General features: G+C 45.1%; 2 protein-coding genes across 2 annotated transcripts; both read left to right on the plus strand.

Annotated features, from left to right (window-relative positions):
- Window positions 1-8513: 8513 nt before the first annotated feature.
- Window positions 8514-27946, plus strand: LTO1 (LTO1 maturation factor of ABCE1). The gene is made up of 5 exons (XM_088461490.1): window positions 8514-8667; window positions 16767-16872; window positions 23397-23467; window positions 23965-24082; window positions 25622-27946. The coding sequence occupies exons 1-5, from the start codon at window positions 8618-8620 to the stop codon at window positions 25688-25690; spliced, it is 414 nt and encodes a 137-aa protein (XP_088317616.1). The 5' UTR covers window positions 8514-8617; the 3' UTR covers window positions 25691-27946.
- A 4412-nt stretch (window positions 27947-32358) lies between these two features.
- Window positions 32359-37336, plus strand: LOC148453911 (acrosin-like). The gene is made up of 5 exons (XM_088461528.1): window positions 32359-32473; window positions 33233-33434; window positions 35069-35334; window positions 36559-36704; window positions 37163-37336. The coding sequence occupies exons 1-5, from the start codon at window positions 32359-32361 to the stop codon at window positions 37334-37336; spliced, it is 903 nt and encodes a 300-aa protein (XP_088317654.1).
- Window positions 37337-70346: the final 33010 nt, after the last annotated feature.

Genomic DNA, 70346 nt, shown 5'->3' on the forward strand with positions numbered 1-70346 from the left:
ATGTTATAAATATTTCCTGATGGCTAGTCCATTTTACTGACATATTATTATTATGCAACATAAATATGTGTCCAGAAATGGCAGCAGAAACACAATAACTACAGGGTTTACAAGTAAAAGATTCACAAACATACACAACATAAAAAGCATTGGTGGGATATTTCTGTGTATTCTTCTATGTACTTATTTTAAATTGATAAGTAAGATTGTACTACTGTATATACTTGAGCATAAGCCGAGTTTTTCAGCACATTTTTTGTGCTGAAAAAGTACCCCCTCGGCTTATACTCGGGTGAAGTGTAGCGCTGACCGGACGGAGTTTGGTCAGCGCTACACAGCACAAACCGTGTGTTTGGTGTAATCAGCAGCCGCTGAGAGTCTGTCAGACTCTCATCGGCTGCTGCTGCTCCCACTGTGGGAGCCATCTTCCGGCTCCCGCAGTGGGTAATGGAAGAGACGTCATGAGTAATGACGTCTCTCCCATGCAAAGCGGCCGGTGGAGCTGTTAGCGGCGGGACCAGGAGCGGGGGTTTCAGGTAAGTGTTTATTTTTTTATTTTTATTACGTCTCTCTACTGGGGGGGGACTATTGGGGGCACTACCAGGGGTCGATTACTACAGGGGGCACTACCAGGGGGCGATTACTACAGGTGGCACTACCAGGGGGCGATTACTACAGGGGCACTAACAGGGGGGGATTACTACAGGGGGCACTACCAGGGGGCGATTACTACAGGTGGCACTACCAGGGGGCGATTACTACAGGAGCACTACCAGGGGGGGATTACTACAGGGGGCACTAAAAGGGGGGATTACTACTGGGAGCACTAAAAGGGGGGGATTACTACTGGGGGAACTACCAGGGGGGGATTACTACTGGGGGCACTAAAAGGGGGGGATTACTACTGGGGGCACAACCAGGGGGAATTACTACAGGGGGCACTACCAGGGGGGGATTACTACAGGGGGCACTAAAAGGGGGGGATTACCACTGGGGGAACTACCAGGGGGGATTACTACTGGGGGCACTAAAAGGGGGGGATTACTACTGGGGGCATAACCAGGGGGAATTACTACTGGGGGCACTACCAGCTGCTGCATTTCCCACCCTAGGCTTATACTCGAGTCAATAAGTTTTCCCAGTTTTTTGTGGTAAAAGTAGGTACCTCGGCTTATATTCGGGTCGGCTTATACTCGAGTATATACGGTAACTTTCAAAAGTAGAAAAATAATTTAGTAACTCACCAACTGATGGAAGTACAAAGGCTTCTGCTCCTCAAAGGGGATCCAGGTGCCGACTGAATGACGTTCTGTAATAATGCAAAATAGGAATTTATAAAATAAATTTGCAATTGTGTAGTAAATATGTAATTTTTATTTTTTACTGGAGAACTATCACTGAATTCGGAAATCAAGTTAAGCCTTTAGATAACATATTTAAGGGAGGGATTCAATTAGACCTGATCATTTTTCGAGCAAATAAAATTTGATTGTATCGCTTGAACTGCCTTCAGGCAATTCAGTTACATCCTGTTTTATTTGCCTAAAGAATAAATTTGTTTTCGGGAGAATACACATAAAGTTGGTGAGAAATTCACGGATCCTATGTGTTAACGCCGGCGCCTGCCTGAAAACAGATAGTTATCGGGGATTTTTTTTTGGAGCCTGCTGAGCGTCTGAAAAGAAATGAATGATAACCTTACCTGTCAGCAGCCCAGCACACGCTGCTGTGTGCTGGGCTGCAGGGGGACCGGGGAGACTGCCGGGCAGCAGTCACCTCTCCTCTGCCTGTGACTGGTTGGGGGGGAGCTATCACACTGATCGTGTCCACCACCCCAACTCCCAGGATTTGCCCCTGGCTGAGGGGACCAGGGCTCACAGCACCGCGGCAAATATATATATATATATATATTATTTTTTATTTATTTTTTTTATTTATTTTTTTTTAATTTCTTTTTGTTTTAATTATAAAATGGTGTGTTAAAATAGCAGATATCACACCTACATAATTGGACACACTAACTCACATGACCGTGCCTTAGCCGCACGCCTGAACTACTTCCCAATGTGACCAAAGCCTTATCACAAAGCCAGGGCCGGCTCCAGGGGTCGGAGCACCCTGTGTTGGCCCTCTTCACTTCACCCTATCTTCGCGCGCGGCCAAAATTGGGGGTGTGGCCTAATTACCATAGGCCACGCGCCTACATGCCGTTATTAGGAGGCGTGTCCGCCTCCAATTAACGTCAGGCTGGGGGGACCCACACTAGCTTGGATTCCCCCAGCTCTTCTCCTGTTACTGAATGGATGTCGCGCAAATCCACGCAGTATCCATTCAGAGTCTCCGGGGTCCGGCACGCCACACAGCTGCGGCGTTGGGGGTCCCCAACCTCCCGATTTGACCACCCACTTCGGGCCACGGGTGGAACAGCGGGACAGCACTGTCCCGCTGAAATCGGGATGTTGGGGAGGGGTGCGCCCTCTATGGGTTTCGTCCCTGTGCGACCGCACAGATCGACCACCCCTAGAGCCGGCCCTGCACAAAGCCACAAGTGTAAACAATATCTGACAGAGTTTTATTTTTTATTTTTTTAAGTGGCAGAATTATCGCAAACCTCAAAGGAGCCGACATCATTCGTCACCAAAGAAGCCGTTTTTGTACTGTTAGGAAGTGTTTAATGCATTATAGTGTCAAAAAACGGCTTCTTTGGTGACAAATGATGTCAGCTCCTTTGAGGTATGTGGTAATTCTGCCATTTAAAAAAAAATAAATTCTGTCAGATATTTGTATTTCTGTCAGAGTGAGGCCACAAATATCTGACAGAATTTTTTTTTTTATAATGCATTAAACACATTCCTAACAGTACAACTTACTGCTCAACACGTATTCCAAAATGAACCACTCTTAAGCCGGGCACACACTAGACGAGATGCCAGATCGGATAACATATCATCCACATCGGCCAGTGTGTACACGCTATGTTGCTGACGATGGGCGCTCACGCGCGTTGTCAGTGAAATCGCTTGTCGGACCCGCACGCATGTCCAATGGGTTACATCATTAGCAGGGCCCCCACTGTAGCGCCGTTGCTCCCGGCATCGGCCAGTGTGTACCCGCTATGTTGCTGACGATGCGCGCTCCCGCGCGTTGTCAGTGACATTGTCTGTCGGACCCGCATGCATGTCCAACGGGCTACATCGTTAGCGGGGTCCCCACTGTCACGCCGTTGCTCCCGGCATCGGCAAGTGTGTACGCAATTGCCGATGCCGGCAGCCCCGCCGGGACCCGCTGCACGACACATCGGCTGGGTTGCTAAGTGTGTACCCAGCCTTACAATGACAGTAGTCAGTAATGTTCAACTGGTTAAACAGCCTGTTTTATTCACTTAAACTGTTATCCAGTTAAATGTTTATTGATTAAAAATAATTAAAATTAAACAGCCTATTCTGAACTCTTTCCTCCTCCTATTCTGTATCTGTTTCACCTTAAATCATCTCCATGTAGAACTATTTTGTCACAACAGGGGCCATTTTATAAAATATACTGTACCATTCTTGGTCGCGCTGTGATATATGCACACCTTGGGAGTTTGAACGCACTTGGCCTCTGGCCTCATGAGTCGCAAACGCACACCAAGGCATGCGGCCAGTTTGGCTTCTGTATTGTCATAATATCCATTCATTGTTTGTGCTTTTCCTGTTTATAATCAGAATTGTTTTATTTTTTTATTTACTGACTGTTGACAATTGTATAATTATAACATATTAATTTTAATACGTTCACGTGTGATTCCATGGAGTATGTTTATGAAAGTGTTTAAGTGTTTATTTCAAGCCGCCGCTTATTGGAGGGTTTGCGCAAAAAATTTAAAGCGGAACGAATGTCAAGTACAAAGCCCAGCATGTTTTTCACTCCATATTAGTGTCGCTTTAAATAAAGTACTCAGGGCCTGATTCAGAGCCGGACGCTCTGACCAGAGCGCTCGCTCTGAATCAGGGCCCTCCTCCATGAAAATGGAGCGTCCTCCTGGACGCTCGTATAGCTGTGGGTGACCCCCACAGCTATAGCGAGCGTCCATGATGATGGTCGCGATGGTCAAGACCATCGCGACCATCGGGCTTGCGACGGAGACCCTGCGGTAGGGTCTCGCTGCCGCAAGCCCTGGAGTGATTTTGGCTCTATCAGAGCCAAAATCACTCCCACTGACATCACTAGTGATGTCAGTGGGGCCGGCTTCAGACGGTAGGCGTTCCCATGGGAACGCCTCCGTCTGGCCGCCACTCCCCCGGCACGCCCACCAAAGGGGGCGTGCTGTCAATCAACATCGAGAGCACGCTACCTTTGGTGCGAGACCCGGAGCGACAGATAGCCCGTCGCTCTCCGGGTCTCACGCATGCGCACGACGGAGCTCCCTCCGTCGTGCGCAGTGGGGTAACATCGACCCGTTTGCGAGCGTCCTTTGCTCGCGAACGGGTCTGAATGACCCCCAGAATCTAACCATGAAGTGGCTTATTAAAGACGTCACATCGTAAATTTAACCCCTCTGTCTTTTGGAGTTTAGAATGTTAGAAATTTTGATTTATGAATTATTTGCACTTTGGAATCATACACATGGGAGTTAACAAATTAGACCTAAGCATAACTCCCATCTGCTCTGATTTCTGCTGGGCAGCCCATGCTTGAGGGTTCTGACTTGCTGTCACAGTCACTGGTGAGTTGGTGCTGTACACAATGGTAGGAGGGCTATGGGAGAGTATTAACAGGCAGTTACGGTACTGGGTTCCGTGTGGTAAATAGCCGCCCAAAACAGTCCTCCACGCCAAGCGAGCCTGAGAAAGGGTTGTGGCCTTGCGGAAAGGTTGTAACTCCTTCAATGTGGGGGCATAGCCTTGTTGGAAGTTCCTGTTTATATCGCTCCAGGGGCGTACACGGCATTCCTAGAGATGCTGGGATGCTCCAGGTTCCTGTGCCGGCTCCTCCCCAGTGAAATTAGCCAAGTTCTGCATGATAATGTCACAATGCAGCACGCGGCTTCCTGTCACTGCAGAGGAGTCAGCATTTTGGTGTCACCCCCTGGAAGGGGGACCCCCAAATGCAGTCTGCACCCCCCTTGTGACACCTTTTAACAGGCAACATGCCTTCAGGGGTGTTTCTATGATCCCTCTGTAACGTGGCTGAGCCCCCTGCCCTATCACAGACCCTCCAAGATGGCCCATTACATTAGTTACAGAATGCTCTACGCCTGGACTTGCTTCTTAATTTATGATTGTAGCCACCTGTGTTGTAACACCCATATCATCGATTACCTAGTTCAACAAAGGTGTCTGCAATCATAAATTAAGAAAGAAGTCCAGGAGTAGAGCATTCTGTACCTAATGGAATGGGTCATTTTGGAGGGTAGGTTATCAGTTCACCTCCAAAGCTGGGAGGTATGGTTAAAGCCATATTAGACCTGGGATATCCAGAGAGTAGGTCTACAAAGTTGGTTACAGCTAGATCCCCTTCCATAGATTGACCAACGTCATCAGTTATTCCCTACCATCCACGTGGGCATAGAGAGGGAATTTAATCTTGTGACGAGCGTAGCGAGCCACCGATTCCGAAGCATGGCGACCCCGCAAGGGGACAACTTTCTTCGTTTGGTGGACAGTATGGGCAGAACAAAGAGGAGAAAAAACTGGGCGCTTCAGTGTTAATCTGTTGTGGGGTACAAACTGCAGCTCACCAAATGGGGGTGGCAAACCCCTATCAAATGCAAGGACAAAGAAAGCAAATATTGGGAGCGCTGTGGTACCAGTATTTAATGTATTTAATGTCTAAAATACAAAATATAAAATATCAATGTGAACACAGAAATAAAAAACAAATCCTATAGGTACAATATAATAATAGTAAATGTCTGACCTAATGGACCTAGGTGAACATGAGTAGCTGATAGCACTGGAATAACTAAATAAGCAAGCAAGCTACATAAAACTAACCATAAAACATAAATATTAAATAAAAAATTAAAATAGACAAATATATATGAAAAATAGTCCACACAGAACCGATGAGGATCGAGAATATAACTCCTTTAGTACAACAGCAAAAGTCACGTAATAAAGAGCACAGGTCAAATCCAATTGGAGTAATGATCCTACAGGTTGTAGTATTTTATTATGACAGATGAATGCATAGTAAATATCCTGCAAGCGGGGAACAATTAGTAGGGAACACAATTAATAATCCATATTGGTGGATGTGTACCTGTGATCTTCAAGTGTGTCCGTATCTCAGAAGTAATAATCCACAATTGCACTTCTGCTCTCACTTACGTCACTTCCAGGTACAGAATCTAAAGGGAAAATATACATTTCCCTACAAAGTCAGGGTGGGCATCTGGGGGGTGACACAATTTGAGTCGTTAGAGCTGGCCCACTGCTACATCATACCACACCCACCACTGTGCTGACGGCATGAATCATATCATCACCCAAAAGTGGGCGGTCTGTTATGAATCACATGATCATCCCCATCTACTTCTCCCACAGTCTAGGTCTAGGAGGATTCCAGGAGCTCTCGGGAGAAACCCAGACTTTTTGCACTCAACACGTATTGGTTATCTATATATGGTTACAGCATGGACAAAACTTTTGCCCTTGCCTTGAAACCAGCCTTTGAAGCGTTTAATTACGTATCTCAGAGCTTCATTACAGCACAGTATAATGGTGCATACACACGGTCAGATTTTTCTTCAGCTCTGAATGATAACGATTTCAAAAATCGTTCATGTCTGAAGGAAAATTTGACATATCTGACATGTTTGAACGATGAACGATGCGCGTTCCCGATGGTCAGATAACGATATCTGACATCTGATGTGTTTGCAGTCAGATTTGGACGATTCCATTCATTTTAATGCAGTCAAAAATCGTTTGTAGTTCAAATCTTTCAAATCGTTGTCAAATCGTTCATCTGACAAATCTGACCGTGTGTATGCCCATTAATATGCAATTAAGCTTACTTAAGGTGCCCATCCACTAGGCCAGGGGTGGGAAACCTTTTTTCTGCCGTGTCATTTTGATATATATAACATTATTCACGGGCCTGGTGCAGGCCACGCCCTCTCTGTGTGATGTCACACGGGGATGGGGCCACAATCGCCAGTGATTACAGCAATGCCTGGAGCATTCTGTGGATGCCCCAGGGAGCTGTAAGGGCAGCGGTGTGACCGTCCGAAGCATCCTAAAGACTCTCCAGGTGGCGTTCTTGCATAGATTCTGGCTGCAGGATGCTATTATAGGCACCCTGCTAGCCAGATGAGGCTAGCAGAAAAACGCTCAGAGGGCCAGACCAAATGATTCCGGGGGCCTTATACGGCCCCTGGGCCTGAGGTTCCCCTTCTCTGCACTAGACAGTTAAATTGAGCGATTGAACGATAATAACGTCGTTATCGTTCACTAATCGTTTGAAGATTGTTCACTAAAATGTCTAAAACGACCAGCAATGCGCATGCCCGCTGGAGCGTTTTAGACCATCTATCATCATGCAAACATGCTGGTCAACCTGACAACAGCATGTTAGCAGATGATTGATGTTCCTACACTGAAGGACTGCTCGTTCAGTGTAGTCACATCACATCATAAACAGACAAACGACTGCATGATTACAATGTCTATAATCGTGCAGTCTTTTGCCTGTCTTCTAGTGGATGGGCAGCATTAGCTTTCCCAAATAACTCCAACTTGTGTTTTACCTTTAACGTAAATACACACAGGCCCATCGGCTTGTGATTGCCCCCCTCCCCTCTCCTAAAGTAAAGGCCCCCATACATCAGAGATTGATTGCAGCAATCGTGCAATTTGTAATCGATTGTGTATAAAAATCTTTCCCTTTTTCAATCGATTGCAGAATTGCCACAATCGATTGTAAAAAGGGAAAGGATTGTTATATACAATCGATTGCAAATTGCAGGATTGCTGCAATCAATTGCTGATGTATGGGGGCCTTTACACAACCAAATTATTTTGTCCGTTCGGTAGTACAGAACTGGGAGAGACCCTGGATAAAATAGCTGCACCTGGGGATGTGGCTGGCGGGAGTGGGCGCCATATTGGGAGTGAAGCGAGATATATATATATATAGATATAGAAATAAAAGTATTATTTTCCAAGGTGGTAGTTTAGGTGTAAGTGCTTTAAAATAACACCTCAGTGTACAGATCATTAAGGATGCGTCTCAGCATGATTCATTTATGTTACCTCGGCAGTAATACTAATAACATATAATGCATATGCTGTAACTACAGGAAGAAATGATGTACATGTACCAGGGAAAGGGAATAACTACTATATCCGTGGCACGCCCTGGTACATACAGGAAGACTTGTAGCAAAGCTCAACACTGACCGAGGCAGCTGCCTGAGCGAGCGCACCTGAGACAGTTCCCGCGCACGGTAACCATAACAACCGCTGACGGGCGGCCGAGCACGGCGGCCATATTGGTGCACCCATTGCTGCAGCAGATCCCTTAAGCACCATCAGACACCGGAAGTGTTTTGAAGCTACTTCCTGTACTCTGCTCATGACTACTCACTTTAGCATTTGCCTTTATTTAATAATCATTCGTGCTGGCTACCATGGAGTCTGGTGACGATCTGTTCGGGGGCATTGTTATGTGTGAGGAGAGGTGAGGTGTCTGTGCGATGTAATGTGACGTAAATACAACAGTAGCTCTTCGCCCTACAGGTCCCTACAGTGCACATGTAGCCCAAAGGGTTTCTATTACACATTATTGAATAACAACCATGGTTATAAAGGACCTGGGAGGTTTTTCAAGACTTGTTTACGTTGTGATAATTTGGGTTTAGATTTTTCATACCTAACAATTGTCCATATTTGGGGAGCCAGGACTTTTCTCCAAATTCCAGTATATTTAGGTGTACCATGCTAATGGGTGCCCCTTCAATGCCATGCATACAAGCAGCAGGTGCTAGGGATGGTGATGTCCGATGGATTTTGTGTTCCGATGTTTCTCCACCATCGATGGCACAGATGTGGCAATGTTTTTTTATTTTTTTTACAGCACGCATAGGTCCTTCCCTGATTGCCCTGTGGCGTTCCCCTGACCCGCAGTAAGGATGCCCACCTATGGTTCAACTTCAAACCATTGATGGTTATTTGTCAGTGGTCTCCTGCCATTAGTGTACAGCACCATTAAATGGCCATACTTAGCAGATGTGAGTGGGGAGGAGAAGAGGGCTAGCAGGTGCTCAGTGGTACAGAACTGTTAAACCCTTGGGGAACCTGCATGCTTCAATGTGAGGAGGAGATGTGGCAACTACGGGGCCTGGAAGTGGGAATTGTTATGATTCACAGGCAGACAGGATGCCGAAGACCGACAGCTGCATCCCGATGGTCCGGTAAGTAGCCTAACCCACTCCCGGTGGTGCCTAATCCTAACCCCCCCCCTCTTCCCGCACCCTAAACCTAACCCACCCCGGGTGATGCCTAACCTCCCCCCCCCCCCCACCCGGGGGTGCCTAATACCCCCCTCTCCTCAGCCTAACCCTCCCCGGTCGGTGCCTACCCCACCCAGACAGGTCCCTAACCGGGAATCGGTATGATTTACCGCCGGACGCAAATCCCGACAGTGGCTGCCCGACATGGGTGAAAATCCTGATTGTCCCTAGGTAAGTATCTACTAACCTCCCCCCCCCCCCTAACTCTAACCCTCACCTTCCTCCCAGTGCCTAAACTTAACCCCCCCTTCCCCGCCGACTAAACCTAAGTCCCCCGGGGGGTGCCTAACCCTAGCCCTCCCTCCCCCTAGCCTGAGCCTAACCTCCTGGGGGGGTGCCTAACCCTAAGTCCCCCCCGGGATCCCTAAACCTCCCCCCCCCCTCCGCGGCTGTGCGCAGCAGCGCCCGGCATCACTTCGATCTAGATATAGATGCCGGTCATTTATCCGTCGCCGGGATAAACCAGTCGGGAAGCCGGCCATCGGGTTTACGTCCGCCGGCTTCCCGACTACATACCCCCTAAACCTAACCCCCCCCCCCACCCTAACCCACATACCTACCTTTGGGATGTCGGCATCGCCATTTTGACGGGTGTCTGTATCCTAACGTCCAGTATTTCATCCGCCGGCATCTTGACTGGATCCCCTGGAAGTGAGGGGGAATGTCCATGTCAGTCTAGCCTCCCAGGGCTCCTGTTCTGCTCTTCTTGCATGTGTGGGGGCTGGTACCTGTGCAGTGAAGCCCCTGGTTTTCCATATACATTTAGCAGGTTTATTTTTGCCATGGCAGAATGCACCCAGGTGATTATCTGCTGATTGCAAGCAAGTTTGCAGTATACCTCTCTGTATAATAATAATGTTATTTATAGAGCAGTTTTTTTTCCCAATAGGACTTAAAGAGAGGAATTCAATTGTTTTTCAGGCACCCAACAACAGCTATTCAATTATTTGCTGATTGGAGTGACTGCGTAAATAATTTTCTCCGCCTCCTGATGTGGCGAGCAGCAATCTCCCATTTGGGCGCCCTAACCTGGATTTTTGCACGGGTTTAGCTGCTTTACGTGATAAGTAATGTAGTCGCACCCGATCGGCACAACAATTGAATTGCGCTGTCGGGTGCTATTATCGCCACCCAAAAGACAATTTAATTTTCCCCTCAAAGTGCTTTACATTTATTTATTACCAGTTACTTTTATAGCGCTAGCATGTTGCTTTTACAATTGGGGACAAAACGGTAATAAAACAAGACTGGGTAAAAACAAAGAGGTATGAGGGTCCTGCTCGCAAGCTTTCAATATATATTTTCATTAAAAAAACAAAATACAAAATAAACTTAACAAAAAAGAGATCTAAGCATTTTGGTTGTATTTTTTATTTTTTTAGAAACTAAATGGACATTAAATACTTGAGTATATAGTTAAGTCTTGAGTCTGTTTTTGAAGGTTTCTAGACTCAAGATTTACCCGTTGACTCACCCGTGGGTGCCTAATACCCCCTTCTCCTCAGCCTAACCCTCCCCGGTCGGTGCCTACCCCACCCAGACAGGTCCCTAACCGGGAATCGGTATGAATTACCGCCGGACGCAAATCTGTGCGAGGAAGCGAGTTCCATAGAGTCGGAGCCGCAAAGCTAAAAACCTCTCCTCCCAAATTAATTCTATATGAAATATAACTTCATTTTATAGGACTTTTATTTTTCACTTGACCAATGAGATGTTTAAAAAAATATTTTTATTGAATGTGAATCAAGTGCAAACAGCCGTTATATGGAAACAGTCAGTACATCGGAAGTTGCATCAGCAAAGTGGCTGTAAGGTCTTAAATCCAACAGGCTAGAGACAAACAAGATGAGATCAAAAGGCAGCCAAAGATTTAAAAAAAAAAAAGGGTACACATAAAATGTAACAAAGAAATAACGTCTGACAACATACACTGTAACATAATATAAAAAAAAACTTACCAAAAGAACATTTGCACCAGGGCGACCCACCCCCCACCTAAAAGAGAATTTTCCCAGGTCATGCCTTGACGTGAAAGCACTTTTATCATTGGGGTCTCCTTGTTGTGGGAAGAGTCCTCTTAAAGCTCTCTTACTGACCCATGAGATTTTAACATACACCCCAACTATCCCTCTGTGTCGCCAGACAGGTCTTTTGCCCCATCTGCTGAGTCTTACTCGGGTTGGGTATGGGAGACCGGCAGTCAGGATGCCGACTATCAAAATACCTACAGCGGCATCCCGATGCTCACAATCCCGACAGGGGCTGAGTAAGTGTCCTAACCCTCCCAGTTAGTGGCTAAACCTAACCATCCCCCCTTGGTGCCTAAACCTAACCATCCCCCTGTCTGCAGCCTAGCCCTCCCACTCTCACAGCTAACCCGGCCTGCTATACTTACTTTCGGGATGGCGGCATGTTGGGATTCCGGCGCCAGTGTTCTGGTCGCGGGTCATGATTCTGGCGCCGGGATTTCGACCATCGGCATCCTGTGCGGCGGTCACATAACTACACCCTGTCCTACTCATCTACCAGTGACAATGCTGGGGTGTTTTGAAGAATTGGGGCGTACCTAGCACTCCAGAATAATAAAATTCATACGTTAAGCGTTATGTTTCCCTGGTACCTTTATAAAGAAGAGACTTGTCTCTTTAAAGCAACACATCTCATGTCTTCCTATGACACCAAGCAGCTGTTTTAGGGCATCAACTTTTTAGACTCCATTTAATGGTAGGCCCATGACAAATGCCCTTTTTTCCCTTGTATGAAAGTGGCCATGATTGGTGTTGTAGAGATCACCAAGACTGAAACGTTTTATCCCCTCCTCGCGGGATCCCTGGAACTGCTCCATGCAGCCATACTTTCCTGGTTTGATTATTTTCACAGCTGAAAACCGGCGCTGTATGATATTTGAGGAAATGAGCAAAAGGACCATTTTAAAATAATGAGCAAAAATGTGATAATGCAGCTTTAAAGGACATTCAAGCAATTAGCTTTCCTTCAGCCAAAACTTAGGCTACATACAGCATATGCCGATACAATATTATACTTGTGGGTTTTGGAGCTTGTCCATATAGAGATTGAAAAATTAATCCTGTTAAAAGGATAGACAAGTGTTCAATGTGTGTTCCTAAAGCCTTTCTGCAGCTCAGTCTACCACATACTTTAGTGTCTATCACCCTGCACCTGTCACAACCTGTGCAGTTCCTCTTTCCTGCAATGGGGTGTCGCTCTCTGCTCTGGTGCTTCTAGCATGGTTGATCCTATTTCCACTTCAGCTAAAGGACCCGGACGTGACGTTGAGTGAGGGTGGAAGTGGTTTTCCATGCCCTGACAGTGCTGTTTTGTCTCAACTGTAGTATCTGGCCGCCAAAAGTAGAAATTTGTACCCTCACAGGCTCGCTTCACTCGCCAAGGGTTTCTATCCCCACTCTACGTTCACGTAGAGAGTAACTGACGACGTCAGGCTCCTGTAGCTGAAGGGGATCTAGCCGCAACCCTTCTATCACGGAGCTCATGCAACAAACTGCTGAGATACAGACCAGAATGTGCTAGAAGCAGCAGAGCAGAAAGCGACACCCCAGGCAGGGAAGAGGAACTGCAGGAATTGTGACCGGTGCAGGGTGCTAGAATGAACACTATACTTAACTAGTGCTCCTATAGAACTCCATTATATTGTACAGAGTGTTAACTCGTGTTTAGAGCGTTGCAGACGGCACTGAAATGAATGATTGTTAGAAACGGTGCATACAGGGCCATTCACTTAAGTTATGTTTTAGCATATAGTGGATGATGAGGGTTGTAGCTCACTGCCAACCTGGTAGCACAGAGTGCTGTGATATCACCTCAAGCTGCCCCTTCCCCTGTTATGACTACGTTTTGATCAGGTACAATGATGGGCAAACAGCTGCTTGGCTTTACAGAGGCTCATACAAAACGTATTTCGGAGGTCACCTTTGCTACCGATAGTATTTAATGGGGGTTGGAGGCATTCAGTACCAGTACTAGTTGCCTGGCATCACTGAGATGTTTGGTTGAGCACATATCATTGTCACATGTTTCCCTGCGCACCTCTATGGGGCGTAAGGGGAAAATTTGCAATGACGGCGGATGCGATGGCCGTTCTGGGACAGCACATTGCATTGATGCCAATGAATTGAATTCCCTCTATAGATGATGTTGTCCCTTAAGATGGCACCACGTGCTATGCTGTGACTATGCAATGGAATGTAACTATGGGCATTTGTTCATGTCTCATGTGTTTTCATTCTTCCAGATGGTGAGTAATGTTATTTTTCTATATATTTTTTGTAACCTTTGTGATTGTATTTCTCTCTCCTTTCATTGTAATTAAATCCCCCACATGCGTTTTATATTGCTTTTATGTTTTTGCTAGGCAAAAGTCTAATTGAAATTTCAAGAAGCAATAGTGTATCAGCCGTCTGTTATACTAACGTATAGGCATTGTGATGGCTTCAGTCTTCATGAGCTGAAAGGCATTTGTGTGCTTGCAACTCCAGAGCAACTTAACATCTTCCATGCATGTCTGTGGGCTGGTGTCGGGATTTAGCAGCCTATATTAAATCCCGAGTCGGGATTCCAACAGAGGTCATCCCGGCCGTCGGGATTTTAACTGCATTCCTATTTAGTATGAGAAGGAAAGGCAAAAATGTGCGGTGACATCTGGCAGGGCATGGAAGATGTACTACTGTTCTCTCCTGGTGTAATGGTGCATACACATGGAGCGATCAGATAACGATATCGCGGTCTGATCGTCCTGCACCCTTCTGGTGTGCTCGATGATCAATATCGATCATCCAGCACACCAGCAACTCACCAACGACTATAGTGACCCGCGATCAACGATCGCGGGTCCCTATAGTAACCTGATCGATATTGACCAGGTTGGCCTGCATCTACGGGCGATGGACGATGTCGCTATCGTCCATACGTGCCCGCGCATCGCAGGTCGTTGAGCACCGAAAAATACACGATATGAACGATAACAATATGATCGTTATCGTTCAAATCATACCATGTGTACGCAGCTTAACCCAGGCACATATACTACTGTTCTCTCCTGGTGTAACCCAGGCGCATATACTACTGTTCTCTCCTGGTGTAACCCAGGCGCATATACTACTGCTCTCTCCTGGTGTAACCCAGGCACATATACTACTGTTCTCTCCTGGTGTAACCCAGGCACATACACTACTGTTCTCTCCTGGTGTAACCCAGGCACATATACTACTGTTCTCTCCTTGTGTAACCCAGGCACATATACTACTGTTCTCTCCTTGTGTAACCCAGGCACATATACTACTGTTCTCTCCTTGTGTAACCCAGGCACATATACTACTGTTCTCTCCTTGTGTAACCCAGGCACATATACTACTGTTCTCTCCTTGTGTAACCCAGGCACATATACTACTGTTCTCTCCTTGTGTAACCCAGGCACATATACTACTGTTCTCTCCTTGTGTAACCCAGGCGCATATACTACTGTTCTCTCCTTGTGTAACCCAGGCGCATATACTACTGTTCTCTCCTGCTGTAACCCAGGCGCATACACTACTGTTCTCTCCTGCTGTAACCCAGGCGCATACACTACTGTTCTCTCCTGCTGTAACCCAGGCGCATACACTACTGTTCTCTCCTGCTGTAACCCAGGCGCATATACTACTGTTCTCTCCTGGTGTAACCCAGGCGCATACACTACTGTTCTCTCCTGCTGTAACCCAGGCGCATACACTACTGTTCTCTCCTGGTGTAACCCAGGCGCATACACTACTGTTCTCTCCTGGTGTAACCCAGGCGCATATACTACTGTTCTCTCCTGGTGTAACCCAGGCGCATATACTACTGTTCTCTCCTGGTGTAACCCAGGCGCATATACTACTGTTCTCTCCTGCTGTAACCCAGGCGCATACACTACTGTTCTCTCCTGGTGTAACCCAGGCGCATATACTACTGTTCTCTCCTGGTGTAACCCAGGCGCATACACTACTGTTCTCTCCTGGTGTAACCCAGGCGCATACACTACTGTTCTCTCCTGGTGTAACCCAGGCGCATACACTACTGTTCTCTCCTGCTGTAACCCAGGCGCATACACTACTGTTCTCTCCTGCTGTAACCCAGGCGCATATACTACTGTTCTCTCCTGCTGTAACCCAGGCGCATATACTACTGTTCTCTCCTGCTGTAACCCAGGCGCATATACTACTGTTCTCTCCTGCTGTAACCCAGGCGCATATACTACTGTTCTCTCCTGCTGTAACCCAGGCGCATATACTACTGTTCTCTCCTGGTGTAAAACGTGCGCATATGCTACCCTTGAAGAGTCCAGCATATTTCCAGCTATGGGCCATATTCAATATGGGGCGAAAAGTCAGTTATGACTTCATATTCCCCTATTTCCAATATCCCCATATTCAATTCCATTGACTTTTTCGCCAGGGCGAAAAGTCGATGTAAAAAAACAGGGATAATTTTTCGCTTGCCTTTAGCAGGCGAAAAAAAGTGCAGAATTGGGGTTTAGGGGTGCAGGCTTAAAAAAAATAGCCTGCACCCCTGGGAATGGTCCCTAAATCTGTGTTGAAGTTTAAAAAAAAAAAATAGGGACACCCCAAAAAATGAATTTAAAATTTTGAGGTTTAAAAAAATAAATAAATAGGGATCACATTTCTAAATTAGTGGAATGGAATCCAGAAGGGGTTCCCTGATATGCGGCAGGTGTTTTCAGTAGCGGCAGGTGCATTTTTCCAGAATTTTAAAACATTTAAAGAGACTTAAAAATATGCTTGCACCCATTTTCAAGTACCCCAAATTTGATGGGCATAGTTATTTTTCCCAAAAAAACCTCTAAATGCTCTTCTGCATCACCTTCTTCGAAGCCGCATTTATGCACCTGCCGCGGCAATTTAAAAACCCGACTTTCTTCTGCAAGCAAAAATGGGGGTACCCATAGTGATCCCCCATGTCTGGACATCTTTACGGGGGTCCTAGGATTTTTTCCCGAAAATTTACGTTATTTTTTGCAAATCCAAGTTTTGCCGGTTCCCGATTTCGCCTACTTTGAAATTGAATACGGGGAATAGCGGACACGAGCGCAATGCTAGGAGGCGAAAAGTCCAGCAGGCGAAAAGTCTGGACTTTTCGCCTCAAATTGAATACGGACCTATGCTTCTAGCGCAACATGTGACCTACTGTACTTCATAGAATTTCTTTTATCTCTGCAACACAATTTTAAATTTCTACCTTCTACCGCCTGTAGGTACCATGGGGAAGGATACGAAGAGGGTTTTACTGAAGGAAATAAAGTTGGTGAGGCAGAGGGCAAGCAGTATGGAGCTATATACGGTGCAAGAGCTGGATCTGAGGTAAATTTTGTATTTTGGATAACACGGTTGTCTGGCTATAGTCCAACCTCCTATAGTCACTAGCTGGTGACATCATCTCAGAGCTGTAAGAAAAACTTATTTATCTACAAATTATTCACAAGGAAAAATGAACGAGCTCTTTGTGCTACTGACCTTAATTAGTCATTTCCTCGTTTGCCTTTGGTCTTGTGACTCCCAGCCTCCGAGACTTGACACCAGACATAGATATCTTGTCAGAACACCGTGTGCTCCTCCGTGACAGTACCCACGTTCAGGAGATTAACCCTTCCCAGGCCTCTGTCTGACATGTAGCTTCCATAGACAGAATGGTGAAATCATCTGGCAACTTTGTTTTCTACGATGTTCTCTATAGTTTGTAACTGGAAACCTATTAAATATTAATATTTATGCTGGTCAACCAACGCCATTAAATCTATCCTCCCTGTGCTACAAGTCGCGTTACACAACCAGTGAGCGACGTTCTACTCAGCGCCGAGCTTCTTTTCGTGCTACTTTTCCCCCTTCAAATTTGTCTTTGTCGCTAAATGATGCACAAGCAGCTTATGCTGATTAAAATGATATGCGGCATGCCTATATTCTGTGTGCAACTGCGGCTGTATCTGCATGCGAAATGCTACGTTACTGTGTCAGCGTCTGTATCTGCATGCGAAATGCTACGTTACAGTGTCAGCGGCTGTATCTGCATGACAACTGCTACGTTACAGTGTCAGCGGCTGTATCTGCATGCAAAATGCTACGTTACTGTGTCAGCGGCTGTATCTGCATGCGAAATGCTACGTTAGTGTCAGCGGCTGTATCTGCATGCGAAATGCTACGTTACAGTGTCAGCGGCTGTATTTGCATGCGAAATGCCACGTTACAGTGTCAGCGGCTGTATCTGCATGCAAAATGCTACGTTACTGTGTCAGCGGCTGTATCTGCATGCAAAATGCTACGTTACAGTGTTAGCGGCTGTATCTGCATGAGAAATGCTTCGTTACAGTGTCAGCGGCTGTATCTGCATGCGAAATGCTACGTTACAGTGTCAGCGGCTGTATCTGCATGAGAAATGCTTCGTTACAGTGTCAGCGTCTGTATCTGCATGCGAAATGCTACGTTACAGTGTCAGCGGCTGTATCTGCATGAGAACTGCTACGTTACAGTGTCAGCGGCTGTATCTGCATGCAAAATGCTACGTTACTGTGTTAGCGGCTGTATCTGCATGCGAAATGCTACGTTACAGTGTCAGCGGCTGTATCTGCATGCGAAATGCTACGTTAGTGTCAGCAGCTGTATCTGCATGCAAAATGCTACGTTACAGTGTCAGCAGCTGTATCTGCATGCGAAATGCTACGTTAGTGTCAGCAGCTGTATCTGCATGCGAAATGCTACGTTACTGTGTCAGCGGCTGTATCTGCATGCAAAATGCTACGTTACAGTGTTAGCGGCTGTATCTGCATGAGAAATGCTTCGTTACAGTGTCAGCGGCTGTATCTGCATGCGAAATGCTACGTTACAGTGTCAGCGGCTGTATCTGCATGAGAAATGCTTCGTTACAGTGTCAGCGTCTGTATCTGCATGCGAAATGCTACGTTACAGTGTCAGTGTCTGTATCTGCATGCGAAATGCTACGTTACAGTGTCAGCGGCTGTATCTGCATGAGAACTGCTACGTTACAGTGTCAGCGGCTGTATCTGCATGCAAAATGCTACGTTACTGTGTCAGCGGCTGTATCTGCATGCGAAATGCTACGTTACAGTGTCAGCGGCTGTATCTGCATGCGAAATGCTACGTTACAGTGTCAGCGGCTGTATCTGCATGCGAAATGCTACGTTAGTGTCAGCAGCTGTATCTGCATGCAAAATGCTACGTTACAGTGTCAGCAGCTGTATCTGCATGCGAAATGCTACGTTAGTGTCAGCAGCTGTATCTGCATGCAAAATGCTACGTTACTGTGTCAGCGGCTGTATCTGCATGCGAAATGCTACGTTAGTGTCAGCAGCTGTATCTGCATGCAGAATGCTACGTTACTGTGTCAGCGGCTGTATCTGCATGCGAAATGCTACGTTAGTGTCAGCAGCTGTATCTGCATGCAGAATGCTACGTTACAGTGTCAGCGGCTGTATCTGCATGCAAAATGCTACGTTACACTGTCAGCAGCTGCGAATAAGACTCATTGTAAGGGAAAAGGTCTCATGAAATGACGATCGGTGCTACAGAGTCGGGGCATCGAGTGACTAGAAGGGCTGTTTAATGCGCATGGAGTCTAGATGTATGTGGACACATCTGTAATTGCCTTCCATTGCGGTTCTGCTGCGCTCGCCCCTACCCATCAGAGGCCCGCATATAACAGCCCTGGCCACCAGCTATACCAGGCCTGGCCAACCTGAGGCTCTCCAGCTGTTGTGAAACTACAAGTGCCAGCATGCCCTGCCACGGTTTTGCTATTAGGAAATGTTAAAACTGTGGCAGGGCATGCTGGGACTTGTAGTTTCACAACAGCTGGAGAGCCACAGGTTGGTCAGGCCTGAGCTGTACTATCATATGCCCCCTTGTGATTAACAGTCTCTGGACCTGACTTATTTCGCCTTATTTGGTTTTCTCTGTGGTGGTACTGTGACCAGGATACTGCTGGTACATGCCGCTGTGCACTAATTCTAATGCTGCTGTTTCACTTTTAAACAGCTCTTCTCACACACCGCCTGCTGCCCGCCTGCTTTTTCTCATCTGCCACCCCCTGCCCTCCAGCCCTACCCAGATTGCGGATGCGGGGACTGTCCCACCTGTCTTGCACCCACTGAGACTGTCACATAATTCTTACTGACATTGCCATGAACTGCACTGCGCCAGCTCGGCCGATGCGATCTACAATGTGATGATCACTTTCAGAAAGTACAAAAATACAGCACATTACACACAGCTGATCCCGGGCTGGTCATACATCACCGATCGGTCACCTCCCAAGTGCACCCTGTGCTCATAGAGGTGCTCCCCTCCCTGCTGGGGAACATATCGCCTTGTAAAGTTTGCAATGTCCAGAGCTGACCGAGGGATTGCTCAGGGCAGTGATGGGGGGCAAGGGCTGGGGTAGGTGCTCAGAGCAGCTGCAGGGGAAGGGCTTGGGAATGCTCACACAAACCTATTGGGCAGCTTGGGATCTCGGCGGGGGTTGGTCAGTGTCCTTATAATATAACAAGCTAGTGTTCTGTAGGTTGGGGAGAGTGGGCACGGTAACCGGGATGCCAGCCTCACATATTTTATTAGGCTGCATGCACTGGCTGACATGGTGAGAGGTTGCGGATGGCTCAGCCAGCACCAGCAGAGCGATCACACTGGCTGTGCATAGGGGTTCACTTCCCTTAGGGCATGCTGGCACAATGTCATCCACTTATAATATACAGCTTTCCCTCCACCTGCAAACTGGATACTGTAGTTCCTCAATATAATGGAGGCGCCTGGTACTGAGGAGGTCAGCAGAGGGGCTGCAGACACTGGGTCACTGAGGGAGTGTTAGTGGAGCAAACAACCCACCTGCTTATACTGTGACTGTAGACGGCTCACACTGATTAATGCACGGCTCACACTGATTAATGCACGGCTCACACTGATTAATGCACGGCTCACACTGATTAATGCACGGCTCACACTGATTAATGCACTGATTAATGCACGGCTCACACTGATTAATGCACTGATTAATGCACGGCTCACACTGATTAATGCACTGAGCACGATTAAATACTCATCACTGAGCTAATCTGATTCTCTGACAGCACCACACGGACCCAACTACACTTTGTAATGAGAGCGGTGCCAGAGCTAATATTACGACCTCAGACATTAAGATTGTGAGTGGAATTTATTTTAAGCTTAAGTTGTCAACATTTTCAATCCTTTATAGTTATGATCCATGTAGACTTCATAGCCTCATCTAAACCCATTAAAGACTCAAGTGAAATCATATAGAATATCCCTATTCGGGAGGGTGAAACTCCCCTTTTCCAGAATCATTATATTTTTTTGCTATTTTCCAATCCCTGTCCCCTTTTTTTCCCAATTCTAAGTAAAGAGCCAATCACCATGCAGACAAATACTCCCCCTTTCTTCTAGAATGGTAGGAGACCAAAATATATACATGAGGCTTTGGGGTGCCCATATATTACAGTTTCAGAGGAGCCCAGCCTTATGGTTTAGGCCTCAGTGAGAGAAACTACGGCATTATCTATTTATTTTATTTATTACCAGTTATTTATATAGCACGCACATATTCCGCAGCGCTTTACAGAGATTATCTGGCCATTCACATCAGTCCCTGCCCCAGTGGAACTTACACTCTGTATTCCCTACCCCATGCTCACACACTAAGGTTAATTTTTTGGGGGAGTCAATTTAACCTACCAGTATATTTTTGGAGTGTGGAAGGAACTGGGAGAATATACAAACGGGCGCCGAGAGGGGGGGGGGGGGCGGGTACAGTTTGCCCGGGCTTCCAGAGGGGCCCGGCGGGGGCCAGGGTCTGGCGCCGCCCCCCCCTCACTTCCTCCCTCCCTCCCCTCTGCAGCTGGGCTGCAGCGGGAGATTGCTTGCGGCTGCTAAGTAGCAGCCACAGCAATCTCCTATGCCTGAAGGGGGGAGCGATCACACTGATCGCGCCCCCTACTGGCTTTGCGCCGGGCTGAGGGGCTCACAGCGCCCCCTCCCCGGCGCGAAGTTGCACTGCAAAACTTTTTTTTTTTTTGTCAAGGGGGCGTGGCCACGCCTTCTGAAATTAGGCCACGCCCCCTCTTTACCGGGGCCCCGCGTGGCTCTCTACGCCCCTGTATACAAACTCCACACAGGGCCATAGTGGGATCCAACCCATGACCAGCACTGCTAACCATTACACCGTCTGTGCTGCCCTGCTAAATCCCTGTTTTACAAGAGATCTCCTCTGGGAGTCAAATTAAAGGTAGACCTAGGAATATACAGACAGCCCATTTATTGGCAGGACGTTATGCCTCTGGGACTCTAAATGAAATGACATCACCATATCATCACGTAATGCTAACGTGGGTCATCTTCTAAATTGGGGTAAGCTAATAACTTGGGCAGATTGTGTTTCCAGTTTTAGTGTCCTAGTATGGGATATTTTAGGTTCTGCCAAATCTCTCACTTTATAAATCACTTATTAAGGAGCGTTTCACATGCCCTTCTCTAGATTTGGAATTATTTGTCAGCAACAGGAGATGGGACCTGGTTTCATCTTGAAGCTATATCATGTTTCCTGGCATGGGAAGCAGCCAAATAGAATTAAATATATGTGTAAGTGGGAGGAATGACAGGCTACACGATGAATAGCCGGTTCTAGGCTTTAAGAGCATTAAACATTAGAGCTTGTCCGATGTCCTTATTATTCAAGGAAAGTTATAAAGTCTTATACAACTGGCGTTTAATTTCTACCCAGTTAATGACCATGTTTAATATGATGTAGTCCTCCTGAGTATCAGCTGTAACTTGGAAATAACATACTGTTTGTTGTTTGTGAATCACTATAGAAAGGGGAGGCTAGCACCAACTGACACAATAACCTAATACATAATAAAACTTCATTATAAAAGTCTGCATGTCGCTGTCAGGAGATCTCTGAAGTCCAATATTTTTTTCAACCATTATCCAGAGAGAATACCACTCTGTTGTACATACCGGTAGCTGGCAAATGAGAAGTATTTCTCCACTTAATGCGCTCCTCTCACCTCGTATATAGGAGTAAATATTGGTCTGCTCATCAATACAATACACTTTGCACCGCATTCATTTGTATGTGACTTTGCTGTTAACGGGTGTTTCCACTCTCCTGATCATTTTGGCCTCTGCTGGGTAATCTGTATGTAATGCCGGCTGTCTGAATGCCTCCTGTGAAAATACCAACAGCGGCATCCCGATGAATTGTATCCTGACAGGGGTCAGGTAAGTATACCTACTCTCTCCCCTTCTCACCATAACCCTCCCTCCTTGTAGCTTAACCCTCCCCACCATGCACCCTAACCCTCCCCATTAGTGCCTAAACCGAAGTCTCCCCCTTTCGTGCCTAAACCTAACCATCCATAGCAGAGGGGATTAACACAGTGGTTCTAATTTAAACCCTTTTTAAATATGAAATCTGGGATCTATGTGAACAGTCAGGAGGCAAGGCACTGCAATGCCAGAGGCTAAAAATGTGCTACCAGGAAACCTCTCCGAGTTCCTATGGAAAGCTGACGTGTTGGGAGTGGTTTTGGCGGTTCTCAGGCAGTATATGCGCTGCTTTTGTGATGTTCTTGGTCTTTAAGGGGTTCCCACATGTGATTTGATACATATCTGAGAACCCTTTTGAAGACCAAAAACATCACAAAATAAACACACACAGGTTGATAAGAGCCTAAACCACTCCCATGTCTATGTAAACAGGCCATATTGGCTATAAAGGGATAATAGATTATTGAACATCTTTGTTGTCTTAATACTTTTGCTGTTGATGTCAGTAATATTTTCTTTGTGTTTGCCAGCTGGGTTGTTATCTGGGATTTGCATCGGCATGGAGGCACCTCCTTACTCCCGGCTCAGAAGATAGAGAGAGGTTTGTATCTCTCCACTGCAGAAACCACACACGTGGGATTTATAGCGTTATTGATAGTGTATAAGTGGCCCTCTGAGACTTCTCCTGTGGCCAACAACTCATCCCTGCTCTATGCTCTGTACATTTCTATGCTTTATGTCCCACCATCCCACTGTTCACTGCATACCTATGCTTTACTGCGTTTAACCTGCGGCCCCAGATCCGATTGTGAGGCTCGAGTGTAATGTGTGGCCCTTTTGTAGGCTAGGTGTACATGTGGCTTGAAGGGTCTCTGGTTGCCCATCGTTTATTTGCGTTGGCCAGGTTTATACCTTAGACTGTAGGACGTTACTGAGCTTTCAGCTACATCTCATAGGAGTTTCTGCCAGCCATCGGAGTTTCCGCTGGGAAGATGATATTTGGAAGGAGGAACTAATGCAGTGCGTGGTATATTTTGTTTGAGTTCTCTTCTGTTCTCTTCATTATTATTCTAATATTATGTTTTTTGTTTGATTCAGTAAGAAAATAAAGACTCTGGACTCCCTCATAAAAATGATTCGGGGTTTCTCGTGTGATAACCCGACAAATGACAAACTGCAGGAAGAGATCTCCAGGATCCGCGGGAAGGTGAAGCAGGTTAGTCGGTGTGATAGTGCACTCTATTGCGTGTGGCAACCTTTCTCCTCTTTGTCCTTGAGGAAAAAGACCAATAACCTAGACTTTTCTGAGTAGCAATTCGTAGCACCGATCACTATTGAACCACACTTGAATTAGGGAATCTGTATGAATGACCGCCGGACGTAAGCCCGGCGGTTCAAATCCCGTAGCCGGCAGCCCTATGGGTGAAAATCCTGACAGCGCTGGTAAGAATACTATCCCTACCCCTCTTCCCCCCCCCCCCCCCCGGCACCGCCCCTAACACTCCCTTAGGGGTGCATAACCCTAACTTCCCCCCCCCCCTTTAGTGCCTAAACCGAACACCCCTCCCCGCACCCTAAACCTAACCCTCCCGTGGGGGGTGCCTAGCCCTAACCTCCCCCCTAGTGCCCCCATCCCCGGCTAAGTGTATACTAACGGGCCGGCGTCTTCTCGGCATTCCGGTATCAAGATTAACATTGGCGTCGAAATACCAACGCCTATATTACTCCAGATGCCAGGATTACAGTGTCGGGATTGAGACCGGCCGCATAACTACATCCCTTGAATTAGGGCCCTATTGGTTATAGCGTTGAATAACTCAGGGAATGTTTATTTATATGCCACACAAGTTCAGCTTGTGAGAGATGGGCACCAGGGCATGAGGCGGTGGAGATGGAGTGCAGGAAGTACATTACCGTCTATTCGGTGCCTACACACATGAAGATCCAAAAATGCAAAAAAAAATAAAGAAAAATGGAAAGATTACGAATTTTTTATTTTTTTAAATCATCACGCTTATTATCTTATATTCTCAGACTGCTATAATATTATATACACTGGCTTTTGGTGCTGAGTTGACCACCAGAATGCTACAGCAATATATAGTATTTATACCAAAGTCTTATTATTTGTCATCTTTTTTTTTTTTTTTAATTTACAATATTACATAATGATCACATTAAAAGTATATAATTTTGCTCTTATATAGATATTATTAGTATTATTACAACAAATATTAATGTTATTTTGGTGGTAGTTCTCTTTATTATTCTAGCGGTAGTTGTCCTTTAAGGACAATTACTTAGATGTGTCTATTGTTTTCAAGTATGAGATTGATGTCATCTTATAACACCCAAACCAGTATATATTGCATATTTTCTGTATAGATATATTTCTCATGTATCTGGCAATGAACTGCAAGATATAATGTCCACACAGTGTGCTACTATAATACTTACGTTGTGCTTTTCTACCATGGCACTTTGAAACACTGAAATAGACATTTGTACCAGAATTAAGCAATGGACACAATCTGGTGATGTTTAGGTGTAATGCTCAGATGGGGGAAGGGTATAAATTAGCGCAATAATAAAGAAAGGGATGTAAGACCGGTATGCTTTTTAGATTGTTTGACCCCACATGTATTTAGGCTCACGCTACAATAACGTCAGACCGTCCCATATATTCCAATATGTTACACTGTTTTTTTTTTTTGTTGTTTTTTTTTAAATCCTTATTTGTATTTTTTTAATGTAGGTCTGTTCCATGCTGAACGTTCAGCCGGACTTTAGAATGAACAGTGAAAGCTCTGGACTCTCATTCTGATCTTGGGGCCTAAAGAGCATCTCTTGCTGTGCGGTTACGAGTGGTAGTGAGAGGGCCGGCCGTGCGTATTCTGGGCCTGCGCAATCTACTTTGGTTACTAAAGGAATCGGAGAGAGGTTAGGCCGAGAAGAACGAACAACGACCACTGCAACAAGGAAATATACGACTGTGTGTAAACCAACAGTCAGCCAGCAACTTGGAGTAAGTGCTGGCCATAGAGGGTAAATTATCTTACGGCATGTCCAGTGGTATGCAGTGACCGTTATATATGGAAGTGTATTCGGGAAAAGGAGCCTGGATTTTGAGCGTTTCATTCTCCTGTTTTATAAAGAAAAACTGATTAACTAATCGGTGTATGCTGGAACTCTGCTAGTGACACACATTATATAGCTCTCCTTTTGGATTAATTCTCCAATCTAGATAAAGAAAAAAAGAAAAGCATTTGAATGCTGACTATTTCAGGTTTTATTCAATTACACCTCGTATAAACACCTTCATATCTAGATTGAATTGCTCCTCCTATGACCAGACTGGCTTACAGGCACAATTTCTTGTGATGAGTCAGTTACACTAAAAATAATTAACTTTCATTTTTTTCTTTGTTTTTTTGGGGGAGAACTGGGACATTGTTGCAAACCCCCCCTCCAAAAAAAGATAAGGTCTGGTTGGTTGGCATGGTCACATCACATTGAGGGTTGGTGCACTTGTTGCTGAATGGTGAGATGGTGCCTGGGCAACTCTGGGACAGTTCTTGATTTATGGACAAGCGCAGCCAGCTTGATTGTTTAGTTAAACTAGCAGAGTAGTTTAAAAAGCCTTAGGAGTGGATTCAGTTAGGGGAGATGTGCAGGCGATGCCAACAGTGTGCCATTGTGACAGCATCACATCGCAGGCAACTGTACCCTACATCGCCCCTAAATCGTACGTATTAGTTTGTAGCCCCACAGGGAGACATATTAAAATGCTCATTGCCATGGTTACAGTATGTATGGCTGTGCTGCACACAGTGCATTGCACTTAATTGACTCAACCCCTAATATTTTAATTTCTCTTTCTAAAGACTTCAGCTGACCATCTAATAACTAGAGCTCTTTTTATTTTTATTTTTTGGGGGGCCTACACTTTCATAGTGAATTGGAATCCCTGCCAAAGTTGTGACTCCTAATGTAGCAGAGTTTAAGTAGGACTGTTACCAAACTGTCGGCAATGTCCCAGCCAGCGCTCCGATGAGGGTCACTGACTCCAGTGTGAAAGAACTGGTCTCCACTGAGAGGTTTCCTGATTGATTAAGGGACAGATATATTGAGCATCTTTTGTGGATTTCCACAAAAAGGAAGTATCCCCTCAATGTACCAAGAGGGCGCCACAGCAGATATCACAAACCATGATGGCTAATGTGCTCCCCAAAGGTTTCTATGGAGACTGTGAAATTGAGAGATGTACCATTCTGTGATGAGTTTTACTTTTCACAGTTTGCCACTCCCCTGCCCCCTCCTCTCTGACGATGCTTTCAAAGGCGTTTCCCATTAGGATACATTTTTATATAGGCTACATAATTGCCACAATGTACTACAATTTATGCTTATGGGGAGAGTAATTGGGATACAATACTCCGTTACACAGTACACAATTGGTACTACTGTGTGTTGGTCTATTCCTGTACTGTATTGATGCTTCTATGCTTCTTTTCTCTTTTCATGGTGTTAGTTATGTTACCTGCACTGAATGATGTTTTATGTATTTCTTTGTCTTGTTTGTTATTGAAAAGCTCTTTAATAAAAATACATGATTTAAAAAAAATATGTAGAATCTGTTTATAATCCCAAATGAATTCATTACTATAGGGAATATCTACAAGTCCCTTTTTCTAGGAAACTATATATAGATGAGTCACTGTGATAGTGGTTGAATTTGTGAGACTCCACTGGAAAATACCCAGGGGCAACCGTGGAAGGTGTGGTGCTGTGACTTACGTCATTACAGCCCACCCTTGCTGCAGAAATCCATGGCTCACCGGAGGTGGGGGCACAATGGCACAATCCACAGCAAATCGCTCATCTTGGGCTCTGCCCACTTCTCATCGAATCCGCATAATATTCACATTGAATATAATTCTGAACTACGTGCATTGCTTCTAATGTAAAGGTTATTTGCGTAGCAGACTTTTTTTCTTTTTATTATCGGTAAACCTTTTTATTAAAGAACTTTCAACATACAGTACAACAAGAAGACATAGGGGGGGTATCCAATTAGCCGCGATCGGCGAAAAACGGCAATATTTTGCTGATTATCCCCGTTTTTTTGCCTGTTTGTGTTTTTTTTTTTTTTTACCCTATCCTATTATTTTGGTCGAAATAATAGGATATTTATCCCGAAAACACACAGGTCCTATGTGTTTTCGCCATTTAGGTGGTGAAAAACTGCACTTGGATTATTTTCGGGACACCTCAGGTCCCAAAAAATATCCACGATAAGTGCCATCGAAGGACGGCACTTCGGGGCTAATTGGATAGCTCTGTCGCGATCAGTTAGCAGCGCTATTTTGGATACCCCCCATAGAATAATTAACAAAATTTAAACAGAGGGGGAAAAGGATGGAAAGAGCAGGAGGGAGAGCCAAGATTGATCCAGTTCAGATGAGCGGATTCGACACCAGGGATATCCTAACCACTGCAAGAAGAACACATAATATACAAGTATGATGACCAGTATGTTAGGTGCACTTTTTATTTATTGTATTGTTTTCTGAAATACTTACCAGCAAAGCACTTTGCTATTCTGTGATGGACCGGAGGGGCCGACAAACCTGAGAGAGGCGGCTCCGTAAGAAGACTTTCACAGACTATTGCTGTTACATCTCTTTCAAATTCGTCATAAATATTTCCCATTGGAGAACTTCATTCTGCTGCTCCACCGGAACTGTACCTATAAACTGATCTGATTTGTGCACCACGTAATCCCATATTCTCTGAGGTTATGGAAAGGAACCAGTAGTGCATGTGTGTATACCTAATCCGTTCTAAGCGTTTTCTTTCCACGTGTCCGTATTAGATTTATTTGTTATATTGTTTTTATGCGCTGTTTTAAGAATTGTCACTTGATGTAACAGAAATAAAATTACAATGTACAAGTTTGAGAAGCTTCCCGTTTTTTAAAATGTGCAACTTTACTGCAATACACGTTAAATTTACTAAAGTGAGATGTTGCCCATAGCAACTAATCAAATTCTATGTATTATCTTATAGAAGGTGCTAGTTAAATCTTAAGTAGAATCTGATTGGTTGCTAATCGCAACATCTCCACTTCTAAAAACTCTCACTTTAGTAAATATACCCCCTACATGTGCTCCATTTTATACCTTGTGCAACTTGGGGCAAGTATTGTTATCGTTTATATTTATTCAAGAATAAAGGGAATTATTTTCTTAACATGATACAAGAGAATATACAAAGCTGCACTGTAAGTTCAAATGTACCAAACACACATATAAAAATATCTGATCATCAATACAATAGGTCTACAATCATTCAGCTATGACAGGTGGGAAAACCTTAAACCTCAACGGGTGCTAATTGATATGAAAGTACACATTCTGTGCACAGTGAATGTCCCATTTTTAATGTTTTTCATTAAATTCCTGGATCAAGGTGAATAAATATTGTAAGATGCACTGAGCGGTGTTGACAGTGCCCTTCTTGTAGCAGCAGTGTTGCTTATAGTTTTCCAACTAGATTAGATTCATAAATACATAGGGGAATATACGAATTGACTGTGTAGCTTTCCTTACAGAACTCCATACTAGCTAGTCAAGCCGCCCGCAGGAGTCTCACCAGTGTCTTTGGTTTTCAACGCCCCAATCCGGTTCACTTTACCCACTCAAAGATAACAGCTTTTCACCAAGGAAATATTATTAAACCGCTCCTGGAATCTTCCGCATGCGTGTGACGCGTTTCTGTGCATTGGGCACTTTCTGCAATGGATTTGGTGATTAGAATATGTGTTGTATATTTTAATACATTTGTCTAGTTCACAAGATCTCAAACTCTGGGCCTGATTCAGAGGCGCTCGCTCTGAATCAGGGCGGCTGCATGGTTTTTTTCTTTGGTTCGGCCTCCTGGCCGCTCGCCAAGCTGTGGGTGACCACCCACAGCTTTAGCGAGTGGCCAGATGATGGTCTCAACCATCGGGCTTGCGACAAGACCCTAGTGGTAGGGTCTCGTCCGTCGCAAGCCCCAGTGAGCTTCCGGCTCTAATAGAGACCCGGAAGCCCACCACTGACATCACTCGTGATGTCAGTGGGGACGCCCCCAAACGGCAGGCGTTCCTTCGGGAACACCTCCGTTTGGCAAGCAACACCCCTGGCCCGCCCACCAAACCAGGCGAGCTGTCGATCAACATCGACAGCCGCCCCTTTTGGATGCGAGTGATTTCTCGCTCGCTCCGGGGCTCGTGCAGTGCGCACTGCCCGGCCATCGACCTGCTTGCGAGCGGGTCTGAATCAGGCCCACTGCCCTCAGGACCCCAGACAGTGCATATTTTCCAGGTGACCTCACAGAATCACAAGTGAAATAATTGGCTCCAGCTGTGAGTCTTTTAAAATGTGTAGGTGAGTAATGACTACACCTGTGCACCTGCTGGGTGACCTGGAAAATGTGAACTGTGTGGGGTCCTGAGGACCGAGTTTGAGAACCTCTGGTCTAGTATGTTTGGTACATTTGAGTGAGAGCTTTTTCTGTGTAGAACTTATAGTACAGGTTTGTATATTCAGTTGGGAATACTCATATTTCTAACTACAGTATGTCCTCAGGTTTACAAGTGGTCAGTTTATTAAAATGATGCTGTGGAATAGTCTTGGAGAAATTGGTAAAACGCGGCAAGAGATCATTCAGGTTGGGACACAAGTAAAACATCAACAAACAATTTGTAAAGGCAGCTACCAATCACAGAACCTTTAATTGCATCGGATTGTATCATTTTCTCCAAAAGTGGTTCTGTAAGGATAGACAAGTCGCATATCCTGGGATGTAGTCAGCATACCAGCGTGCGGGATGCAGACGGCCTAAATACCGGTGCTGAAATCCCAACAGCGTCTGGATACCGGCACCAGAATCCCGACCGCCGGCGTCCCGAAGTTAAGTATGGGGTGTTAGGTGGTGGGTTAGGGTGCAGGATTAGGCATTAGGGGGAGGAGGAGGTTAGGTTTAGGCACCAGGGAGGGAGTGTTAGGTTTAGGGTGCGGGAACGGGGAGGTTAGGTTTAGGCACAGTGGAGGGAGTGTTAGGTTTAGGGTGCGGGAACGGGGAGGTTAGGTTTAGGCACAGTGGAGGGAGTGTTAGGGTGCGGGAACGGGGAGGTTAGGTTTAGGGTGCGTGGCCTAATAGCGGGAGGCGTGGCCACGCCCCCTTGCCAATAGAAAAAAAAAAAGATTTGAAGTGGTGCTGCGCGCTGGGGAGGGGGGGCGCTCTGAGCCCCCTCAGCCCAGCGCAAAGCCAGGGGGGGCGCGATCAGTGTGATCGCTCCCCCGCACAGGCATAGGAGACCGCTGTGGCTGCTGCTCAGCAGTCATGAGCAGTCTCCAACTGCAGCTCAGCACACGCTGTGTGCTGGGCTGCTGTGAGTGGGAGGGTGGGGCGGCGCCGGGCCCCTCAGAAAGCCTGAGCCCGGGTAATCTGTACCCGCTCCCCCCCCCCTCTCGGCGCCCCTGGACATAATCTCCTACGTTAGACAGTTATGGGCATGGGGTAACCATCAAATCAGGGTTTTACTGTCATCTAAGATTTTCGATTTTTCTTTTTGTCTTAATTCCGGCCAAAACTATTTTATCTGTTTTGGGTGCAATTATCCTTTAATGCTGGTCTGATGTCAATAGTTTATATGTAGTTCCATTTGAGTCACCTAAAATCTTGTCACAGTCCATTTTATTTCCTTCCCCTACTTTTTTTTTTCTAAACTTTATTGTGTTCTGCTGGTAGAACACATGACCGCATAGCAGACGGAGCCAGAGGACGCACCAGAGCGCCGGAGGGAGACGCCGGGGGACCTGTCCAGCTGTAAGCAGGTAACTACATCAAATTCGGAAAATACATAATTTTTCGGAATTTGATGAATACCATATTTTTCATATCCCCATATTAATGTACTAATGTATGGGGAGTGTGGAAATTAACGCAGGGGGACTTAGCAAGGAGATATCAGTGTTCTCTCCTGTGCTAAGTGTCATCATGAATACTAAAATAACGTTAATGAAGGAAAATGTCCTTAAAAACGTTATTTTATTGTTGATGAATAGGCCCCTTTGTCTTAATTCCGGCCAAAACTATTTTATCTGTTTTGGGTGCAATTATCCTTTAATGCTGGTCTGATGTCAATAGTTTATATATAGTTCCATTTGAGTCACCTAAAATCTTGTCACAGTCCATTTTATATCCTTCCCCTACTCATAGTCAGTATACAAAATTGTGCGGCAGGACCCACAGCCAGATGACAGATGATGATTGGTCAGTGTGTATGAACAACCATCATCTGCAGAGATATCTGATAGGTGTGTATCCAGCTATACACAAGCATCATAATCACTGATGATGTCACAATGCTCCCAATGACGTTCTAGTGAGACGTCTCCTAGCTGCAGTCAGTTCCTGTGACCTAGGGCAGAGGTACCGCATGCCATGAAGCTACTCCTGGTCGTATATATCAGCGTCGCCCTTTTTGGGGTACTTGCGAATGATGTCGCCAGCGCACCCATCCCTAGCAGTGGGCATATTACCACACCCATCCCTAGTGGTGAGTACGATTAGGCTGGGCAAATGATGTACGGTGTCTGTCACAGTGTGTCAAAGAAGTCATCAATTATGTTACATGTTAAGATTCAATGATGAAGGATCAGAATTAGGGGAGACAGAGAATGGACAAAGAGGGGAGCGATCATATTTATGTCCTGTATAACAGAGATATCAGATGCCAAAGTAGTTGACATTATAAACCTGACTGTTGCAGTACAAGACTTGGGGAGAGATTTACCAAAGCTTGGAGAGCGATTCAGGGGTCTATGGGGGATATTTAATAAACATAATTATCTCATTTTCCAGCATAAAAGCTGGAAAATGTGATATTTATGTTTTCTCCATATTTAAGTGCAGTGAAAAGTATAGAGAAATCTGTTTTCTCTAGTTATTCACCGTTTACTGACATGACTGTTTCTGCCATTGTCACCAATGGGACTTTTCTCCACATCACATTTATATAATGGTTTTTGGAGACAAATATCTAATTTTATTAAACAAACTTATCACCATCTCCAGATGGTGATAAGTAGCAATTCCCCTTCAGTACCTGTAATATATATATATATATATATATAATGTGTACTGTGTGTGTGTGTGTATATATATATATATATATATATATATGTATGTATGTACACAAGCACTATATGTTGGTGGGGTTCTAGCAGAATGTGGAGTCAGGCAGTACTTTGCGGTAATGGTCACTACTTGCCTGTCATATCGTTACAATACTTCTAAAATATCCCTTTCCCCGCAGCATGTGGAAGCCGCCCCCTGGTGGGGGAACACTTTGGCTCTCGTATTGTCGGCGGAAAAGATGCGTTACCTGGCTCCTGGCCGTGGTTAGTCAGCATTCAAGAGTTCATGGACATTGACTATTACCTACATCTTTGTGGAGGCTCCATCCTGAATGAGAAGTGGGTTATGACAGCTGCCCATTGCTTCAGGAATCGGGGGAAGTAAGTAACACCCTCACTTCTATACTGTTGAGGCACAATTAGATACTCGTGATTACACCTGTGTCACAGCTACATATTATTAGAGTGCAGTTTTATCTAAATTTGGGGTTATGTAAGATATTTCTGCACTTCAGCAAAGCTACACTAACACTTGCACATTAAAGGTTACACGAGTTGCTAATTCTCCCTAGTGGAGCTCTGTAACCTGCACCCTGAGACAGTTATCACCAGCGTGGTTCCGTTCTATGGACCACCACAGCCTATGGGTCCATGATAATGGTGCTCCTGCCAATCAGCTCCCAACTGTCATCTGTTTGAAAAATGACAGTTGGGAGCTGATTGGCTGGAGCATCATTTATCATACTGCGCACCTGTGGCTCCCAATGCGCATGTCGGGAGACAGGACAGACCACCGCCAATACAGATAGTCTTGGTGCCACTCTGTTCAAAAGCATTAGTCTATTAAAAAATAATAATAACAAGTGTTCATAAAATCAATGGCCATTTTAAATTGAGACTTAATTATTATTTAATGTTAATCAGAGTGGGATAACCTAGAAAATGAATCCAGGGGAAATGACGTAAGGTGACCAGGTATACCTGAAGTGTTGGTTGATGTGGACCAGTTACATTTCATTTCTGGACAAATATGAAGCCAGCAGGATTTACTTTTTTTTTTTTTTTACCTTTTTTATTTACTTTATTTATAAAGCCCCTACATCTAGCTTTTATCCGGGCAATGCCCTGTTCTGCCGGGGTCGGGGGTTCGGTGAAATCCAACATGTTGGACAATCTCGATTCCCCGGTTGCAACCTGAAAATAGGCGTAATCAGTGAGTCGGTGACTTTAACAAGTTGAATTTCCCTGATTCCCCAACGGATCGTCGATCTGCGATGTCACTGATCTGTGATTTTGATCGTTGATCGGAGTCGGCAGAATTATGGAATTTGGGCTGTAGATTTATGGGACGCATTAGAAAGATGGAGAAAGCCGTTTTTGTAAAATTTATACCAATTTAAATTTTTATAGCATATATTTATTATTTATTAAAAGTTTCTTATACAGTGCAGTATATTCCGTTGCGCTTTACAATTGGAAATAACATTAATAGAACAAAACTGGGTAATAGATGGACATGGGGGATAAGAGGGCCCTGAGAACAAAAAACATTGTTTAATTGATATGGAGGATTGTAAAGTGCACTATCAAAAAAAGATAATTATATTAATGTGCCATTTATTAACACTCTCTTTTCAGCAAGTAGAAAAAAGTAAAGTGATAGCCTGCGCTATCAACTTTCTGGTCCCGACCCAACATGCCTAATGCATATGTGCGGCTGTCGTATCAGATTCTTACAACTTTTTTGCTATACAGTAAGCCATAGGCTACAATGGGCTACTGGGGGCCAAGCTCCAAAAAGCTACGCTTTTGGGAACTTGGTAAACTACCCAATATGGCAGTACCCGCAGACAGATATGGCGACTGCTGTTATGACGATAGCCGAGGAATCCTGGTAATAGATTACTACTTAAGTAATGTGGTAACTGCAGATGGAGAATTGACTGCGAATATGACCTTGTAGCCGGCTGGCTAATCTTTTATTACATGTAATGTTTTCACCTCTGGTGTTTCAGTGATGTCTACTCTTGGAGACTGGTCTTTGGCGCTAACCAGCTGTCACATTTGGGAACAGAAGTGCAGATTCGTGGCATCGCCAAAATGATTGTCCATGAGCATTACGCCGCAGACACGCAAAGAAATGATATTGCCATGCTGCTCGCAGATAAACCAATCTCTTATAACAACTACATTCAGCCGGCATGTCTACCAATGAAAACCGCAGACATTAAGCTCATGACTGACTGCTATATTGCTGGTTTTGGAGTCCTGAAGGAGGATTGTAAGCCTGGTTTATCTTTTATCGTTATTATTCTTAATAAAAGTTACTTATATAGCGTGGCGGCTTATTCCGTTACGTTTGACAATTGGGAAAATCCACTAATAAAACTAGACTTTGTAAAAACAGACAAATAGGTTAGAGGGCCCTGCTCGCTAGCTTACAATCTATTTATACACACCTATTATGAGTACTACTTATTCATTGCCCAATTCATTTCTACTAGATTTCATTCTACATAATGCATCATAATCTAAGAAATGAAGATACAATACACTGCATATGTGTCACCATAGGATAACAAGTACCTGATGCTACAAAACATGTTTTAAATATGTATTAACTACAGTTTATGATACATTTCACCCCTCGGTTACAGATGTGTCCTCTTTGCTGCAGTCGCGCCAAAAAAGCCCCTCTCAGCGCGCCAGGTCCCGCGAGACTGCTAGCGCCGGACATCTTTTGTCACTGAAAATGCATCTAAGTTGCAATGTGATGTGACTGACGCACCAGGAGACTGTGCTGATTAATTCCATATGCGACACTTGTATATCTGTGTGCACCTGAGTCTCTGAGTCCGTATACGGAGTGTTACCATGCAGCGGCCGCGGTTTTTGTCAGTTCTGTTGCGGTTCATATATAGTCTCAGGTGCACACAGCTACACAAGTGTCGCATATGGTAATAATCAGCACCGTCTCCTGGTGCATCGTATTGCGACTTAGACGAATTTTCGGCTAAAAAAGACGCCAGCAGAGTAGCATGGGAACCTGTCGGCTCACTCACGCCAGAAAGTCGCTGCGTGGCGTATTGAGGCTAGTTGTGTGAGGACACGTCTGTATATCAGAGCAATGTTGGTATAATAGGTAGAAAATGCTGGTAAATGGTGATGATATTAGTACAGGAGCTCTCTTATAAGGTCACTTTCATCCTAGCCCTAGTGGTCCTTTAATGAGTTAGGGGTCTAGTTACTAAGCAGTGTTAGGAGACAGAGTGAAAAGTGATAAGGTACTAGTCAATCAGCTCCTAACTGTCATCTCACAGGCTGTGTTTGAAAAATGACAGTTGGGAGCTGATTGGCTGGCACCTTATCACTTTTCACTCTGTCTCCTAACACTGCTTAGTACATAGACCCCAAAGTTTGCTGAATTAAAGTAATCACAAGGGACCCAGATCAGAGCACAAGGTTAGGGGCCATTGCAGGTTACTTAGATTATTTTCTTTTGCAGCCTCGGAAGTATCGGACATTCTACAGGAGGCCCAGGTGACGCTGATCCCTAATCAAGTCTGTAACGGCCGCAGATGGTACAACGGCGCGGTGAAAGTATACAACCTGTGTGCAGGCTATGAGCGCGGCGGCATTGACAGCTGTCAGGTAATAAAATCTGTAGAACTAATATGGAGCAAGATACAGTAGGTTTGTACGATTTGAAGCGCTTGTGTTTGGTGACCCTGGGCCTGATTTCGCCTTGCTTGCAACTTCGAATGCAGCGCCATCTTTCACATACCGCGCTTGCGTTGCAGGCTGCTTACACATCTTTGTGAATGCACGTACGATTCGGAGTCACACACATCTCAGCCGATTCCCTGCGGACACTAAACGGGTGTTACTTGGGGGTGACAATGCATATGTTTTGTGGATGTGTAGCCAAAGTTAAGTACAGGCAACAACTCCACTTCTAAAAATCTGCACTTTAGTAAATATACCCCTAAGTCTGAGTCCATTTTATGTTTATGTGGATAGTTATTGGGGTTTTCTTTTCTTACTTAAGGACCGCTTACAAAGTATAAGCATGTATTTCTATTGACTGTGTCTTCTCTTGTTGCATGCAGGGTGACAGCGGAGGACCTTTAATGTGCAGATACCCAGGCTCCAAAATCTTCTCAGTGGTGGGTGTAACCAGCTGGGGATCCGGCTGTGGGCAAGCACTGAGCCCAGGGGTTTACTCCTTCACCCAATACTATCTGGACTGGATCAACGACAAACTTGCAAAAAAGATAAATTAAGATCATTACCTGCCACCAATTATGTGACAATTCCATCTGTCATGGCGGAAACTAGAGGAGAACTTGAAGACACTTGGTGGCGTATTATCGTTGTTACTGAAATCTATATATATATATATATATAAATAAACAGTTTCTGCTAAGTATCGTCTTGGGCATTTGTATATGAAAACCGAGTTACTGAACTACACTTTTGCTGAAATTCGGGCTTCCAGGTGCACATAGTATAATTTACCTTTATATATCACCAATATACTATGCAGCTTTGTTCATTGTAATAACAGCACTCACATACACAGACGTGACACATGCAATAACGACCGTCCAGATGTGACCTCACTTTCGTTGACTTTAATGAAGGGTGTGGTCCTAAAGCGATAGTCGTTGGACAACTTTAGGGTCTCTGTTTTCATTATATACTGCTCAGTTTAGCTTCCTTTTTAGCTTAAATTAGTGATTCTGTCTGTTGCATGTGACACTTTTGTGTTATGTTGTCTGTGTAAAGGTGCCCCCAGAAATAGATGTTCAGGGACCATGCGTAGAAAGGAACGCTACTAAACATGCCCATTGTGATCTCATTTCTATCGCTCGTAATACAAAATCCTGTGTTTGTGCTGTTTCACTAAACTAGAGGTGCAAAGAGTTCCCTAACCTCATCCAGCAGCCCCCTAACCTCATCCAGCTGCCCCCTAACCTCATCCAGCTGCCCCCTAACCTCATCCAGCTGCTCACTAACCTCATCCAGCTGCCCCCTAACCTCATCCAGCTGCTCCCTAACCTCATCCAGCAGCTCCCTAACCTCATCCAGCTGCTCTCATCGTCCGGTTGCTCTTCTGGAAGCAGCACCATGTTATTCCGCAAACCACGCGTTTTGCCAGAATTAATTCTTACATAAACATTGGGTATCCCCCCTAGATGGGATGTAGTTGGGATGCCGGCATACAGAATGTCGGCGCTCAGCATCCCGGCACCAGAATCCCGACAGGAGTGAAAATGCCGGCACCAGCATCCCTGCGCCTGCGATCCCAGCAGGTAAGTATGAGGGTTAGGGTTAAGCACTAGGGGGAAGGTTAGGGTTAGGTGCAGGAGGGGAGGGTTAGGCACTGGTGCCACAACAGGGGTGCGGGCTGCCCTCGGGGTGACACCAAAGTCCTGACTCCTCAGTGACAGGAGCCGGGTACTGCACTGTAGCATTACATGCAGCACTTGGCTCCTGACACAGGGAAGGAACCGGCACTGCGAAGAGAGTGGTCCCCGAGGTCAGTCCGCACTTCCAGGACCCCCGCAGTGACTAAAATAGGGATTTGGACGCAAACTTATTTCTTATTTAAATATTCAAAATGCAGACGTCACCTTTCTACAGGAAACGCATTTGACTGATTCTGAACATCAGAAACTTTCCATGTTAGGGCAACGCATAGTGGCTTTTTCCTCGTTTAACTCAAAGTCACGCGGAGTCGCCATTCTAGTAGGAAAAACTACTCCTACTAAGATTGCTCAGCAGAGGTCGGACCCAAACGGGCGGTATGTCTTAGTCATAGCTGAACTTTATGGACTGTCATATACCTTCTGTAATATATATGCCCCAACTGTCTATTACAGCTCATTTATTACCTCTCTAGTCAACTTGCTATATCCATACTTAGACACACAACTTATATTAGGAGGAGACTTTAACCTTCTTGCCTCACATCTTAAGGACCGCCAATCTAACACCACCAGTCCCTATAGACAACGAAAAATAGGTATTCACTATATTATGCAACACTTACAATTGGTTGATATCTGGCGTCTTCAACACCCTATTGACAAAAACTTTAAATTTATTTCAACCCCACATTCCACATTCTCTATAATAGATTATTTTTTACCCTCTGCCCCTTTGGCATCTAGAATTCCCACCTCTGGTACTGAAACTTTAAGTCTGACTGACCATGCCTTGATATGGTTTACGCTCCGACCTATGATATCCTCAGGCAGTTGCAGACTATGGCGATTCCCCTCCTTTTTAGCCTCATCTAATAAATGTAAAGATATATTATATCTTTACATTTATATATATATATATATATATATATCTCACACAACAACAGGAACCAGTCGGAGGAAACTCAGTCGGCTCAGGCTGCTTTGACTCAGGCCTACATAACTTTTCAACAAACTCCCTCGCCCCCGAATAGACGACGGTTTGAGGAATGTAAGGTGACCTTTAATGTGCTGATGCAGCAGGTAGGTGATCGAAAAGTTCATAATAACAAATACACATTTCACATGCATGGCAACACGAATGGCAGACTTTTATCTAACTTACTTTGTGGAGAGAGAACTAGTTCTGCCATTTTGGCCCTAATTGATGACAAGGGCTCCTTGCATACTGAAGGTCCAGCCATTTTGGATATACTTCACACTTTTTACTCTAAGCTATATACACAGGAGCATGTTGATATGGCAAATAAACAGGCTTTTTGGGGCAAAATTCTCCTTCCACAATTGACAGATGACCAACGATTAATTCTAACCCAACCCATAACTGAACTAGAAGTAACTACAGCCATTAAGGGTCTTAAGCCATGTAAATCCCCGGGCCCTGATGACTATTCTGGAAAATTTTACAAAATTCTCCAATCTTCGATAATTACCCCCCTAACAAATCTCTACAACTCCATTCTCTCTGGCACTTCCCAGCCTGCCTATTTCAAGGATGCTATCATAAAGGTACTACCTAAACCGGATAGAGATCCAACCTTGCCTGCTTCTTACCGCCCAGTCTCGCTATTGAACGTAGACTACAAACTATTTACAAAGATAATAGCAGAACGGTTTAAATTGGTGGTGCCTTCCTTAGTACATCCAGACCAAACTGGATTAATTTGGGGATGTAGTGCAGTCTCCAATATTCGCAAGGTTCTCGCCATATTTCAACATTTAGAGGAAATACATGAGAGTGCTCTTCATATCCTTCTCTCACTTGACGCAGAGAAGTCTTTTGACCTCGTAGTGTGGGACCATCTGTATGAATCTTTGCACAGATTTGGCTTTCCTCGTCAAATTATAACCCTTATCCAATTATTGAATTCATCTTCCTATTCCCGCATCATGGCTAACAATTTTATATCAGCTCCATTTCTAATCCAAAGAGGTACCAGACAAGGCTGCCCCCTATCCCCGTTACTATTCGCTCTTGTCTTAGAACTCCTGGCTATTACCCTTAGGACCAACTCGTCATTTCATGGGATACAGGTGGGTAGAATGAAGTTGAAGCTCTCTTTGTATGCTGACGATATGCTCCTGTTTATTTCACAACCTACACTATCTGTACCCGCAATACTGGAAGAAATTTCCTGTTTCAGTTCCTTTGCAGGATATAAAATTAATATCTAAAAATCTGAGGTTTTACCACTAACACGACCCGAACTGCTGCATCAGTGTTCTACTATTTCTACTATCTTTCAGGTTGCTAATTCCAGATTAAAATATCTGGGTATCTTTATAACACCTTTTATAAATCGTATATACGCGGCCAATTTCCCGCAAATTATTGAAAAAATTATACAAAAAACCCAGCAATGGATGACCCTTCCACTTTCACTGTTGGGAAGAGTTGCAGTAATTAAGGGGGTACTGTATCCAAAATTGGCTTATCCTCTCCAGATGCTCCCCATGTTCTTAACTGGATCAGATACAGCAAAATGTACATCAGCCTTCCAGCGATTTATCTGGAATTGCAAAAAAACAAGAATAGCCAGAAATAGATTGCTATACAATAAAGATAGAGGAGGCCTGGGTCTACTAGATATTCAGACCTATTCATGTGCAGCAGTGTTCAGATACATCTCCGACTGGTTCCTGACTCAATCCCATTTTACTAATCTTCAATTGGAGGAGGAATTGTTCTTTCCCTTTTCTCCAGCGGCCCTTTTGCATATTCCTCGCACAAAGCTTCCTATAGGAATCACCCACAACATTTTCTTTATGGATACCTATAAAGCCTGGTCTGCTATAAACAAACGTCTGGGTTCAAACTCACATCTTATTAAATACATACCTCTCTGGGGTAACCCAGATTTTCCACCATTCCTTACAATATCCCATTACAAGTCGTGGAAACAAAAAGGGATTGCGGCTATCAGAAACATTTTTGACCCCGGAGGCAATCTTTATTCCTTCCAACAAGTGAAGGATATTTATGATATTCCTAACTCACAATTTTTTTTATACCTACAAACTAGACACTATATCAACAGTAAAATACCTTCTGGTTTGTATGCATCACTACTAGCTCCATCTACCCCTTCCCCTCTATATTCTCTTTTCACGTTGGTCTCTAGCAACAAGTATAAGCTTAAATACTTATACAATGATTTGCTATCTAATAATATATTGGGTTTATGGAAACGACTCTGGTCGTCTTGGCACCAAGATTTTCCAGATTTCAACTTCTCAGAATGAGTTATGACTTTATTCCCGTCTACTATGAAATGGCTCAGCTCGGCTAAACTGCAGGAAACTCATATTAAGTAAGGATACTGAATTTGAACCTCTATACACGCCTATACCTTCTAATATCCTGCCTATAAACCTCTAAGGTTGACGCTATTTGCGTACGCAGTCATACAGTAAATAAAGACTTTAGACCTTGAACTTTAGACCTTGTAAGTACAGTCAGTTACACGCTATGATCTAAGTACAATTTAGCGCAAAGAAATTATACAGACCCAAGTACAGTTATACATACGTATGCGCTCTGGACCAGATATCGGCATCAGCAAGAAACCTCTGTCAATCAGCATTCAGTTAGAAGACTACAGACTGGGGTCACAACATACACATTTATACCCTCACAGAAATAGACAACACAATAGAGAGGCTTGTCGCTGATGCCATTGGCTCCCAGGGAGGATGCATCTGTTACAGAGCATTTAACAGGTTGATTGAAATAGACGGTATGCAATCGGGAAGCCGACTGCCTTAATACCGGCAGCTGGCTTCCCGACTGTCATATCTCGGCGAGGGTGAAATGCCGGGCGTCTAGATGTAGACGCCCGGCATTTCCCCGACGCCGGAAGACCGGCGCCCGGCATCCCGATCGTAGCGATGCCGGGGGTGCCGCGAGCGGACAGCCGAGGGGGGGGAGGATTAAGTTTAGGCCACCCTGGGGGGACTTAGGGTTAGGCACCCCCCCGGGATGGTTAGGGTTAGGCTAGGGGAGGGAGGGTTAGGGTTAGGCACCCCCGGGGGGGACTTAGGGTTAGGCACCCCCTGGAGGACTTAGGTTTAGGCAGCGGGGAAGAGGGTGGTTAGGGTTAAGCACTTAGAGGGGGGATTAGGGTTAGGCACTTGGGGGGGGAGGTTAAGGTTAGGCAATTCCAAATAGACACAGTCCAGCCTCCGACAGCTGGATGCCTCCTTTTCCCCGCCTCATGCAAATCTAAACAGTTGGTCATACAATGTACATTTCGGTGCTTTAAGTCTCTGCGGTTCATAAGTTGAGAATGCATGTTGCGATCTTCACACCGATGGTACCGGGAAGCTGTTGAGAGGGTGCAGATCAGTATAATACCAAACACTGCTTACTTATCATGTATTAAACCTGAACTACTAAATAACCTTTATTTCACAGCAATTATAATAAATGAACAAACTTGAATCTTATACTTTAAAGCTTATGGAACCTTTTTTTCTAAATATGTAATGTGTAAGTATGCGGGGTTTGATAGAAAGACGTTAGTTAACTTGGGGCAGATGCGTGCGCATGAAGCTAATAAACTGTTTTCATACAGGATCTTATGCATTCGCTAATGTGCGACTAGTTCACAGCGCAATTGTGCGTATTTATGTGTGTATGAGGAATGGTGAAAGATGCAATTGCATGATGCTAATAGTAACATCGCCATATATACTTAAGTGTGAGTTTAGCAAAAAAATGGCACTGAGCGGCCACTCGCAAAATGGCGTCGTTACGATCTAATTTTAAGCTGATCTTGTCTCAGCCAATTATCCACTCTTTGATAGCGAACAACATGCTATCACAATCTGATTTTTAAAAATTAATTTAGGCTTACGTTTATATATAATTTAGTGTTATTTTGGGATGACACAAGGTGGTTCTTATTCCATCAACAATGTGTCTCTGAGTGGAGACATAAAACTACTATTATACGCACACCGCGGATCTTGGAAGATCATGGGGGTGATGTGGGGATGCATCAATGCTATAAAGGCAGTCTTGAAGGGGAATTGAGACTTTACATTATCTGAGGTGTTTTAAAAGTAACATTTCAATAATACATTCTATGCACGTCTAAATATAATACATTAGAGGATGGTATTTCCTAGTTCAGGGTTGTAATGCAGTTCTAAATTTACCTCAGTATTCATGTTGTCATTACTGACCACCATCATAATTTCGTTCTTTCGTTTTACTCTATTTTTACATTTTCCACACTTCAACACAATAGGAACACACCGGACACATATGCCAATTATTATGATGACAATCAGTATAAGGATCAAGAATTTGCCTATGTTGGCGATCACTTCCTGGACCCATTCTCCTAGACCTAAGAACCATTTCATGGGTTCAACCATTAGACCCATCCTTCTATCTTCTCCCCTACTTCAGCCACTGAAGCATTATGGTTCTTACGAAACTCCCATTTTAGCTGCAGAATTTCATCCATCTTCCGGTCTATCACCTCTTTGGGGTCGCTGGTATCATTGGTGACATAGGTGCAACACTTTACTCCAAATTGGGTGGCCAGAGTTACGCAATACCCTCCAGTAACAGCAGTTAAATAATTTAACACTATCCTGTGTTGCACCAGTTCTTTCTTGTACGCTTGCAATTCTCTCCCTGTATACCTGAATGTGTCATCGTACATCTCGGTGATATTATTTATCAATTTAGCAAGTTCCTGAATATATCTAAAATTTAATGTACCCCGAGCGATCCTGGTGGGATCCATTGCCACTAAAACTTGAAAGCCAGTTGTCTCACTAATTAACTGAGTGGCTTTATGCACGTCACCAGGTATCATATTTCGTTTGCCTCTGTGTTCATACTGCGTGTGAAGATATGGTGATGGTGTGTTTTTATGTATACCAAGCATTTCAACATGTGTGAGGGTCATAACTTCTGGGACTACTCTTCCCAGGTAACACAAACCTTCGGAACTCGGGGAGAGCCACTTATACGCCTTTCTTCCACAGATAAAATACACATTATCGGGGAGAACATAAGGAATGGTATGCATCATTATCATTAAACACATTTCCCTTGCAAACAATCCTATCTCAAGGTCTTCCATCTGGTACATGCAAGTCTCTGGTTGTATTATTTTAGCACAATAACCATCTGGTACCTTACCAATAATTTCTTTGGTGGAACTCAATGTATACCGGTACCTAAAATGTCTCACACTAGATTTAATTGAGCGTAACAGATCATGATTTATGGACTCATTATCAGCTCTCTGTGAGAAGGTCATCGTCTGATTATTCCCTGTCACTTCCCAACTCCCGGGTTTATTGGGGTTGGTTATGTTTAAACACAAAAGTGGTGAAAGGTGGTTTGGATGAAAGGAATTTTCCATCCAATGTTTTCCCTTTTTGCAATTCTAAAATTTCCGTGATATTCAGCGGAAATGGCACCAACCCTACATTATGCTTTCCCTGTGGCACATGTGAACACACCCAGCAATCAGTTTGATTTAACACTTTGCCTACCATGCTATGATAATCCTCTAAAGGATACCCACCCCAGTACGGGTTATATTTAGGCTGGCACCGTTGAATACAGTTCTCATCAACTAGGGACCCACAAAGCTCACAAATACAGGAATCTTCAGACGATAAACTTCCACACCGTCCCCGAGTATCCGGAATAACAGCTCTCTTAACAATAACAGTACTAAGATTGGTCAGACACTCCCTCGATTGGCATTGCACTCCTCCTGACTCCACTCCATCAGCACTGCCATCAGCTCCCATCTCCTCAACCGGTCCCCCGTCACAGAAACCGGATATCCCCGAACCAACCAGAATAGTGAAAACTCTGGAAAAGAATATGAAAATGAACACAGCAGACCAGTCCATTGTCACAACAAAGACCTGCAAATTTCTTTTAGTTCAGGTATCTCACTACGACCTTTTCAATCCTTCCGGAACAAGCTCGCGATAGACAGGTCCACGTTATCAGCCTTGTCTCCGACTTGTTTCTCCACCGGTTGATTGACCTTTTTGCAGTGAGTGGAATGGACCCAGGTATCTCTCTCAGCCACCTTCAAAGATGTAGTACTTGTCAGCAGCACCTGGTACGGACCTTCCCACCGATCAGTCAAACAACCTTAACGCAAGAAATTTCTGATCATAACATATTCCCCTGGTTCAACATCATGACAGTTAGTTTCAGGCATATCATTGGACAACAATTTCAGTTTCTGCTGCTGCTGTTTTAACTGCTTACTCATTGATATAAGATACCTTACAGTTACCTCATTGTTACCTTTCAAGTCTTCCTGTGGACTTATAATCAAATGAGGTTGTCTACCGAACAGTATTTCTTAGGGGGACAGATTTAGAGGGGGTCTAGGAGTGGTCCTTATACTATGCAGGACCAACGGTAACGCTTCTGGCCATCCTAGTCCAGTCTCTGCCATGATTTTACTTAACGTAGGGGGTGTGAAGTCGGCTATTAATACCCATCAGCTTACACATATTTTGAAAAACATCACCTGTGAAATGAGTACCCCTGTCACTCTCGATGATTTTAGGGATACCGTACCTGCATACAAATTCCTGAACTATTTTCTTGGCAGTAAACGCAGCAGTATTAGTGGCCGCTCGGTAGGCCTCAACCCAGTTGGAAAATACGTCAGTGCACACTATTACATACTTAAGATTCCTACAGGGTGGTAATTGGATGAAATCAACTTGTATTACCTGGAAAGGTCCATCAGTCAGTGGAATGTGGGACGGTTCGGTAGGGATCGTTTTCCCTATGTTCTTCCTCAAGCAGGTCAGACAGGAAATTGCTCTCTTTTCTGCTTGGGAAGAAAAACCTGGTGCACACCAGTATGCTCTCACCAATTTGCACATATCTTGCTTTCCCAGATGAGTCAGACCGTGTGCTGCCTCAGCCAGGCTGGGGTAATATGCCTTGGGGGCTACTTGCTTACCTTGTCCGTCCCTCCAGAGCCCGGAGGACTCTTGCCCACATCCCTTGGACTTCCAGATGGACTTTTCCTGGATTGAACACAAATTTTGCATCTCAATTAATTTCAGCATGTCAATTGTTTGAAAAGACATAATTTGTTCAGTTGGAGAAAACATTTTTAACCCTGCTGCCCATTTTACAGCTTCACCGGCTCTGTTGTTGCCCAGTGACACCGGATCATCCTCACATGTATGGGCTTTACATTTAATTACTGCCACCGTTTTGGGCAGTTGGATTGCTTTTAATAATTGTTTTATGTGTCTGGAGTGTGCAACTGGTGTGCCTACTGCTGTCATAAAATTTCTTAGACACCATAGAGCCCTGAAATCGTGCACCACCCTGAACGCATACCTAGAGTCAGTGTAAATGTTAGCAGACTTGCCTGCTGCCAGTTCACACGCTCTTGTTAGTGCTACTAACTCTGCCACCTGGGCTGAGTGAGGAGGACCAAGAGGTTCAGCTTCTCTGATGTCTGTGTCATTTACAACAGCATAACCTGTACATACTTCACCTGTGTCTGTTTGTCTATGACTCCCATGCGTGTAAAATGTCACATCTACATTCTCTAAAGGTTTGTCACGTATGTCAGGTCTAGCAGTAATGGTCTGATTCAAATATCCATATAATCGTGTGCATCATTATGTCCGCTGAACTCACCTCCCGCCAGCAACTCGTCTCCTTCCACCCTTTGTACATCATGTTGTACATATGGTAAATACGTTGCTGGATTCAGCGTGCTGCAACATTTAACAGTGATGTTTGCAGGTGCAATTAGAGCTAGTTCCCATTTGGTAAACCTAGCTGAAGAAACATGTCTGGTTTGGGCAGACTTCAGCAGAGCAGATACAGTGTGGGGAGTGTAGACAATCATATCATGGCCCAATACTACGTCCTCACTTTTACTCACCAATAGAGCAGTAGCTGCTACACTTCTGAAACAGGTGGGGAGTGATCTTGCCACAGTGTCCAATTGGGCACTGTAGTATGCTACGGGCCTACTGGCATCACCATGTTTTTGTGTGAGGACACCTGCAGCACAACCATCAGCTTCCGTACAATACAAATCAAAAGGTTTTTCATAATCAGGTATTCCCAATGCAGGTGCTTTTGTCAGACTATTCTTAAGATTAAGGAAAGCCTGCTCTGATTCCTCTGTGTGTATGACACGATCGGGCTTTGAGGAAGAGACTAAGGGCCTCATTCAGAGGCGGTCGTAGGATGCAAGCGGTCATTCTGAAACAGGGCAGCCGCTTGCATCCTGAATGGCCGCTTCCATGACGGTCGTTACGCTGTGGGTTAACACCCACAGCTCTAACGACCAACAAGGATGATGGTCGCGATGGTCAAGACCATCGCGACCATCGGGGCTTACGGCTAGACCCTAAGGTAGGGTCTCATCAACCTTAAGCCCCAGGGAGCTTCCTGCTCTGATCGAGCAGGAAGCTCCCCACTGACATCACTGATGATGTCAGTGGGGCCGCCCCCAAACGGCAAGCGTTCCTACTGTAACGCCTCCGTTTGGCTAGGCACACCCCAGGCCCGCCCTGAAAATGGGGCGAGCTGTCACTCAACATCGACAGCTCGCCCCATCTACGACGAGACCCCTAACGATGGATCACCCGTCGTTAGCCGGGTCTCGCGCATGCGCACAACAGAGCCGGCTCCATCGTGCGCATGCGCTGTGGGGCAACATCGAGTCGGTCGTGAGCGCTCAGCGCTCACGACCGACTCTGAATGAGCTCCTAAGTCCTGTAAAGGCAAGGCCAAAATAGAAAAACCTGGGATCCACATTCTACAGTATCCACACATTCCCAAGAAGGTACGAATTTGCTGCTGGTTCTGCGGCAGTGTCATGTTCTGTATGGCCTGGATTCTATCATTTGTGAGATGTCGTAACCCCTGAGTTAGGCAGTGTCCCAAATATTTTACTCTGGATTGGCACGGCTGTAGTTTGTCCTTAGCAACCTTGTGTCCTGTATGCGAGAGATGAAGCAACAAAAGTTTAGTATCATTCAAACATGACATAAACGAATCAGAACATAGCAATAAATCGTCCACATATTGAATTAGAACAGATCCATTGGCAGGTTGAAAAGATTGTAAACAGTCGTGCAAGGCCTGGGAGAAGATACTGGGGCTGTCGATGAAACCTTGGGGCAACTGTGTCCATGTGTATTGTACACCTCTGTATGTGAATGCGAATAAATACTGACAGTCAGGGTGGAGAGGCACAGAGAAGAAAGCAGAACAGAGGTCAATGACAATGAAATGGGTTGCATTTAGTGGGATCTGCATAAGAATGACAGCTGGATTTGGCACTACGGGGAATTGGCTCTCTACTACTTTATTAACACCTCTAAGGTCTTGTACCAGCCTATAACCCCTCCCACCACTCTTCTTCACAGGAAAGATGGGACTGTTGGCTACACTAGCTGTACGAACTAAAATTCCCTGTTGTAATAATCGCTCAATTATTGGAAAAACCCCTAATTCTACCTCCTGTTTTAGTGGGTACTGGGGAATTTTTGAAGCTTGCCTACCGCCTTTTAAATTTACCATTACGGGGCTTACGTTTGCCATTAATCCAGTGTCCTGTCCATCCTTAGTCCAAAGGGAATCTGGAATTTGGGACAACATTTGATCTACCTGAGATGGATTTTCATTTAAACTGGTAGAGTGATACATTATCCTTTGGGGAGTGTCCAACATATCCCGCACCTCATTCGCAACTCTCTCTGGGATATCTAGAAATACACCATCAGGGGTGCAATATATGACACATCCCATCTTACATATCTCTACCCAGCAGGTTAGTAGGAGCCGCAGCAGCCAGAAGGAAAGAATGCCTGGTATGCAACGGCCTGATAGTAACCTCTGTGGACTTTGTTAAAGGATAATGTTGTACTTTACCTGTTACACCCATTGTTGGTACTGTCTCGTTGGTCACCTGTAAATTAACGGGAGATTTTATCACTGACCTGGTCGCCCCTGTGTCTACAAGAAAAGGATATTTAGTACCAGCTACATCAACCATCATGACCGGTTCTTCCCTAGTACTTCTAGTTAACCTGACTATCTGTAGACTACAGGTATGACCTGACCCCTAGCGTTGGCTACCATTCTCCAATAAAGCATTAACGGCCACAATTGGAGCTGGTGCGTGTTGGACATATGCTGGTCTCTGTGCATATCCTTTATGAGGATATCCAGGTACTCTCTGGTTTGGGGGTCCTACCCTTTTTGCCGGACAGTATCTATTTAAATGTCTTGTCTGTTTACCATTAAAACACATTCGTGGATCGGATGAAGACATCGGTTGTTGTGAGGTTTGAGTAGGGGGGAAAGGTGGTGGATATGGGTAGGGATATGGACGATAAGGGTATTGTGGGAGGTATGTAGTTTGTCGGTAGTATGCGACCTGTGGTTGTGTAGGATACGTGGGAGAGGGTTGTTTTTGCTGTGGTGTGGGTTTAGTGAGGGCGTATAACTGTTCAGGTGTAAGTGTGTGTGTGGGTGCAAGTGTGTCTGTTGGCTGTGATGTTACCGTCATTCCTTCCAGAGCTTGGATACTGACAGCCATTAGTTTTTCGCTCTGGGTCTCTCTCTTCTTTGAGATGTTTTTATCATGTTCTATGGCAGATTCTTTGAGGGTATCTATTGTGACTCCCCTCCAGCCAGGCTGTGAGGTCTGAACCCAGGTCTTTAAGTTCTATTTAAGACCGTCCATGAGTATAGTGGCAATCATTCCCCTGTGGTGAGTGCTATCTTTAATATCCTCTAACCCAGTGTACTGGGTGATAGCCTGCAGAGTCTGGTCGCAATAATCTTCTGCAGATTCACTCTCCTTTTGCTTTATGGTGAAAATTTTGTTCCAGTTAACTACTACTGGAAAATATATACCCAATTGAGTTACAATGCGGGAAATGTTACCTTGGTTTACTTGGTCTGTTAAGGGAACGTCACCATCCAATACACAGTCCGTGATAAATTTTGTCACATCGATATTGCGTGGTAGACAGGCCCTTAACACCACACGCCAATCTTTATTAGTTGGCTCATGAGAACTACCCAAATTCCTCAAAAATCTTTGACATTTGGCTAGTTCCTTTTTGGGATCGGGGAAATCATTTATGATGGAATTTAGCTCCACTCTTGTCCAAGGACAATGCATTACCACTTCCCTCGTGGGCACTACACCGTTCGCATCTGCATTTCCATTCGGAACAGTTATTGTCCGAATGGGATGCAGACCGGCAGCGCTGCTACCTTTGACCTTGTTACCTGGCTGGGGGTTTAATCTGCTGCTGCTACGAATGGTATAAACAACTTCCTCTACAGATGCAGAGTGTTAGCACTTCCCTTGCTGTTACCGATGGAGATGGCGGCACCACTCGTGATTGTCGTGGTGCAGCATCTATCATTTGTACAGCATGGGAAATGGCAGACATTACAATAGGCTCATCATCCACATCATAAACATTTACTTTATGGTTGCTTAAGAGAGGGTACAAATTGATTGTTACATTTATGGGTTTTTTCGATAACTGTACTTGTACCCCCGTCCACATAAGGTGGTAGTGGTGCGCGTGAGCTGCTGGCAATACCTTCCGCAATGCTACCTTGCTGCACGTGCGCGCTATTTTGCGGCTCGCACGCATTGCAATCCAGCGCTGCGTGTGTATTTTCAGGCAATGTGTTTGCAACGCTAGTTTGCATCGCTTGCACATTTTTAAGCCACGCATCCCCTTCATGCTGCCACAATTTTAAACATTCATAATATTTTACCTTTTTACCTCGAGACCGCATCAGACTGATGCGGTCCCGGACATTATCCAATACATCCTTATCAAAACTACCAATTCTGGGAAACGGTCTAGTACTCTTCATCGTTATCTTAAACCATACATCACAATACCTTATTGCATAAGTACCGTACTTTGTATGCATAATACGACGGGCCGATCCAAGCGGCGCTTCCATTAGCAGCACATCATTGTCTAACATCTCTATTGTTTGCGTGGGTCCCATCTTGAGACAACTCCTACATTTTTCAATAAAGATTTAAACTGGTGAAAGACAGTCAAGATACTTTCACTTACCTGCGGACGCCTTTGAAAAAGGGTGTATCCACCAAACCCTATGAAGGACCTCTACGCGCCTTCACTCGCCTATGGGAGAGGAGCTGCTCCCACGCAGTAAATCCCTTTTTGACTACGTTTCAACTGCTAGGGTGCAGCAAAGTACCCTTTTTGTTCCAGTTGATTTCGGCCACCCTCTCGCCAGCTTACAATCACAATCTAGCCAAGATTATGCAGTTCAATTATAATGTTCAAATAAGCCTAACAGATCACACACATTGATTACTGAACACTATAATCACGTTGGGAGCCGAACCCTAACAAAAATAACAACCCATACACCTGCTCTGTGTAAAAGTAAACGGTATGCTGCTACCGAGTCACTAGGCAAACTCCTGCGCCTAGCACTTAAGGGTCCTACGATACCCTTAACATTTAGGTCCCGAGTTACGCCCTAAACGAACACTCACAGTTACACACTTTTTTCCTGCGCAGAAAAATACACGTTAACCCAGATATTGGCAACAATTGAAAAATGTAAACCTCAACGGTTTTGTTTAAACACGTGGCAGCACAACCGGAAATACGTATACGCTATTGTGCGACTAGTCGCATACACAATAATGCGACTACCACACAATCGTATGACTTAACCTTTAGCTGTGTACGCAAAAGTGCGCCTTTACTGTGCGCGCAAAACTGCGACTGAGCCGCATGCGCAATACTGCGGCGCCCCCTTTTAACGTGAAATACTATCAACGAAGGAAAACAAACTTTTTCCTCTCTTGTCCCTGGATTCTAGTCAGCGCACCTTGATTCACACGATAACGGATAGCGATCTCTCAGCACCGAGTGGTTGCAGGGAAAACTGTGTGTGGCCACTATCCACCCTTTGGTGAGATATCGATAACCATGTTTTATCGTGTGAGCAGGTAAGTGACCTCACACACGAGCCCCCAACTAAGGATACTGAATTTGAACCTCTATACGCTCCTGCCTATACCTTCTAATATCCTTCCTATAAACCTCTAAGGTTGACGCTATTTACGTACGCAGTCACACAGTAAATAAAGACTTTAGACCTTGAGCCTGTGTTTCCAAAGCACAAAGTATTATTCAAGTAAAAGTACAGTCAGTTACACGCTATGATCTAAGTACAATTTAGCGCAAAGAAATTATACAGACCCAAGTACAGTTATACATACGCATGCGCTTTGGACTAGATATCGGCATCAGCAAGAAACCTCCGTCAATCAGCATTCAGCAAGAAGACTCACTACTGGGGTCACTACACACACATTTATACCCTCACAGAAACAGACAACACAAAAGAGAGGCTTGTCGCTGATGCCATTGGCTCCCAAGGAGGATGCATCTGTTACAGAGCATTTAACAGTTTGATTCAAATAGGCACAGTCCAGCCTCCGACAGCTGGATGCCTCCATTTCCCGCCTCATGCAAACCCAAACAGTTGGTCATACAATGTACATTTCGGTGCTTTAAGTCTCTGCGGTCCATAAGTTGAGAATGCATGTTGCGATCTTCGCACCGATGGTACCGGGAAGCTGTTGAGAGGGTGCAGATCAGTATAATACCAAACACGGCATACTTATCATGTATTAAACCTGAGCTACTAAATAACCTTTATTTCACAGCAATTATAATAAATGAACAAACTTGAATCTTATACTTTAAAGCTTATGGAACCTTTTATGTAAATATGTAATGTGTAAGTATGTGGGGTTTGATAGAAAGATGTTAATTAACTTGGGGCAGATGCGTGCGCATGAAGCTAATAAACAGCGTTTTCATACAGGATCTTATGCATTCACTAATGTGCGACTAGTTAACAGCGCAATTGTGCGTATTTATGTGTGTATGAGGAATGGTGAAAGATGCAATCGCATGATGCTAATAGTAACATCGCCATATGTACTTAAGTGTGAGTTTAGCTAAAATGGCGCTGAGCGGCCATTCGCATAATTGCATCTTGCGATCTCATTTCCAAGATGGCGTCTTGCGGCCAGTCGCAAGATGGCGTCGTTACGATCTAATTTTAAGCTGATCTTCTCTCAGCCAATTATCCAGCTTCGACATAAGTTTTTGAATAGAGCGTATATTTCTCAAGCACAGCGAAGTCATATGCTCCCAGGTGAACCGAACAAGTGCCCAAAATATCATGCAACCTCAGCAAATTTTTTACATAATATTTGGCAGTGTCCTAAAATAAAGAAGTTTTGGTATATAGTTCACACTTTTATTACTCAGATTGCTAGAGTTAGATTACCATTTACTTGGGAAACTTACCTTTTTGCTGATTTTACCTCTTGGTCGCCAACACTTATTTCCCCTTCAATGTTACCCTTTCTCACTGTGATGGTCACTCTAGCAAAGAAACTAAGGGCCTGATTGAGACCCAGTCGCTCTGACAGAGCGCTCGCTCTGAATCAGGGCTGGGCTTTTTTTTTTTTTGGAGCGGCCTCTTGGCTGCTCGCATAGCTGTGAGTGACCACCCACAGCTATTGCGAGCGGCCAGGATGATGGTTGCGATGGTCAAGACCATCGCGACCATCGGGCTTGCAACAAGACCCTTGTGGTAGGATCTCGCCCATTGCAAGCTCCAGAGAGCTTTCGGCTCTAACAGAGCCGGAAGCTCTCCACTGACATCACTTGTTCTCATGGGAACGCCTCCGTCTGGGCAGCCACCCCCCCGGCCCGCCCACCAAAGGGGGTGAGCTGTCACTCAACATCGACAGCTCGCCCCCTTTGGTGCGAGACCCGGAGCGACGGAGTGGCCGTCGCTAGCCGAGTCTCGCGCATGCGCACAACGGAGCCGGCTCCGTCGTGCGCATGCGCTGTGGGCCACCATCGACCCGGTTGCGACCAGGTCTGAATCAGGCCCTAATTCTGCAGAAATGGATTTCTAAGGTAGCTCCTACTTTAGAGATGCTTAGATTGGAATTGCTCAACATTCTATATTACGACAGACGTACGGCGATGTATGATATTGAAAAAGGTGTTATTAGATACTATAACAAATGGGAAACTTACCTCAACTATATACCCAGTCAGACTTATGAGCAGATTACAAGGGTGTTTGAAAATACCACATGGTTACTATCACAAAATATTCCCTGAACGCACTATAAACGCGGAGGACTCCCCCCCAACCTTTCCCTTCTCCTTCTTTTTGTGTTTTCTTTCTTCTCACCAATTTCTTTAATTGGACTCAGTTATAAGATGTTTAGTTAAACTATATAAATTTTGAATAAAATAAAATTAGAATTCATGAGGAACAAGGCAAATATACATTCTTGACTGCATAATTCACCTGTTTTGTATTAACCAACCATAATTTTTGCCGTGAATGTAATTCTTTATATTATTGCTTTTGTTTTGACCTCTTTGAGTTCAATAAAAATTGTTTTTAAAAAAAAAAAATACATAAAACCAATTAAACAACAATAATGATCACAATAACTCCATGGAGATCTCCAAGTCTAATCTATGAATGACACTGTGCTTTTAAAAGGACTCAGGGCCTGATTCAGACCCGGTCGCTCTGACAGAGCGCTCGCTCTGAATCAGGGTCGGGTTTGTGTTTTTTTTTAGAACACCCTCCTGGTCGCTCGCATAGCTGTGGGTGACCACCCACAGCTACAGCGACCGGCCATGATGATGGTTGCGATGGTCAAGACCATTGCGACCATCGGGCTTGCGACGTGACCCTTGTGGTAGGGTCTCGTGGCCGCAAGCCCCAGAGAGATTTCGGCTCTAACAGAGCTGGAATCTCTCAACTGACATCACTCGTGATGTCGGTGGGGCCGCCCCCAAACGACAGGCGTTCTCATGGGAATGCCTCCGTTTGGGCAGCCACCCCCCCCGGCCCGCCCACCAAAGGGGGCGAGCTGTCACTCAACATCGACAGCTCGCCACCTTTGTTGCGAGATCCGGAGCGACGGTGTGGCCGTCGCTAGCCAGGTCTCGCGCATGCACACGACGGAGCCTGCTCAATAGTGCGCATGCGCTGTGGGCCACCATTGACCCGGTTGCGAGCGCTCAGTGCTTGCGACCGGGTCTGAATCAGGCCTTCAGTCCATATATTCATAAGATATCGCTCCTGGTTTTAAGCCACAAATCAGATGCAAATGGAAACATGAAAACTTGTACAGTCACCACTCTCCACTAATATTAGTAGTCAGCACTCAGTATTCTGTGCGGGATTAGGTGGTCCTGAATATCTCCCGTGCTGTAAAGAGTGGTGCGCTTGCACGCTGCCCGTATATACACCTGCGGGAGTCCTCCAGGGCAACAGATGCTGACGCTAGAAGTGGATGTCAGTAGCCTCTATATTCCAGATTGTATGGAGGATTCCCCAAGTGGACGGCAACAACAATGAAAAGTATATGGCAACCAGTCCCAGCGATGGCAAAGGGGCGAAATCACTAAGATAACGATTGTCCAGTCGCATAGTGCTTTGGATCCTCTAACCGGTTTCGCTCCTGTATAGAGGGCGGCGTGCAGCCGCTGCACCACTCTTTACAGCACGAGGGGTGTGTCAGGACTGCCTATTCCCGCACAACATACTGAGTGCTGACTACTAACATTAGTGGAGAGTGGTGACTATACAAGTTTTCATGTTTCCATTTGCATCTGATTTGTGGCTTAAAACCAGGAGCGATATCTTATGAATATATGGGCTGAGTCCTTTTAAAAACACAGTGTCATTCATAGATTAGACTTTGAGATCTCCATGGAGTTATTGTGATCACTATTGTTGTTTAATTGGTTTTATGTATTTTTATATGCAGTATTTGTTGGTACATATGTATGTGTTACATGTTCAAATATAAATGTTTGCAATATGGTTAGTCATATTCTACTCTGAATAAATATACATTGCATATAGAATAGATCAATAAATAAATATATATATATATATTATTATTTTTTTGTGAACATCAGACCCCCTAATTATTCTATTTTATTTTATAATTATAGATTAATGTTGTCTTAGCGCAAATAGACTGTTTTCTTCTTTGTATTGACGATATTAAAATTGAACCTCTATATACCCCTGCCTGTACCTTCTAACATCCTACTATAAACCTCATATAGTAAATAGAGACTCCAGACTTAGAACATGTGATTCCAAAGCACAAAGTATTATTCAAGTAAAAAGTACAGTCAGTTACACGCTATTGATCCAGACACAATTAGACGCAAAGGAATTATACAGACCCGAAGTACAGTATACATACGCATGCGCTCTGGACCAGATCCCGGCATTCAGAAAGAAAACCTCCGTCAATCAGCATTCAGCAAGAAGACTAAAGACCCAGTGCTTGAACACACATGTTTATACCCCCCAGGAATAGACAGGACAATAGTGAAGTTTCTTGCTTATGCCATTGGTTCCCATGGGGGAACCATCTGTTACAAAGCGTTTAACAGGCTGGTTAAAATAGACTCAACCCAGCCTCCAACAACTGGGGGTCTCTGCTCTCCTGCCCCCTAACAGTCATCCTAACAGTTGTTAATAAAATATACATTTTGTTGCTTGTAGTCTCTGCGGTCCATAAGTTGAGAATGCATGATGCGATCTCCACACCGATAGTACCGGAATTCTGTTGAAAGAGTACGCATCAGTACGAAACTAAACACGGCTTTCTTAGCATATATAAAACCTTAGTTATCAAATATCTTTATTTCACAGCATTTAAACTAACTGAACCAACTTAAATCTTATACTTTAAAGCTTATTAAACCTTATGTGTGAATATGTAGTGTGTGAGTATGCGGGGTTTGATATAAGGATGCTAGCTAACTTGGGGCAGATGCATGCGCACAAAGCTTAATAAAAACAGCGGTTTCATACAAAGTCTTATGCATTCGCTAATATGCGACCAGTTAACAGCGCAATTGTGCGTATTAATGTGTGTATGAGGAATGGTGCACTTAAATCTCACTAAGTGAACATCTAGCAGTGTGACATGCTGAGCCTGATAGTTCCACATGCCCACTCTGTCAGCAGTCCCCATACCTTTCCAAGCTCAAAAGAAAAACCCTTTATTCTCCCAGTCTCTTGTGTGAATGCAAATAGCCCAACTACATGACACAAACCTAAGATAACACTCTAGTCTTTGAAGTCATGTCATTGCAGGAAACTTGCTAATGTAAGGTGTGTATTCTAGCCGGACCACCTGGAGTGAGAGCAGACATTATGCAGAAAGCTTATCTACACAAGATAGTTGTCACTTGGCCATTTGCTCTATTCAGCTAATGCAATGCAATTTTGGCATACTGTAAAGCCATTTCTGAAATATATATCCAATACGTAAAGTAATTAAATGGGCTTTTGGTGAATCGCCGTAACCTATGGTGATGGTCACAGATGCATTCGCATGATGCTAATAGTATTATCGCCACATGTACTAAAGTGTGAGTTTATCTAAAATGGCGGTTAGGTGGCCATTTTGCAAAATGGCGTCGCTGCAATTCAATTTTAAACTGATCTTGTCTCAGCCAATAATCCAGTTTCGACACCCATTTTACTAATCTTCAATTGGAGGAGGAATTGTTCTTTCCCTTTTCTCCAGCGGCCCTTTTGCATATTCCTTGCGCAAAGATTCCTATAGGAATCACCCACAACATTTTCTTTATGGATACCTATAAAGCCTGGTCTGCTATAAACAAACGTCTGGGCTCAAACCCACATCTTACTAAATACATACCTCTCTGGGGTAACCCAGATTTTCCACCGTCCCTTACAATATCCCATTACAAGTCGTGGAAACAAAAAGGGATTGCGGCTATCAGAAACATTTTTGACCCCGGAGGCAATCTTTATTCCTTCCAACAAGTGAAGGATATTTATGATATTCCTAACTCACCATTTTTTTTTATACCTACAAACTAGACATTATATCAACAGTAAAATACCTTCTGGTTCGTATGCATCACTACTAGCTCCATCTACCCCTTCCCCTCTATATGTGAGTTTATCTAAAATGGCGCTTAGGCGGCCATTTCGCAAAATGGCATCTTGTGGCCAGTCGCAAGATGGTGTCGCTGCGATTCAATTTTAAACTGATCTTGTCTCAGCCAATAATCCAGTTTCGACAGTATGTCTTTGTTACACCATAGTATGTGATGGTGTAAGTGTGTATTCACAAGCACACATGTCACTTTGCTGCTATTAATGAAAAATATTTTTGGTAATTTGACTGCAAGAATATATATATATATATTAGGGGTGAGCGGGTTCGGATTTCTGAAATCCGAACCCCCCCGAGCCCCCCCGATCCGAGTCCGATCCGAGTCAGGCTCGACTTTTCCCGCCTGACTCGGATCTGACATCGAGGCAAAACGTCATCATCCCGCCTTCCGAGTCTCGCGGGTTTTGGATCCTATATAAGGTACCCGCGTCGGCGCCATTTTCTCACTCGCCTGTGGACAGTGAAGAGGGAGGGTGGGAGTTAGTGCTGTGTAGTGTAGTGTAGTGTAGTGCTGCTGTTGTCCACTACTTCAAAGTCCATAGGGGCTGGCTGTGTTGTGCTGTGCTGCTGTTGTTAATAGGGGCTGTGTCCACTACTTCAAAGTCCAGAGGGGCTGGCTGGACTGTGTTGTGCAGTCAGTTCTCCATAGGGGCTGTGTCCACTCCAAAGTCCTGTGCAGTGTCCCAGTCCTAAAGGGGTGCTGTAGTGTTGTCCAGGGGGTGCTCTGTCCATCAGGGGTGCTCCCCCCAAGTGCTAAAAAAATAATATATTTTCTGTGTTTGTGAATTGTGTGCGCAGTAGCCGCACGTGCATCAACAAAGTAGTGCCAAGCGTGCGCCTGTGTCATAAGTAAAGGGCCGGCTGGCTTGACCGTTAAAGGGTGCTGTAACCCCCGAAAGTACACTCCAGTCCAAACCAAAAAAAAATTATTTTCTGTGTTTGTGAATTGTGTGCGCAGTAGCCGCACGTGCATCAACAAAGTAGTGCCAAGCGTGCGCCTGTGTCATAAGTAAAGGGCCGGCTGGCTTGACCGTTAAGGGTGCTGTAACCCCCGAAAGTACACTCCAGTCCAAACCAAAAAAAAAATTATTTTCTGTGTTTGTGAATTGTGTGCGCAGTAGCCGCACGTGCATCAACAAAGTAGTGCCAAGCGTGCGCCTGTGTCCCATAAGTAAAAGGCCGGCTGGCTTGTCCGTTAAAGGGTGCTGTAACCCCCGAAAGTACACTCCAGTCCAAACCAAAAAAAAATTTATTTTCTGTGTTTGTGAATTGTGTGCGCAGTAGCCGCACGTGCATCAACAAAGTAGTGCCAAGCGTGCGCCTGTGTCATAAGTAAAGGGCTGGCTGGCTTGACCGTTAAGGGTGCTGTAACCCCCGAAAGTACACTCCAGTCCAAACCAAAAAAAAAAATATTTTCTGTGTTTGTGAATTGTGTGCGCAGTAGCCGCACGTGCATCAACAAAGTAGTGCCAAGCGTGCGCCTGTGTCATAAGTAAAGGGCCAGCTGGCTTGACCGTTAAAGGGTGCTGTAACCCCCGAAAGTACACTCCAGTCCAAACCAAAAAAAAATTATTTTCTGTGTTTGTGAATTGTGTGCGCAGTAGCCGCACGTGCATCAACAAAGTAGTGCCAAGCGTGCGCCTGTGTCATAAGTAAAGGGCTGGCTGGCTTGACCGTTAAGGGTGCTGTAACCCCCGAAAGTACACTCCAGTCCAAACCAAAAAAAAAATTATTTTCTGTGTTTGTGAATTGTGTGCGCAGTAGCCGCACGTGCATCAACAAAGTAGTGCCAAGCGTGCGCCTGTGTCATAAGTAAAGGGCCGGCTGGCTTGACCATTAAGGGTGCTGTAACCCCCGAAAGTACACTCCAGTCCAAACCAAGAAAAAAATTATTTTCTGTGTTTGTGAATTGTGTGCGCAGTAGCCGCACGTGCATCAACAAAGTAGTGCCAAGCGTGCGCCTGTGTCATAAGTAAAGGGCCGGCTGGCTTGACCGTTAAAGGGTGCTGTAACCCCCGAAAGTACACTCCAGTCCAAACCAAAAAAAAATTATTTTCTGTGTTTGTGAATTGTGTGCGCAGTAGCCGCACGTGCATCAACAAAGTAGTGCCAAGCGTGCACCTGTGTCATAAGTAAAGGGCCGGCTGGCTTGACCGTTAAAGGGTGCTGTAACCCCCGAAAGTACACTCCAGTCCAAACCAAAAAAAAATTATTTTCTGTGTTTGTGAATTGTGTGCGCAGTAGCCGCACGTGCATCAACAAAGTAGTGCCAAGCGTGCGCCTGTGTCATAAGTAAAGGGCTGGCTGGCTTGACCGTTAAGGGTGCTGTAACCCCCGAAAGTACACTCCAGTCCAAACCAAAAAAAAAATTATTTTCTGTGTTTGTGAATTGTGTGCGCAGTAGCCGCACGTGCATCAACAAAGTAGTGCCAAGCGTGCGCCTGTGTCATAAGTAAAGGGCCGGCTGGCTTGACCGTTAAGGGTGCTGTAACCCCCGAGAGTACACTCCAGTCCAAACCAAAAAAAAAATTATTTTCTGTGTTTGTGAATTGTGTGCGCAGTAGCCGCACGTGCATCAACAAAGTAGTGCCAAGCGTGCGCCTGTGTCATAAGTAAAGGGCCGGCTGGCTTGACCGTTAAAGGGTGCTGTAACCCCCGAAAGTATACTCCAGTCCAAACCAAAAAAAAATTATTTTCTGTGTTTGTGAATTGTGTGCGCAGTAGCCGCACGTGCATCAACCAAAGTAGTGCCAAGCGTGCGCCTGTGTCATAAGTAAAGGGCTGGCTGGCTTGACCGTTAAGGGTGCTGTAACCCCCGAAAGTACACTCCAGTCCAAACCAAAAAAAAAATTATTTTCTGTGTTTGTGAATTGTGTGCGCAGTAGCCGCACGTGCTTCAACAAAGTAGTGCCAAGCGTGCGCCTGTGTCATAAGTAAAGGGCCGGCTGGCTTGACCGTTAAAGGGTGCTGTAACCCCCGAAAGTACACTCCAATCCAAACCAAAAAAAAAATTATTTTCTGTGTTTGTGAATTGTGTGCGCAGTAGCCGCACGTGCATCAACAAAGTAGTGCCAAGCGTGCTCCTGTGTCATAAGTAAAGGGCCGGCTGGCTTGACCGTTAAAGGGTGCTGTAACCCCCGAAAGTACACTCCAGTCCAAACCAAAAAAAAATTATTTTCTGTGTTTGTGAATTGTGTGCGCAGTAGCCGCACGTGCATCAACAAAGTAGTGCCAAGCGTGCGCCTGTGTCATAAGTAAAGGGCCGGCTGGCTTGACCGTTAAGGGTGCTGTAACCCCCGAGAGTACACTCCAGTCCAAACCAAAAAAAAAAATATTTTCTGTGTTTGTGAATTGTGTGCGCAGTAGCCGCACGTGCATCAACAAAGTAGTGCCAAGCGTGCGCCTGTGTCATAAGTAAAGGGCCGGCTGGCTTGACCGTTAAAGGGTGCTGTAACCCCCGAAAGTACACTCCATTCCAAACCAAAAAAAAATTATTTTCTGTGTTTGTGAATTGTGTGCGCAGTAGCCGCACGTGCATCAACAAAGTAGTGCCAAGCGTGCGCCTGTGTCATAAGTAAAGGGCTGGCTGGCTTGACCGTTAAGGGTGCTGTAACCCCCGAAAGTACACTCCAGTCCAAACCAAAAAAAAAAATATTTTCTGTGTTTGTGAATTGTGTGCGCAGTAGCCGCACGTGCATCAACAAAGTAGTGCCAAGCGTGCGCCTGTGTCATAAGTAAAGGGCCGGCTGGCTTGACCATTAAGGGTGCTGTAACCCCCGAAAGTACACTCCAGTCCAAACCAAGAAAAAAATTATTTTCTGTGTTTGTGAATTGTGTGCGCAGTAGCCGCACGTGCATCAACAAAGTAGTGCCAAGCGTGCGCCTGTGTCATAAGTAAAGGGCCGGCTGGCTTGACCGTTAAAGGGTGCTGTAACCCCCGAAAGTACACTCCAGTCCAAACCAAAAAAAAATTATTTTCTGTGTTTGTGAATTGTGTGCGCAGTAGCCGCACGTGCATCAACAAAGTAGTGCCAAGCGTGCGCCTGTGTCATAAGTAAAGGGCCGGCTGGCTTGACCGTTAAGGGTGCTGTAACCCCCGAGAGTACACTCCAGTCCAAACCAAAAAAAAAATTATTTTCTGTTTGTGAATTGTGTGCGCAGTAGCCGCACGTGCATCAACAAAGTAGTGCCAAGCGTGCGCCTGTGTCATAAGTAAAGGGCCGGCTGGCTTGACCGTTAAAGGGTGCTGTAACCCCCGAAAGTACACTCCAGTCCAAACCAAAAAAAAATTATTTTCTGTGTTTGTGAATTGTGTGCGCAGTAGCCGCACGTGCATCAACAAAGTAGTGCCAAGCGTGCGCCTGTGTCATAAGTAAAGGGCTGGCTGGCTTGACCGTTAAGGGTGCTGTAACCCCCGAAAGTACACTCCAGTCCAAACCAAAAAAAAAATTATTTTCTGTGTTTGTGAATTGTGTGCGCAGTAGCCGCACGTGCTTCAACAAAGTAGTGCCAAGCGTGCGCCTGTGTCATAAGTAAAGGGCCGGCTGGCTTGACCGTTAAAGGGTGCTGTAACACCCGAAAGTACACTCCAGTCCAAACCAAAAAGAAAAATATTTTCTGTGTTTGTGAATTGTGTGCGCAGTAGCCGCACGTGCATCAACAAAGTAGTGCCAAGCGTGCGCCTGTGTCATAAGTAAAGGGCCGGCTGGCTTGACCGTTAAGGGTGCTGTAACCCCCGAAAGTACACTCCAGTCCAAACCAAAAAAAAAAATATTTTCTGTGTTTGTGAATTGTGTGCGCAGTAGCCGCACGTGCATCAACAAAGTAGTGCCAAGCGTGCGCCTGTGTCATAAGTAAAGGGCCGGCTGGCTTGACAATTAAAGGGTGCTGTAACCCCCAAAGTACACTCCAGTCCAAACCAAAAAAAAAATTATTTTCTGTGTTTGTGAATTGTGTGCGCAGTAGCCGCACGTGCATCAACAAAGTAGTGCCAAGAGTGCGCCTGTGTCATAAGGGCCGGCTGGCTTGACCATTAAAGGGTGCTGTAACCCCCAAAGTACACTCCAGTCCAAACCAAAAAAAAAATTATTTTCTGTGTTTAGCCGCACGTATATATCAAATCGATATAACATAAATGGAGGACCAAACTTTCTCCGATAAAAATAAAATAGAGAAAGATCAAGAACCACTTCCTCCTAGTGCTGAAGCTGCTGCCACTAGTCATGACATAGACGATAACATGCCATCAACGTCGTCTGCCAAGGCCGATGCCCAATGTCATAGTAGAGGGCACATACAATCCCAAATGGCAAAGTTCAGGAAAATGACCTTGAAAAAGACATTTAAATCAGCTGAAGAGAAACGTAAACTTGCCAATATGCCATTTACGACACGGAGTGGCAAGGAACGGCTAAGGTCGATCCCTAGTATGTTCATGACTAGTGGTTCAGCTTCACATGACGATGGAAGCCCTCCTCCCACTAAAAAAATCAAAAGAGTTAAGCTGGCAAAAGCACAGCGAAGAACTGTGCTTTCTAAGAAGATATCACAAATCCCCAAGGAGAGTCCAAGTGTGGTGGTGGTTGCGATGCCTGACCTTCCCAGCACTGGATGGGAAGAGGTGGCTCTTTCCACCATTTGCACGCCCCCTGCAAGTGCTGAAAGGAGCACCCACAGTCCACTTGCTGATATGCAAATTGAAGATGTCACTGTTGAAGTACAACAGGATGAGGATACTGGTGTAGCTGGCGCTGAGGAGGAAGTTGGCGAGGAGGATTCTGATGGTGATGTGGTTTGTTTAAATCAGGCTCCGGGGGAGACAGTTGTTGTCCGTGGGATGAAAAAGCCCATCACGGTCATGCCTGGGCAGAAGACCAAACATTCCACCTCTTTGGTCTGGCAATATTTCTATCCAAATCCGGACAACAACTGTCTTGCCATATGTACCATATGTAAAGGTGAAATAAGTAGGGGTAGGGACGTCAACCACCTAGGAACATCCTCCCTTATACGGCACCTGCAGCGCGTTCATAAAAAGTTACTGTCAAGTTCAGAAACTTTGGCTAAGACCGTAAGCAGTCCAGGGACACCTAAATCCCGTTGTCCTGTTGTATCCAAGCGCCTGCAAACCACACCGTCAACTCCCTCCTCGTCAATTTCCTCCTTAGTCAGGATCGGAAGTAGTCCTGCAGGCCATGTCACTGGCATGACTGACTCTCCTATCCGGGATTCCTCTGGAGGATCCTGCATTGCTACGCCTACTGCTGCCGCTGCTGCTGTTGCTGCTGCTGGGAGTCGTTCATCATCCCAGAGAGGAAGTAGGAACACCACTACTTTTACTAAACAATTGACCCTCCAACAGTCCTTAGCGAGGAGGATGAAGTACGACAGCAGTCATCCTGAAGCAAAACGTATAACTGAGGCCTTGACTGCTATGTTGGTGTTAGACGTGCGTCCGGTATCCGCCATTAGTGCAGTGGGATTTAGACAATTGATGGAGGTAGTGTGTCCCCGGTTCCAAATCCCGTCTAGATTCCACTTCACTAGGCAGGCGATACCGAGACTGTACAGAAACGTCAGAAAAAGTGTCCTCAGTGTCCTGAAAAATGCCGTTGTACACAATGTCCACTTAACCACGGACATGTGGACAAGTGGAACAGGGCAGACTAAGGACTATATGACTGTGACAGCCCACTGGGTAGATGTATCACCTTACGCAGCAACAGCAGCAGCGTCACCAGTAGCAGCATCTCAGAAACGCCAGCTCGTTACAAGGCAGGCTACGCTGTGTATCACCGGTTTCAGTAAGAGGCACACCGCCGACAACCTCTTAGAGAAACTGAGGGAAATCATCGCCCAGTGGCTTACCCCACTTAGACTCTCCTGGGGATTTGTGATATCTGACAACGCCACCAATATTGTGCGGGCATTACATCTGGGCAAATTCCAGCACGTCCCATGTTTTGCTCACACAATAAACTTGGTGGTGCAGAATTTTCTGAAAAGCGACAGGGGCATGCAGGAGACGCTTTGGGTGGCCCGAAAAATTTCTGGCCACTTTCGCCATTCAGCGACTGCGTGCCGAAGACTGGAGCGCCAGCAAACACTCTTGAACCTGCCCCGCCATCACCTGAAGCAAGAGGTTGTGACGCGGTGGAACTCAACCCTCTATATGCTTCAGAGGATGGAGGAGCAGCAAAAGGCCATACAAGCCTATACATCCACCTATGACATAGGCAAAGGAGGGGGTATGCACCTGACTCAAGCGCAGTGGAGAATGATTTCCTTGTTGTGCAAGGTTCTCCAGCCCTTCGAACTTGCCACACGTGAAGTCAGTTCAGACACAGCCAGCTTGAGTCAGGTCATTCCCCTCATCAGGCTTTTGCAGAAGCAGCTGGAGAAAGTGAAGGAGGAGCTAAGACGGAGCGATTCCGCTCGGCATGTGGGACTTGTGGATGAAGCCCTTCATTCGCTTTGCCAGGATTCCAGGGTGGTCAATCTGTTGAAATCAGACCACTACATTTTGGCCACCGTGCTTGATCCTAGGTTTAAAGCCTATGTGGTGTCTCTCTTTCCGGCCGACACAAGCCTGCAGAGGTGCAAAGACCTGCTGGTGAACACACTGTCAGCTGAAGCGGAACGTGACACGTCAACGGCTCCTTCTTCATTTTCTCCCGCAACTGGGGCTGCCAGGAAAAAACTTAGGTATCCTAAGCAACCCGCTGGCGGTGATGCAGGGCAGGCAGGACCAAGTTTGGACATCTGGTCCGGACTGAAGGACCTGGCAACAATTTCTGACATGTCTACTGTCACTGCATATGATACTGTCACCATTGACAGAATGGTGGAGGATTACATCGGTGACAGCATCCAAGTAGGCATGTCAGACAGTCCATACCTGTACTGGCAGGAAAAAGAGGCAATTTGGAGGCCCCTGTACAAGCTGGCTCTATTTTACCTGAGTTGCCCCCCCTCCAGTGTGTACTCCGAAAGAGTGTTTAGTGCAGCCGGGAACCTTGTCAGCGAAAGGCGTAGGAGGTTGCTTCCACAGAATGTGGAGAAGATGATGTTCATCAAAATGAATTATCAGCTCTTCCAGGGAGACCAGCCTCCAGAAGGTACAGAGGGACCTGTGGTGGTGGATTCAAGTGGGGACGAGTTAATACTTTGTGAGGATGAGGATGTACACACTGAAGAGGGTGAGGAATCGGTGGATGAGGAGGATGAGGATGACATCTTGCCTCCGTAGAGCCAGTTTGTGCAGGGACACATTAATTGCCAGCTTGTTTTGTGGGGGCCCAAACGAACCAATCATTTCAGCCACAGTTGTGTGGCAGACCCTGGCGCTGAAATGATTGATTTGTTAAAGTGTGCATGTCCTGTTTATACAACATAAGGGTGGGTGGGAGGGCCCAAGGACAATTCCATCTTGCACTTCTTTTTTTTCTTTGCATTATGTACAGTTTGGGGCCTAGTTTTTCTAACTGCCATCCTGTCTGCCACTGCAGTGTCACTCCTAGATGGGTCACGTGTTTGTGCCGCCCACTCGTGTCGCTTAGCATAGTCATCCAGCTACCTCGGTGCAACCTTTTGGACATGAAAACACTATTGTGAGGTGTGAGGTGTTCAGAATAGACTGGAAATGAGTGGAAATTAAGGTTATTGAGGTTAATAATAGCATAGGAGCAGAGAAACCAACAAATTCTGTGATTTTAGCTGGTTTTATGCTTTTAAAAAAAAAAATACAGATCCAAAACACAAAACCCAGAACCCAAAACACGGAAGGGTGGTTTTGGCAAAACCAATCCAGATCCAAAACACGAAGAAAGATCCAGATCCAAAACCAAAACACAAAACACGAAAAGTGGCCGGTGCACACCCCTAATATATATATATATATATATATGTGTGTGTATATAAAATATATATATATATATATATATATATATCTTCCTTCTATTCATTAGCGCCTAATCTCATGTTTTAGTAACCAACACTTCCTTGACTTATGCAGGCCACTGACAATGCTCCTATTCTATGTTTCTCCTGTTTGTGCAAATGGCAAGATTATTGGTGAGGTCAAACCAAGATCCCTGCCATTAGTCTGATAAATGCCCGGGCATGGTGAGACATACAGGGGTATTCAATTTGGAGCGAAAATTTCAGAATCGGAGATAAATTATCGCTGAAGATATCATTTTCGCCGATTTCAATAATCCCCTTATTCAATTTCAAAGACTTTTCGCAGGTTCGAAAAGTCTTTGAAAAAAAACGGGGATAACTTTTCACCACTGAATAGGTGGCGAAAAAAATTGCAGAATTGGGGTTTAGGGGTGCAGGCTTAAAAAAAATAGCCTGCACCCCTGGGAATGACATTTTAAAAATAACTGTGTCTATTCATTAGCGCCTAATCTCATGTTTTTGTAACCAACACTTCCTTGAGTTATGCAGGCCACTGACAATGCTCCTATTCTATGTTTCTCCTGTTTGTGCAAATGGCAAGATTATTGGTGAGGTCAAACCAAGATCCCTGCCATTAGTCTGATAAATGCCCGGGCATGGTGAGACATACAGGGGTATTCAATTTGGAGCGAAAATTTCAGAATCGGAGATAAATTATCGCTGAAGATATCATTTTCGCCGATTTCAATAATCCCCTTATTCAATTTCAAAGACTTTTCGCAGGTTCGAAAAGTCTTTGAAAAAAAACGGGGATAACTTTTCACCACTGAATAGGTGGCGAAAAAAAGTGCAGAATTGGGGTTTAGGGGTGCAGGCTTAAAAAAAATAGCCTGCACCCCTGGGAATGACATTTTAAAAATAACTGTGTCAAAAAAAGTTTTTAAAAAAATTAGGGACACCCCAAAAAATGTATTTAAAAATTGGGGTGAAAAAAAAAAAAGTAAAAAAATGTTTAAAAATAGGGAGATAGGTTCAGGGCTATTCTGTAAATATGCGGCAGGTGCATTTTTGCAGAATTTTTAAAAAATTACTCTAGGGACATAAAAATATGCTAGCACCCATTTTCATGTACCCCAAATTTGATGGGACCACTTAAAAAAACGAAAAAAATAACCTAAGTGCTCTTCTGCATCACTTCAATGTTGGAAAAAAAAACACCTGCCGCGGCTAGTTTTACTGTAATCTAAGATTTTCGATTTTTCTTTTTGGGGCATATTCATCATAACTAAAGTTTCCCAAGAGGTACCGTATATACTCGTATATATACCTACTTTTACCACAAAAAACTGGGAAAACTTGTTGACTCGAGTATAAGCCTAGGGTGGGAAATGGCAGCAGCTGGTAGTGCCCCCAGTAGTAATTCCCCCTGGTTGTGCCCCCAGTAGTAATCCCTCCTGGTAGTGCCCCCAGTGGTAATCCCCCCTTTCAGTGCCTCCAGTAGTAATCCCCCCCTGGTAGTTCCCCCAGTGGTAATCCCCCCTTTTAGTGCCCCCTGTAGTAATCCCCCCCTGGTAGTTCCCCCAGTGGTAATCCCCCCTTTTAGTGCCCCCTGTAGTAATCGCCCCCTGGTAGTGCCCCCAGTAGTCCCCGCCCCCCAGTAGAGAGAGACGTGATAAGAATAAAAAGAAAAAATCACTTACCTGAAACTCCCGCTCCTGGTCCCGCCGCTATCAGCTCCTCCGGCCGCTTTGCATGGGAGAGACGTCGTCATGATGACGTCTCTCCCATTACCCACTGCGGGAGCCGGAAAATGGCTCCCGCAGTGGGAGCAGCAGCAGCCGATGAGAGTCTGACAGACTCTCAGCGGCTGCTAATTACAGCAAACACACAGCTGCCGGCTGCGGCGGTTGTGTGTTTGTGCTATGTAACGCTGACCGAACTCCGTCCGGTCAGCGCTACACTTCACTCAAGTATAAGCCGAGGGGGTACTTTTTCAGCACAAAAAATGTGCTGAAAAACTCGGCTTATACTCGAGTATATACGGTAATTAGGTTTAGAACACGCATGGAGTTCTACCTAATTACCGGAGGAATTCATAATTCCTCCTCCCTATAACTATCTATTCCGAAAAGCTGTCATTTTTGCGATGACAGCTTTTCAGGAAATAGATACTTTTCCCTGCCTACACTACCTTATCGCAGCTGGAAGCAGTGCTGCGCATGTGCTGTTACATCTGTAAAACCAGCGCATGCGCAGCACTGCCTACAGATGCGGTAAGTTTGTATCCCCCCCTCCGCTCACCTGCCCCCCTTCCCCCACCCGCTCACCTCTACCCCCGTTCAGCACTTACCTGCTCGCGCAGCAGCCTCCGGCTCCGTCTGCTATGCGGTCATGTGGTCTCCCAGCAGAGCAAAGTACTGTTTAGAAAAAAAAATAAAACCTTTTTTTTCCTAAACTTTATTGTGTTCTGCTGGTAGAACACATGACCGCATAGCAGACGGAGCCAGAGGACGCACCAGAGCGCCAGAGGGAGATGTCGGGGGACCTGTCAAGCTGTAAGCAGGTAAGTGTCACCTGCTATTCGCCACCTCACAGTGGCGAATAGTAACTACATCAAATTCGGAAAATACATAATTTTTCGGAATTTGATGAATACCATATTTTCCATATCCCCATATTAATGTACTAATGTATGGGGAGTGTGGAAATTAACGCAGGGGGACTTAGCAAGGAGATATCAGTGTTCTCTCCTGTGCTAAGTGTCATCATGAATACTAAAATAACGTTAATTAAGGAAAATGTCCTTAAAAACGTTATTT

This window comes from Taudactylus pleione, unplaced genomic scaffold, assembly GCF_031769625.1.
Source record: "Taudactylus pleione unplaced genomic scaffold, aTauple2 ptg001060l, whole genome shotgun sequence".
Lineage (NCBI taxonomy): Eukaryota > Metazoa > Chordata > Amphibia > Anura > Myobatrachidae > Taudactylus > Taudactylus pleione.

Bases quoted from the DNA above. Each gene is read 5' to 3' on its own strand.
- LTO1 (XM_088461490.1), top strand. From the start codon at position 8,618: ATGGAGTCTGGTGACGATCTGTTCGGGGGCATTGTTATGTGTGAGGAG. The intron at 8,668-16,766 runs GTGAGGTGTCTG...TACCGCCTGTAG, and splicing joins ATTGTTATGTGTGAGGAGAG to GTACCATGGGGAAGGATACG. The intron at 23,468-23,964 runs GTTTGTATCTCT...TGTTTGATTCAG, and splicing joins GGCTCAGAAGATAGAGAGAG to TAAGAAAATAAAGACTCTGG.
- LOC148453911 (XM_088461528.1), top strand. From the start codon at position 32,359: ATGAAGCTACTCCTGGTCGTATATATCAGCGTCGCCCTTTTTGGGGTA. The intron at 32,474-33,232 runs GTGAGTACGATT...CTTTCCCCGCAG, and splicing joins TACCACACCCATCCCTAGTG to CATGTGGAAGCCGCCCCCTG. The intron at 33,435-35,068 runs GTAAGTAACACC...CTGGTGTTTCAG, and splicing joins TGCTTCAGGAATCGGGGGAA to TGATGTCTACTCTTGGAGAC.